The sequence below is a fragment of the Erythrolamprus reginae genome, chromosome 3 (genome assembly GCF_031021105.1).
Source record: "Erythrolamprus reginae isolate rEryReg1 chromosome 3, rEryReg1.hap1, whole genome shotgun sequence".
Lineage (NCBI taxonomy): Eukaryota > Metazoa > Chordata > Lepidosauria > Squamata > Dipsadidae > Erythrolamprus > Erythrolamprus reginae.
In genome coordinates, this window is record NC_091952.1 from 92,909,673 (window position 1) to 92,981,761 (window position 72,089).

The window sequence follows — 72,089 nt, forward strand, 5'->3', positions numbered from 1 at the left end:
AAACTATTTGCATTTGAGATCAAGACAAATCCGAAAGTGCTAGGGAATTCCTGGAAACTTGACATTCAGCCATCAGTAAACAAAAATAAACCACATTTATTTATTTATTTGTTTGTTTGTTTGTTTGTTTGTTTGTTTGTTTGTTTGTCTGTCTGTCTGTTTGTTTATTTATTTATTTAATTGTTTATTTATTATTTCTATTTGTCAAGTACGTATTTGCAATATACATAGATATAACATATAACGGGTCACTTTATTGTTTAATATATTAAAATAACTGATTATTAACTCATAATCAGGACCTGCAGAGGCCAATCATAAAACGGGGTGGAAATTCCTGATGTTAACCTTCCTGGGCAACTATGGGCGTAGCTCCTTGCTGAACAAGGTGAGGGGCAAATCCATCACCATGTTCTAGGCCCGTTTTTGTGCTGCTGGGATTCCCCTGAAGCTCCCCTCCATGGGAAACACCACCTCCAGACTTCCGTGTTTTTGCGATGCTGCAGGGGAATCCCAGCAGCTTAAAAACGGGCGCTTCACTGGCAACGGAAGTCCAGAGGTGGTGTTTCCCAGCGAGGGGAGCCTCAGTGAAATCGCAGCATCACAAAAACACAGATGTATGGAGGTGGTGTTTCCCATGGGGGAGAGCCTCAGGGGAATCCCAGCAGCACAAAAATGGGCGCTTCGGCTGGCAAAAGGGGTGAGTTTTGGGCTTTCACGCATTAATCTCTTTTCCATTGATTCCTATGGGAAACATTTTTTTGTCTTATAAACTTTTCACCTTACAAACCTTGTCCCGGAACCAATTAAGTTCATAAGATGAGTTATCACTGTATTTATTCATGGAAGGTGCCCAGGCAGGCTCCTTCTCCACCACTTCCGCCGTATAAGTGAGGCAAGCATATAGCCAAGAGCTGAAGGTCCTCTCGACCTTCACCTTCTTGGCCCTCTCTGCTTTAGCCACGTCTTCTTTTTCTTTTTGGGGGATCTCCCTATTCAACAATGTGAAGAAATCCACGTATTCATCCTGCCAAATCTTGTCTTTAACTGACGGGTGAAAGTGAAACCCCAAAGGGGTGGTAGAGAGACTCCAAGGTATAGCCCCAGGAAGAATGGCAGCCAGGGGGTCAACCATTCCAGTGCCCCCCATGGTGCCCAACCAATAAGTGGGGGACTCGAGAAGCCAATCCTGGCGGGATGGTTGCCATGGGACCACTGGAAACTGGGTCAGTAACCAGAAGACCTGAGGGATAATCAGGGACTGGTGAAGGGGCAACATGGCTCCCAATGCTTGCTCCCGGCATGGACAACCCAGATGAAACACTGGACGCCCAGACCTGGGAGCACACTGATGTGGTGGTAGCCCCTCCCAAGTAGGGAACCTGGGAACCCAGAGCCCCTATGGATGGCAGCCCAGGGATCAGACCTGAGACTTGTTCCCCAGTGAGTGAAATGAGTACCTCACCTGCAGGATGCTGCACTGCACCACCATTGCCGAAAGAGGCTGCTAGGACCGGCAAAGAAGAGACCATAACAATGACCCTGCTAGGCCATGGCCGAGAGCCAGGCTTGTCCAAAGGCCCCAAAGGCCTGGCAAAACCCTCAGCAGTTGGAATTCCCGGCAGGTGCATGCTCCATCTGGCATCCATCTCATCCAGATGGCCTAAAATCATAGAAACCGTAGCATTATTTAACATGGTACCATGCCCACCAGCCTGCGTAGTCCTGCACTCCCCCGGGCACTCTCCGTGGGGTCCTCTCCATGGGATAACCACCCTCCCTGAGCGAGTGACAAAGTTAGGCGGGTGAAGGCTGCCTCTTCTTTGGAGCCATGGCCCTGCCCCAGTAAGACAATTGCACTTAGGTATTCAGGCTCCTCTGATGCCAATTAGAGAAAGAAGAACCTGACAGGCCACCCAGGGGTGTATTCTATTAGTCCCCCTTTTTAAATTATTATTATTATTTTATTTTATTATTTTTTATAAACCCCTAAAAATGATATATCCTATTGATTAAGGTATGTATTTATGTATGGATAGATTCTAAAATTTGCCAAAACCCTTAAGGAATACATTTATTGTACACCTTTGACAATTGGGCTTGGCAGGAGTAATGTAGAATAAAGCAAGCCTCCACAAAATGGCCACCCGTCAAGATAAACAAAATGGCGGCCAGGCCCCACAAGGTAGTAAATGGGGCATACCTCACCAAACTGCCACTTCTCTTCAGTTTTTTCAAAAGACACCTTACAATATAATACCGTGGATGCATATAGCATTGCTTCCAGCTCTAGGGATTCAGCTCCAGTGATCTTAGAGGTCGATTTCTTAGAAGAACTTGAACGATTAAAGATAAATAAAGCAATGGGTACAGATGGCATCCACCCCAGAGTTCCTAAAGAACTCAGATCTGTCATTTCTACCCCCCTGACTGATTTGTTTAACCAAACCCTTTTAACAGGAGATGTTCCTGATGATTGGAAAATGGCCAGTGTTGTGCCTATCCATAAGAAGGGCAGTAGAGAAGAAGCTGCTAACTACAGGCCAGTTAGCCTGACATCAGTTATAGTTAAAATGATGATGACTCTACTCAAAAAGAGGATAAATCAGCACCTAAAAGCCAATAACTTATTGGACCCAAACCAGCATGGCTTTACTGAAGGCAAATCATGTCAGACTAATCTCATTGATTTCTTTGACTATGTTACAAAGGTGTTGGATGAAGGTTGTGCCATGGATATTGTCTATCTGGACTTCAGCAAAGCCTTTAATACATTTCCACATAAAGAGCTGATAGATAGGTTAGTGAAAATTGGACTTAATACCTGGATAGTTCAGTGGATTTGCAGCTGGCTGAAGCATAGACATCAGAGGGTTGTTGTTAATGACGAGTATTCTGAGCAGAGGCTGATTACAAGTGATGTGCCACAAGGGTCTGTTCTGGGTCCTATACTTTTTAATATATTTGTGAGTGACATAGGGAAAGGTTTGGTAGGGAAGGTTTGCCTATTTGCTGATGACTCTAAAGTGTGCAATAGGGTTGATATTCCTGGAGGTGTCTGTAATATGGCAAACAATTTAGCTTTATTAGATAAATGGTCAAAGCAATGGAAACTGCAGTTTAATATTTCCAAATCTAAAATAATGCATTTGGGGAAAAGGAATCCTCAATCTGAATATTATATTGATAGTTCTGATAGCAAAAACTTCAGAAGAGAAGGATTTAGGGGTAGTGATTTCTGGCAGTCTCAAAATGGGTGAACAGTACGGTCAGGGAGTAGGGAAAGCAAGTAGAATGCTTGGCTGCATAGCTAGAGGTATAACAAGCAGGAAGAGGGAGATTGTGATCCTGCTGTATAGAGTGCTGGTGAGACCACATTTGGAATACTGTGTTCAGTTCTGGAGACTTCACCTACAAAAAGATATTGACAAAATTGAACGGGTCCAAAGACAGGGTATAAAATGGTGGAAAGTCTTAAGCATAAAACTTATCAGGAAAGACTTAATAAACTCAATCTGTATAGTCTGGAAGATAGAAGGGAAAGGGGGGGGGGCATGATCAAAACAGTTAAATATGTTAAAGGGTTCAATAAGGTTCAGGAGAGAAGTGTTTTTAATAGGAAAGTGAACACAAGAACAAGGGGACACAATCTTAGGTTAGTTGGGGGAAATATCAAAAGCAACATGAGAAAAATTTATTTAACTGAAAGAGTAGTAGATGCTTGGAACAAACTTCCAGCAGATGTAGTTGATAAATCCACAGTAACTGAATTTAAACATGCCTGGGATAAACATATATCCATCCTAAGATAAAATAGAGAAAATAGTATAAGGGCAGACTAGATGGACCATGAGATCTTTTTTTTGCTGTCAATCTTCTATGTTTCTATGTTTCACTGTCCATTATTCATTCATTTAGTCCATTAGCACATTTAAAATACATTAAGTTTGATTATCAATTGTTATTAATCAGCTACCAAAAGAAGATATGTCATATGCAGCCTACGTAATATAACAGTACAAAATTTTAAATTATATTTGTGTTATATCATGTGGGTTGCATGATGTTCCCATGCATGTGAACCTTGTGAACAATTGGAAGGGCTGCTGAAAACTGCATAATTAACATTTAAGACTGTTAATTGTTTCTGTTACAAATTATTATATTGCTTCCTTGTTGTCAGTGATTTATTCCCAGTCAAGTTCTGTGCCACCCTGTGTGCTTAGGGACTGTCTGTTTCACAAATAATTTCTGCAGCAACCATCAACAAGGTTAAGAACTAATTATAATGTATTACATTGACATACAACAGATGAAGAAGCTTCGATAGCTTTATTACTTGGCCGGAATTTGTAACAACATTGAGCAGTGCACCTGGTTCCGCAGTAAAATAAGGAAGAAATCCTTCATCCTCATCTCAGGTTTATTATCTTCTCTGAAGAGGAAAGAGCTGTTCTAAAGGACAAGCTTAGAATACTAAAGTTTCAATTGCTGGAATTTCTAGATAAAACTAGAATCTAGTGTATAATAATAGAGATTTACTATCAATCTGTGTTGGCAATGGTGGTCTGATGGATTAATGAGTTCACTTAGTTATAGATTGCACTAGTAGTAAAACCTACTTACCTTCCTTACCAGTTCGGAAGCTCACTTTTTATTATTTTATTTTATTTTATTTTATTTTATTTTATTTTATTTTATTTTATTTTATTTATTTTATTTTATTTTATTTTATTTTATTTTATTTTATTTTATTTTATTTTATTTTATTTTATTTTATTTTATTTTATTTTATTTTATTTTATTTTATTTTATTTTATTTTATTTTATTTTATTTTATTTTATTTTATTTTATTTTATTTTATTTTATTTTATTTTATTTTATTTTATTTTATTTTATTTTATTTTATTTTATTTTATTTTATTTTATTTTATTTTATTTTATTTTATTTTATTTTATTTTATTTTATTTTATTTTATTTTATTTTATTTTATTTTATTTTATTTTATTTTATTTTATTTTATTTTATTTTATTTTATTTTATTTTATTTTATTTTATTTTATTTTATTTTATTTTATTTTATTTTATTTTATTTTATTTTATTTTATTTTATTTTATTTTATTTTATTTTATTATTTTATTTTATTTTATTTTATTTTATTTTATTTTATTTTATTTTATTTTATTTTATTTTATTTTATTTTATTTTATTTTATTTTATTTTATTTTATTTTATTTTATTTTATTTTATTTTATTTTATTTTATTTTATTTTATTTTTATTTTTATTTTTATTTTTATTTTATTTTATTTTATTTTACTTTACTTTACTTTTTTATTTTATTTTATTTTATTTATTTTATTTATTTTATTTATTTTATTTATTTTATTTATTTTATTTATTTTATTTATTTTATTTATTTTATTTATTTTATTTATTTTATTTATTTTATTTATTTTATTTATTTTATTTATTTTATTTATTTTATTTATTTTATTTATTTTATTTTATTTTTTAGGCCACCCTTTTCCTTGTGGACTCAGGGCGGCTCACAATGGTAAATATAGACGCAGTAGATATTAAATACCATCAAAACATTAGAAAATACATAGAACCAACTATTAAAACAATTAATCATAGTTCTTTCATAGAAATGGCTGGAGCGAAGCTCACGGTCCCCAAGCCTGCCAACACAAATGTGTTTTTAAAGCCTTTTGAAAAGCAAGGAGAACGGGGGTGTTGTGGATCTCTGGGGGGAGTTTGCTCTAGATAGCCTTTTGTATGCTTATGATAGTATCAAAACAAATATTATACAGAGTAATTATCATAAAACTACCATCAGATTTACCAGGTGGACCAGAATGGAAACACAGCTAAATCTATGATAAGATTATATTAACAGAATCTTGAAAATCTGAAAGTACATTTCTCCCCTTGTCTCATTCATTCATTCATTCATTCATTCATTCATTCATTCATTCATACATTGCATTTATATGCTGCTCACTCCAAATGAACTCTGAGTGGCTAACAACAGGTATAAATACAATATAAGTAAAAAACCAATAAAAACATCACTAAAATCACATGTATTATAAAACTATACTTGCAACAATCAGTCTTAATTCCAGGCCTGCCGGAAAAGCCAGGTTTTACACCATGAAGAATTAGGGAGGGTCTTTTCTGAGCTTCAAATCAGTATTCAGCTGCAGACCACACTCACTGTTATCTAACTGTTCCCTAGGTAGCATCTCCAGTCTGGGTCTCCCAAAGTCATTCCCACATATCGTTACATGTACTCTTTATCAGTGAATGCCAGTTATTTTGGATATGCTTTGGGGGTTTCTTGTTCCTACAATCGCTGTCAGGTTCAGAAGAGATGGATATTTAATTGAAATAAGCAGGAAAAGTTTTTCTTTTCCATTTCTAAAAAATGAACATCTCAACTATTGTTCAAGAGATAATGCTTTCTCTTAAAAGGCAGACAACATTGGACAAAATTGAAAGGAAAAAGAATATGCTTTCGTCTTGATGTATTTGTTGTAGTCTCTTTGTTTATGAAATTGAAATATAACCTTTCAAAATGTGTTTTCCAAGAAAAGCATCCTGCCAAATATCATGGGGGGCTGAGTGCCTGAATCAAGAACAGCATGTGTAGTGGTGGGATTCAATTATTTTTATTACTGGTTCTGTGGAGGTGGCTTAGTGGGCCACTTGATTACCATCTCTTGGCTGTAGCCAGGGGGGACCTTTACCCAGGTTCATCTGGTATGCCAGTTACGGCCCTATTTGGACCAGGAGGCTTTGCACACAGTCACTCAGGCCCTCATCACCTCCCTTCTTGATTATTACAATGCGCTTTACCTTGGTATACCCATATAACACCAATGCTCCACATGCTGCACTGGCTACCAATTAGTCTCCGGTCACAATTCAAGGTGTTGGTTATTACCTATAAAGCCCTACATGGCTTAGGACCAGACTATTTACAGGACCGTCTCCTGCTGCATGCCTCCCAAAAACCAATAAGGCCATACAGGGTTGGCCTTCTCCTGGTCCCATTGACTGAGCAATGCAGGTTGGTGGGACTGTGGGAGAGGGCTTCTCTGTGGCTGCCCCAGCTTTATGGAACCAACTCACCCCCAAGGTCCATACTGCTCCACACCCTACTGGCCTTCTGAAAACCTGTGAAGACCTGGCTTTTCCAACAGGCCTGGGGGTCGTGAATACTTACATCTGTTTAGGGGTGGGCTACTGCCTGGATGGGGGGGGAACGCAGTGGGAGAGCAAAAATGGAGCTCCACCCCAAAGTACCCAATTTGCATTGAAAGATGTTGAAAGAAAATGCAGGACGTCCTGCATAAGCCACTCCCGCAGGGTGGTAGCAAAAATTTTGATAGCCCTTCACTACATCTGTCATGGCTGAATTGTGTTTGATTGGCATGTATATTTGTTTTGATTGGACTGCTTGTGGGTTTTATAATGGGGTTTTTATTGTTTAGTATTTAATATTTGACTTCTTTTTTATTTTTGTATTGTATTTTTATCTTGTTGTGAGCCGCTTTGAGTTCAATGCGATTAGGCGGCATAGAAGTCTAAACAAACAAACAAACAAACAAATAAACAAACAAACACGAATCCCAGCGACCAGTTAGGTCCCACAGAGTGGGCCTTTTCCAAGTCCCGTCAACTAAACAATGCCGTTTGGCAGGACCAAGGGGAAGAGCCTTCTCTGTGGTGGCCCCGGCCCTCTGGAAACCAACTCCCCCCAGAGATTAGAATAGCCCCCAGCCTCCTTGCCTTTCGTAAGCTCCTTAAAACCCACCTCTGCCGTCAGGCATGGGGGAATTGAGATACTCTTTCCCCCTAGGCCCTTACAATTTATGCATGGTATGTTTGCATGTATGTTTGGTTTTATAATAAGGGTTTTTTAGTTGTTTTAGTATTGGATTATTACATGCTGTTTTTATCACTGTTGTTAGCCACCATAAATAGATAGATAGATAGATAGATAGATAGATAGATAGATAGATAGATAGATAGATAGATAGATAGATAGATAAACAGATAAACAGATAAATAGATAAATATGTTACACGTATGTATGTATGTATGTATGTATGTATGTATGTATATATAACATATTTTTGCTATTAATGATGAAACACATACACACACGGAATTAGATCTACAAATCCTGCATTTTTTTTAATACAACATTTTTCAGTACATTTTATTGTATTGCAAAGGGCACATAGTATTTCTGTACAAGGAGAGTGAGTCTGCATATCTTCCAGTAGCTCTCTGACCTTGCAGCTTCATTACCTATTTTCAACACAGCTGTGGAAAAAGACAAAAAGATGATCTAGGAATAAAAGAAATAAAAGGAACACATAATCTAACCTGGGACATCTACTGCAGAATTTGAGAACATTTAGAAATGATACGATTGGCCTACAATTATGAGTGCATACTGTACTTTAAAGAAGTATTTTATTTTATGAATGTATACATTTGGTACAATCCTTTCACTATTATTTACCAGAAATTATAACACAATCTACATGGATAGCATTACAATTGGAATGGTCTACTTTCCGGCAAATAATTCCCCCAAAATTAAAATAATATCAAAATCTGATGAATTAAATTAGCAAATAAATAGTAATCTAATATCATACTTCATTCATTAATACAGCTTGTCAGTAATGATTATCCAGAGATTTTAATATACTGTACCTAATTATATGAATAAGCAAAATTCAATAGATAAACAGAATACTGTGTAGTGTGCACATGTTTTAATTCAGCAAATATTAGTCTAATAAATATTTGCTATTCTCTCTATCTTTTTTACACTGAACCCATAATACAGTGATGGCGAACCTATGACACGCGTGTCAGCACTGACACGTAGCCATTTTTGGTGACACGCGGCTGCTCCCGAATCTCCCCTCTACTCTGCTGCTGAGAGTCTGGCGGTGGCAAGGAAGAAAGCCAGGGGGCGGGGAGGAAAGCACCCTATGGCAGAGCAGCAGCAGTTCCTCTCCCTGAAGGCAAGAAAGAAATTGGCCAATTGCAGGCCCGCTTTCCTCCCCGCCCCCTGGCTTTCCTCCTCCTCCGCCTCCAGACGCTAAGCTGCAGACCGTATTGGTCCCTTCAGTGCTGCTTTTTTGCTTCTTCGCCGCCCCGCGAGAAGCCTGGAAACCCTGCATGAGCGGCTGGAGGGGACCGTAAGCAAGCCATCAGGACCCCCGCACACTAACTTGCTGACGGCCATGCTGTCCCGGATCGTGGGGAGGGGAGCTCTTCTCCCGCCAAGTGACGGCGAGGCCCTCCCAATGCTTGCCCGCCCAGGCCCCGCACTTGGAGCCGGGGCGACGGGCCTAGCCTCAGCTTACTTGGCCCCAGCACGGCCGAAGCGTGGGGCGGAGTAGGCGGCTGCTGCTTCAGGCCCGCCCCCGAGCTGAGCTTCCTTTGGCTTCCTTCGAGGCAAAACTGCAAAGCTCACCTGCTGCCTCGAAGGAAGCCAAAGGAAACTCAGCTCAATGAGGATCGGCTGTTGGTCTCTTCAAGCTGCTGCCGCCCACTGCGGAGATCCCTTCGCCCGAACAGAGGCGGCGGGTTCAAGGGACCAACAGCCGGTCCTTTTCGAGGCTGCGTTGTTGCAGCGTCTGAGGCCGCCACCTCCGCCTCCAGGCGAAGGGATCTCCGCAGTGGGCGACAGCGGCAGGTTTAAGGGACCAACAGCCGGTCCTTTTCGGGGCTGCGTTATTGCAGCCTCCGAGGCCACCCACCAAGGAGATCCCTTCGCCTGGAGGCGGAGGCAGCGGCGGCCTCAGACGCTGCAACAACACAGCCTCGAAAAGGACCGGCTGTTGGTCCCTTGAACCCCCCGCCACCGCCTCTGTTTAGCCCCCCCCCCCCCCCGCCCAGGAAAGAGTTGCAGCAGGAAAGCAGCACATTTGAAAAGCGCGCTGCTTTCCCGTAAAGCCGGCTTTCCTGGCTGGCACAGGGCTTTCCCGGGCAGCTGGCTTGAACCTTGTGCCGGTTAGCAAAGCCGTCTGCCCGCCGGAGACGTGGAGAGAAAGAAGGGAAAAAGAGGGAGGGAAAGAGGAGAGGAAAGAAGGAGGGAAGAGAGAGAAAAGTGAACGAGAAGGAGAGAGAAAGGGAGGAATAGGGGAAGGAAGGAAGAGATAAAGGAGAAGAGGAAGAGGAAAAATGAGAGGAGGAGGAGGAAGAGGAGGAAAAGGAGAGGAAGAGGAGGAGGAAAAGGAGAGGAGGAGAAAGCGGAAGAGGAGAAGGCAAAGGAAGAGCAGGAGAAGGAGAACCAGAAGGAAATGGAGGAGATGAAGAGGAGGAGAAAAAGGAGAGGAGGAGGAAGAGGAGGAAAAGGAGAGGAAGAGGAGGAGAAAAAGGAGAGGAGGAAGAGGGGGGAAAGGAGATGAAGAGGAGGAGAAAAAGGAGAGGAGGAGGAGGAAGAGGAGGAGGAGGAGGAGAAAGAAAAGCAGGAGAGGAAGAGTAGGAGAAAAAGGAGAGGAGGAGGAAAAGGAGAGGAAGAGGAGGAGCAAAAGGAGAGGAGGAGGAAGAGAAGGAGGAGGAGAAAGAAAAGGAGAAGAGGAAGAGGAAAAATGAGAGGAGGAGGAAGAGGGGGAAAAGGAGAGAAGGAGGAGGAGAAAGAAAAGCAGGAGAGGAAGAAGAGGAGAAAAAGGAGAGGAGGAGGAAGAGGAGGAGAAAAAGGAGAGGAGGAGGAAGAGGAGGGGAAAAAGGAGAGGAAGAAGAGAAGGAGGAGGAGAAAGAAAAGGAGAAGAGGAAGAGGAAAAATGAGAGGAGGAAGAGGAGGAAAAGGAGAGGAAGAGGAGGAGGAAAAGGAGAGGCGGAGGAAGAGAAGGAGGAGGAGAAAGAAAAGCAGGAGAGGAAGAGGAGGAGAAAAAGGAGAGGAGGAGGAAGAGGAGAGGAAGAGGAGTGGAGGAGGAGAAAGAAAAGCAGGAGAGGAAGAGTAGGAGAAGAGTAGGAGAGAGGGAGAGGGAGGGGAAGAGGGGAAGGAAGGAAAAGAGAGAAAGAGAAAAAAGTGGAAGGAAGAGAGAAGGAAATAAAGGAACAGAGAGAGGGGGAGAGAGAGAGCAAGAAAGAAAGAGTGAGTGATGAGAGAGGAAGGAAGAGAGTGAGAGAGAGTGAGAGTGGTTTTTTTCTCAAGGTGACACACCACCTGAGTTATGCTCGGGTTTTTGGCAAATTTTGACACACCAAGCTCAAAAGGTTGCCCATCACTGCCATAATATAAGTCTCTTTCTTCCAATTCTTTGCCTACAAATGCCTACAAGCAGTGTCTCAACTAACAGCTAGCTCAGCAATAGCTTATTGTGGATTTCTTCCAAAAGCTTTGAGTCATGCCTATGTGCATACATATATCCAACAATTATATATATTGCCTTACTAAATGTTGTAAATCTTTTTTTAAGACTAAACATATCTGCAATAGAAAAAAACAACAAGGCCATTGGAAAAAAATAAAATAAAGGTTGTTATCCCTTTTATTCATTAAACATGAAACTCAGTCAACTGAACATTTTAAAAATTGTCACAAATACCACTGACTGGTGCTAAGGGTTGATATGGGTTGCTGCCAGTGTCTTAGGTGTCAACCAAATATCTTCTTAAAATATATGATGTAACTTTCAGTAACTTTTTCCACTTTGTGCTCCCATGACTTTTCAGATACAGGTATGTCATATTTTTTACATAATGACGAGTGGACTAATTTAGCAACTTGATCATGTTTAGTTTTGTAATTAGTTTGCGCGATTTTGCTGCATTCATATATTGAGTGTGAAACAATTTCAACTTTGTCAATGCAAAGTCAGCAGTTTGGATTGTCAGTAGATTTTTATATAAATGTGTGTGTGTGTGTGTGTGTGTGTGTATGTATTTTTTGCATAAAAACATATAAATATATGCCATGAAAGCGAATAGATAGATAGATAGATAGATAGATAGATAGATAGATAGATAGATAGATACATACATACATAGATAGATAGATACATAGATAGATAGATAGATAGATAGATAGATAGATAGATAGATAGATAGATACATAGATAGATACATAGATAGATACATAGAGATATAGATATATTTTTTTTCATGGCATTAGTTTGTAGTGCTTGTTCTTTAATTTTTGTGATTTTTTTTCTAGTTCTTTTTCTTTGACTCCGGCATCTCCTGGTACAGCAATATCAATAAATTATGGTTATGGTTATGGTTGTGGTTGTGGTCAGGGCCGCTGATAGACCGGTACTACTGGGAGTGGTGTAACGGGCCTGGGGAAATTGAACAATTAGGGGGGCCCACAGTCGCATGACCTCCCCCTCGTCTCAGTGGGAAGGGGCTGGCTGGGTGGAAAAGCAGTGAGCCATTCCCTCCCGACATTCCCTTCCCTCACTCACTCGCCTTTATTTTGCCGACTTCTACTATTCCCACGACCAACTCCGCGGGCGCCCGCCCCCTTCGCCCACACTTCCCTCCCGGTGCCTCTTGGGAGTTGTAGTCTTTTTGAGGAGGCGGGCTCAGCCGCTCTGCCTAGTAAAAATCACAATTTCTTTCGTTGCTTTTTCTTTCTTTCTCTATTTCTCTCTTGCTCTTTCATTCTTTTTTCTTTATCTTTCTTTCTTTCTCTTGCTTTCTCTCCTTCCTTCCCTCTTTCCATTTCTTTCATTCCCCCTCTCTTTTTATTTCTCTTTCATTCTCTTTCTTTCCTCTTTCTTTCTTTCGTTTCTTTTTCTTTCTCTCTCTCTTTCTCTCTTGCTCTTTCATTCTTTTTTCTTTCTCTTGCTTTCTTTCTTCCTCTTTCTTTCTCTCCTTCCTTCACTCCTTCCATTTCTTTCATCCCCCCCTCTCTCTTTTTATTTCTCTTTCATTCTCTTTTTTCTTTCTTTCTTTCTTTCTTTCTTTCTTGCTCTTTTTCTTTCTCTCTTTTACCTTCCCTTCCTCTATTTCTTCTTTTCTTTCTCCTTCCTACCTTCTTCTCCCTCCCTTCCTTCAGTCCTTCCTCTCTTACTCTCCCCTTTCATAAGTTTCCTTCCTTCCTCTGTTCCTGTCCCTTCCCCCTTTCTTTCTTTCTTTCTTTCTTTCCTTCCCTCTCTCCATTTCTTGCTTTCCTTCTCCTTCCTCCCTTCTTTCCTCCCTCACTCCCTTCTTTCACTCCTTCCTCTCTTCCTCTCCCCTTTCACACCTTTCCTTGCTTGCTTTGCACCCTTCCTCTGTTCCTGTCCCTTCCCTCTTTCCTTCCTTCCTTCCCACCCTCCGTCCATTCATTCACCCATTCCTCTCTTGATCTCCCCTTTTACCATTCCTTCCTTCCTTCCTTCCTTCCTTCCACCCTCCCTCCTTCCTTCATAGCTCGCCCTCGCCTTTCTTCCCTTCCTTCCAGATGGGAGTGTCCCCTCAAGACACCCGCCCGACTGCTGGTACCCTGCTTTTTCTCTCCCCTCATCCTTTCCAGCTCCTCGCCGGTGGCTGCCGGGTGTGGGATCCCCCTTCCCCCTCCCTTCGCTAGAAAGCACATGGTTTTGTCAACAAGAAGGGAGAAGTGCCAAGGAGCCGTAAATAAGCCTCGCTCTGCCTGACCGATGCCAGGAGGATCTTTCTTTCCCTTGTCACTCCCACTTCTTTCTTTCTCCTGGACGAGTCCACACAATCGGCTTAACCCAGTTCCTGAAATAGCCTATGGCAGTGCTTCCCAACCTTGACAACTTGAAGATATCTGGACTTCAACTCCCAGAATTCCCCAGCCGGCGAATGCTGGCTGGGGAATTCTGGGAGTTGAAGTCCAGATATCTTCAAGTTGCCAAGGTTGGGAAACACTGGCCTATGGGACCGCCTCACTTGGCGTGAAGTGGGAAATGATCCCCAGGGGATGGAGTGGCTTGGCGACTTAAAATAGTTTTAAAATGGCGGAGGGGGGGCAGACACTTAGGCTGTATGGGGCCCCAAAATTCCTGATGGTGGCCCTGGTTGTGGTTGTGGTTGTGTTTGTGGCTGTTATTGTTTCTAGGTACCTTATTTCATTTATGCCTAAAGAGGATTCTGCATAAAGATTGATACAAATGAAATACATGTTGTACAGTGTCAATAGTAAACTGGTTATGTTATAACTACCTGTTACATTGATACAGTAGATAACAAAATAAGACAATCTGAGATGCTCCAGATACTGTTTGCTTCAAAATTTGCTTCAGCGGTTATGTCCCATGGCAGGAATGTGATCTGGAAATCACAGGCCCTTAAATAAAGATAAAGACTCTGTTAAGTGCAGCTCCTGACATTAAATGGACATATCCATTAAATTTTCTTGGAAACTACATAAAATTTGTTTGCAACTGTCATTTTTCCAACTTCCCATTCTGTTCTTTAGACTTGGGATTTCTAAACAGAGTTTTCTTTTCCAGCCAATTTAGCATTGAGATCAACATAGAGGCTGCCATAAAGCACCAAAAATGGTTTACAGCTGCACGGATAACTTTTTGCATGGCATTTTTTCATGTTTGCTATATCCAAATGGTTTCAGGAGTAGTAAAATAAATATTTTGTTATATGCCAGGATATGACCTTTAAAGCCCTTCATGGCATCGGACCAGAATATCTCCGAGACCGCCTTCTGCCGCACGAATCCCAGCGACCGATTAGGTCCCACAGAGTGGGCCTTCTCCGGGTCCCGTCAACTAAACAATGTCGGTTGGTGGGCCCCAGGGGAAGAGCCTTCTCTGTGGCGGCCCCGGCCCTCTGGAACCAACTCCCCCCGGAGATTAGAACTGCCCCTACTCTCCCTGCCTTCCGTAAAGCTCTCAAAACCCACCTTTGTCGTCAGGCATGGGGGAACTGAAACACCTCCCCCGGCCACGTACAATTTATGTATGGTATGTTTGTGTGTGTGCTTGTTAATATAGTGGGGTTCTTTTTAAAACTATTTTAAATACTTAAATTTATTGAATTTATTTGGATTTGTACGATTGTTTATATTTTTTGTTGTGAGCCGCCCCGCGTTCGCGGAGAGGGGCGGCATACAAATCTAAAGAATAAATAAATAAATAAATAAATAAATAAATAAATAATCAGTTAGGATCAAAACAAGAAAATACAAAAAAAATGTTCTGGACCCTTGCAGAACCAAGAATCATGAGAATGATTATTGTTTGGTGACAATCTGCTTAGATATGTTAGATTTTTATAGATCTTTAAAGTGGATGCTCGGCTGAGGAAAGCGGCAAACATGTGTCTGTCACCCCAGAATTTTTCAGGCAGAGCCACAAAGCAATTCCTCCTTGATAGTGGCTGTGGGGTAGGAGCTGCTGGCTGCACCTGTGGAATGACAGGCTGCTGAGATAATATATCCACCTGATTCTGTAACTGCAGCACTCTCTGCGTTAACGCTTGGATTTCCATCCTCAAAGCATTGAAGACTGCTTGGATTTCTGCCATACCAGCAGCCATGATCAGATAAATGCCAGAAAAAAGAGAAGAAAACAATCCAAAACACTTCACTCTGGAACTGTGTGTGTCTGGGGTGTGTGTGGAAGTTTATTATGTTCTGCCGGTGTGTCCCAACCGCCCATAATTACAGGGTAATTAGTCCAGAAAGACACACACCACACGAAAAAAGAAAACCAAAAGTCTTTATCAACAGAAAAGCAGAAAAAACTCCCTTTTTAAATGTCAAAGGGATTTTCTGGTACACACAAGGCACAGGTTAAATGCAATCCAATTTCTCACCCAAGAACTGGGAAATTGGTAGGTAGAATACCCTCCTATTGTCCTCTCCAAAACTAAGGTGGGTCTTGTAGTCTGGTGCTTCTTATACTCCAAAAAGTACAGTATTTAAGGGACCACTTTACTGCCATAGTGTCTGAAGATCTGACCAAGTCAGTATATCTTGGATGACATCTATCAAACAATGCCATTTCATGGGACCAGGATATTGTATTATTTGTGGTTTGGAAGAGAACCACTCACCAGAGATCCAAGCAACCACAATTTTAATTTACCTTAAATACCTTGCCCTTCTTCCAAATGTTTGGCTTAGAAATATTGTGGAGTCATGGTTTGCTTATTATAATGTTTATAGCCTTTCATTTTTTTTAGTTTTGATTTTTGTTTAATTCTTTATGTTTTTAATCTGTACACTGCAGGGGTGGGCTCCACTTACCTTTGCCACCAGTTTGCATCATGACATTTTGTGTGAATGTGTACACTCCATTCGCTCCATGCAATTTTACTTCTGTGCATGTTCAGTAGCTGGAATTGGCCCACAACACAGCTGAAGAGCTGATCAGCTGTGCTTCAGGAGAGGGAATAAAGGTCAATTTAAACCCAGGGGCAGGTGGGAAGGCCCTTTTTTAAAAAAGCAAACAATGTCCAAATGCTTTAAAAAAATGTCATTTTTTTTAAAAAAAATGGCAGCACCCATGGACCACCACCAACTGATCTGGATCTGTGACACCATCCTGAGGTCAACCAGCAGGTTGCTAGCTATTCAGGTGATCTGGTCCGAACTGGGAGGAATCTACCCCTGGTATACTGATAGAAGAGAATATATGTAGCTCGGGGCTGAACCGGGTGGGTTTGGTGCTCTTTGAACTTTATGGGAGGTTTTTTGCAGATTTTCATTACCATGCTAGGTAACATCATCAGTGCTAGCATATCTGCAAGAAAACTAGTAAACTCAAAGGCTGGTATATCAAATCATTTGATAAACAATAAAGGATCAAACTAAGACAAAGCAATATATCGTTCTAAAGAGGTTAGCATGGCAATATGAACAATTTGGTCATTACACATAAAAAATAAAATAATAGGCTATGTTTTCTAGTTGAAGTCTCTTAGGTTCCAAGTTCTGCAAACTACTTTATTATTTGAAAAGATGTGTTGTTAATAACCTGATAATATAAAAGTACCCTGTATAATCTAATAGTGCCATCTATTAGTGCCGAGATATTGAAAGGTGTGCATGGCAGAATATTATAAGCAATGCTTCCAAGGAGATTAATTTTGCTCCTATCCCAATTGCATTAAAATATTCTATTATAATATGCATTGTGTGAATAATGATGAGCCAATTTCAATTTCATCTTCTCTTTAGAAGACATTTTTAACTCGACACATTATGACTTTATCTCCTTAAAAAGTATATTGAGGTCTTTCTCAAAAGCAGCTGAAAGAAACATAGTGTTCTCTGTCTGATATTCCTTACAAGACTGCCCACGCCAGGTGTGTGCATTTTAAAGACAATTACAAGGGGTGTGATCCTGAAAGGATCACAACACATAGTTTATTGGGAAATTCACATTTTTATTTTCAAGCTATCTGGAAACAAATCACATTAGGTTTTTTTTTTCCATTTTTTATTTGTAATTACTCATGAATAATTTTCCTTCTTAGTCATTTTTTGGTCTTACATTATTTATGAGAAAATTACGTATTGTGAATAAATGTGTCTTAAGATTAGCATTTTATAAGTGAACTTCTAGATAATTTGAACACCAAAGTAACTCCCTCATTTTACACTGACCAAGCTTTGTGTAAGACTTCTAAAATGAAGGTACCCAAAAGTGAGAATACAGTGATGATGATAATGACTACCTGTATCATGCTCTGTATTGTCAACTTACTTGCTTGTAAAATGAGGTTCAAATCTCACCACAGGCTCAAGGTTGTTTCAGCCTTCATCCTTACAAGGTGGATAAAATGAGGACAGATTGTTGGAGGCAATATGCTGATTCTGTAAACTACTTAGAGAGGACTGTAAAAGCACTATGAAGTGGAATATAGGAAGGGGGATAAAACCTTCTTCAGATATATTAGTGATAGGAAGAAAAAACCCTGCAGCATCACAAAGCTTAGTACTGGGGACAATACATACATTGATGAGAGGTCGCTGACCTTTTCAATAGCTACTTCTGTTCAGTTTTCTCAAAAGACACCTTACAATATAATACTATGGATAGATATAGTATTGCTTCCAGCTGTAGGGATTCAGTTCCAGTGATCTCAGAGGACGATGACTTAGAAGAACTTGAACTATTAAAGATAAATAAGGCAATGGGTCCAGATGGCATCCACCCCAGAGTTCTTAAAGAACTCAGACCTGTGATTGCAACCCCCCTGACTAATTTGTTTAAGCAATCCCTTTTAACAGGAGATGTTCCTGATGATTGGAGAATGGCCAGTGTTTTGCCTATCCAAAAGAAGGGCAGTAGAGAAGAAGCTGCTAACTACAGAACTCAATCTGTATAGTCTGGAGGACAGAAGAGAAAGGGGCGACATGATCGAAACATTTAAATATGTCAAAGGGTTAAATAAGGTTCAGGAGGGAAGTGTTTTAATAGGAAAGTGAACACAAGAACAAGGGGGCACAATCTGAGGTTAGTTGGGGGAAAGATCAGAAGCAATGTGAGAAAATATTATTTTACTGAAGGAATAGTAGATGCCTGAAACAAACTTCCAGCAGACATGGTTGGTAAATCTACAGTAACCGAATTTAAGATAAAATACAGGAAATAGTATAAGGACAGACTAGATGGACCATGAGGTCTTTTTCTGCCACCAATATTCTATGTTTCTATATATAAGTCTAAATGCTATTGCTATTGTTATAGACAGCCAAGACTTTTATTCTCCCTTTTCTGGTTACAGATATGTTACGATGAGGGTAATTAATGTCCGTTTGAACACTAATTCATCGCGGAGGTGATGGACTGAGAGCGCAGTCATTTGTTTTCAAAGCAAGATTTCTTTTTTATTATAAAAGTACAAAAGTAAATATGTCACGAGGGACAAAGGAAAAATACATCTTCACATTATGGAGGCTAAGACAGGAATGGCGAATATAGGACAATAGGGCATAAAGACGGATATGAGGTATAATGATGTGGCAGGATATTACATCATAATAGGTGGATCTAATGAAACACACACAGTTAACTATTTAATTACTGAATTTATTTATTATTTATTTTATTACTTAGATTTGTATGCCGCCCCTCTCCGAAGACTGAATGTCTCTGAATGTCTCTGGGGCTGTCAATATTCAGCGTGACAAGGTAGTCCTCGGGTTACAATCATAATGGAGCCTGCCTATTATGATCATAAGTCATAATGGTTGTAAAATGGATCCATCATGATTTTATGACTTTTTTCCGGTGGTCATTAAATGAACACCATGGTCATTAAATATCCCCATTGTTCACTAATGGTGTGATTTTGTTGAAAATGAAAAGTGACGGCTTTTTGACCAAACTGTAGTGGAACATTGCAAATGTGGTTATTTTGCTGAATACTTGAAATGTAGTGACACAACTCTGTGTGGTGTGGGGGTGGGGAATAACCATTGGAACTTGAGATCCACATTGTAAAACCTCTTTTTCAGGTATATAGTTACTTCTAATGATTGCTAAGTGAATGGACATAAGTTGAGGACTACCTGTACAACCAAAGCAAATCATTTTGTCTCCTATGGGGCAAAGAGTCATAGCTGTAGATACAAATGCTTCCCGACTCCCCCAAAGCAAGGTCTATATGAGATTAGTTTTCCTAAGACACTTAAGAAAAATATGAAGGTTGATTCTTGATCATGTTGCACACTGTATACGCTTTTAAGTACAGATTGCCTATTTAGAGTTGTTTGACATAATTAAATCTTGGCTGCACAGTGCTAATGAACTGATGAAGCGTTTCTTTTCACACTAACCATATATGGGACTGTAGTACCTGCAGAACTGAATGTATAACTTGATATGCTACGCTCTCACTTTTTACCCCATTTCCCTATTTGGACTTGTTATCCAAATCTCAGTAAGATCTAGGCATACATCATCACGGGATATGTCACAGTTAGACTGCCACAACTTTTAAAAAATTATCAATTTACTCTAGGTCACCCATGAGTTTCTAACTTTACAACATCCACCTTGGAAAGTTTATTAGGAGGGAAGAATAGGTACATATTCACAGCTAGATCACTTGAAAATGCATTCCTGCTGGCTTACTAGTGAAATATTGGTGATCAAACGTTTGTGTAGCTGATTTGTGGCATAAAATCTATGGAATTCAGAACCAACATTACCAATTATGAGAAAAATAGGGCAGTAAAGAAATGACATTGTGACACTTTCTAGAGAAAATGTTGCCATGCAGTGTTGTTGTTGTGCTCTGTCTCATTGAAACTCCGAAGGCTGAATTTCATTCTTTTAAAACTATCTTTTGAATAGATTCTTGTTTTCAACTCAAAGGTATCAGGTGGCCTGAATTTGCATGGAATAATTTTAAGATGATGAGTGCATTTCTGATTAAATAGGCTTATCTGCATAATCATGTGATCTTTCTTTCAGAGGAAAACAAAGACATATTTCAGTAATGGAAAAAGAACAGCAGGAGTGCCATGCCAAGAACCACAATATCGTCAACTGTTTAGATGGAATAAATCAACAAAGCTTGTAATCAGTGATGGAGAGGCTTGAGAGAATTATTTTACATCGTGCTAAATGCAATTCTAAAAATTCTTCGCTCGCCTAATATATTTAAATTCATTACTTTCCCTTTAATGGAAGCCTGTGGTTCCCGGGAAAACATCCCAAAGGGCAGATATTGTTTTGTTCTGTTTTTCCCTCTCTGAGAAGGGAAACAGAAATTCAGCAACAGAAAAGAAAATCTAGATTTATTTACCAATCTCCATGACCAGAGTTTTCTGATTTGGAGGAAATTCAATCTAGAAATATTAAGGCATAATTAAGGAAAACAGTTTCTCCCAAGAAAAAAAAGAAAGCATTAGTCAGGCTTTTAGACAATTTGATTAGTTCTGTATTATTATTATTATTATTATTATTATTATTATTATTATTATTATTATTATTATTTTTAAAATGTAGTTGGTGGTGCAATTGTCAGCATTGTTACCCCCGAAGAGCCATTTGAGATGAGCCAGTAAAAACACTACAGTGCAGGGATGGGTTCTAACTTACCTCACTGTCGGTTCATTTTCTCCCTTGCCACTTGGCCATGTGTGCATAGTACTAAAAAATTCCATTTTTAAAAAAGTATAAGCTGGAAACAAGATGATGACACATCCACAGAGCTAGAAACTCAGCTTGTGCAGAAGAAAAATAACCCAGGTTTTTAATTTTTAAAAAAATTAAAATTAAAAAATAGATGGTGGCATTCATGGATCAGCATCGACAGAACCAGTTCTGTGACATCATCATGATGTCACTAGCAGCTTGCTATGAGTTTGAGCAAACCGGTCCAAACTGGGAGGAACCCGCCTCTGCTCCATGTCATTCCCATTAGGTATATCAGATCAGAATCTCAATTCCACAGGAAGGCTTTTGCTTGGGTAGTGTGTGGGTGGGAATGATGCTACAATAGAAAAGGCTTGTTTCCTAAGCCCATCAGATGGAACCCGTTAGCAGATGGGACCTGTGATATATCTCTCCTGCTAAATCTAGTGAGATGGGTAGACAGAGGGACTGGCCATAGGGAGTTAGATGGCATAGAAAATAGATAGATGGATAGATGGAGATAGATAGATAGATAGATAGATAGATAGATAGATAGATAGATAGATAGATAGATAGATAGATAGAAAGGTAGGTAGGTAGGTAGGTAGGTAGGTAGATGATAGATAGATAGATAGATAGATAGATAGATAGATAGATAGATAGATAGATAGATAATGGATGGATCAATGGATGGATATATAGGTAGATGATAGATAGATAGATAGATAGATAGATAGATAGATAGATAGATAGGTAGGTAGGTAGGTAGATGATATATAGATAGATAGATAGATAGATAGATAGATAGATAGATAGATAGATAATGGATGGATCAATGGATGGATATATAGGTAGATGATAGATAGATAGATAGATAGATAGATAGATAGATAGATAGATAGATAGATGATGGATGGATCGATGGATGGATATATAGGTAGATGATAGATAGATAGATAGATAGATAGATAGATAGATAGATAGATAGATAGATAGATAAAGAGAGAGAGAGAGAGAGAGAGAGAGAGAGAGAGAGAGAGAGAGAGAGAGAGAGAGAACTCTCATACTATGCCATTTCTGTCCAGATTCTCAGCTGGGCAAATTTCTGAAAGGAGACCTAACCAGGTCTCAGTAATGCATGCCCAGTCAGCCATCTCATCTGTGATTGAATCACACATTAAAAAAGCCTTATTACAGGCTGACCTGACATTTAGAAAAAGCAGCAGAAAGCCAGAGTCTCTGAACTCCAGAGCATGGAACCCGTTCAAGACACTGGGCTATTGTTTTCAGAGGGCAATCTGTCGCTGGTTTCCTGCCATGTTAACTGAATTTTCTTTTTTTTAAATATTAATTATATTTAAAATTACAAAAATTACGACCTGTGCAGACTAAACGAATTTTTTTTAAAAAAAGGTGCAGATTTTTTTTAAAAAAAAAGAAATTGTAAAATATTTGAAACTAGTTCTTATTTAAGAACAGTACATATTTTATATTTTGGAGAGACAGAGGGAGGGAGAGAAATGTGCATGGACAAAAAAGAGATATTTTTTACTAAATAAAACAAAGGTGTCCATTATAATATGAAAATATCAAATGATAAATAATTGATAGCGCTTCCTGCATGTTTTATTATAATTTCTTCTCATGTAGTAAATCTCTTTGAAATTCTATTCTCCTTTGACTGAAGTATCTCTCTTATTAAAAAAATTGTAAGGTATGTACTGTACAACAAAACAGCAACACTTACCGTATTTTTCGGTGTATAGGTGCGTCTTATACGCACCCAGTGTATAAGACGCAACTAGATTTTAGACGAGGAAAACAAGGAAAACAATTTTCTGAACCAAATGGTGTAGTATTATATTATTTAATAAAATACCAGTGTAGCAGAATACTTTTTACAACAGAGGGGGGCGGCATACAAATCTAAATAATAAATAAATAAATAAAATAAACCATGTATACTTTTTAAAACCATGTATACTTTTTTAAAGCATGTACACTTTTTACAAACTTCAAACTTGACAGCTTCAAGACTTGTGGGCTGTAATTCCCAGAATTCCTCCACCAGTCATGCTAGCTCAGAAATGGGAGTTGAAGTCCACAAGCCTTAAACTTGCCAGGTTTGAAGATCCTTGCACTCCCAACCTCTAACTCAGGTGTCTTCAAACTTGACAGCCTTAAGACTTGTGGACTTCAACTCCCAGAATTCCTCCACCAGTCATGCTAGCTCAGAAATGGTAGTTGAAGTCCACAAGCCTTAAACTTGCCAGGTTTGGAGACCCTTGCACTCCTGACCTCTAATGTAGGGGGTCTTCAAACTTGACAACTTTAAGACATGTGGACTTCAACTCCCAGAATTCCTCCACCAGTCATGCCAGACTTGGCTCTCCTCCTGGTTCTCCCCCCCCACACCCACCCATCCCATAGTTCAGATTCACACCCCTTTCTTCTCTAGCTGAACTTAGAGCTGGCATCACTCTGCAACTGCATGACAGCTCCAGGCTCTGAGGACATGGCAGCCACAAGTGAGAAGCCAAGACCATCTGAGGAAAATCTGAGGACGATTACGCACCTGGGATTGGCTGGAGTGTGAGTTTGGCTGGGGGCGGCTGGTTTCCACTAAGTTCTTTTCTTTTAAAGAGATAGAGAAAGAGAGAGAGAAAAGGGGGTGGGTGAATAACCAGCTTCTCTAGAGAAAGAAATGTGTATCTCCCATCAATTGCAGTGTAATTCTATCTTTCTTTCTGTCTTTCTGTCTTTACACTGCACTTGATGGGAGATACACATTTCTTTCTCTAGAGAAGCTGGTTATTCACCCACCCCCTTTTCTCTCTCTCTCTTTAAAAGAAAAGAACCTGGTGGAAAGCTAGCCGCCTCCATCCGAACTCACATCCCAGCTGATCCTCAGATCTTCCTTACATTGCAGGTAGAGCAATGGGAAAAAACCCTGCAAAGACTTAGGGCTTGGAAAACATTCTTCTTTGCAGAGAGTAACAATGAAGGAGCCTGCAAGGCAATAGCTGGGAAGATAGTTAGCAGCTAGTTAGGGCTGGAAAAAAAGTTACAGAGTATAAGATGCACCCTAATTATCAGCCTATTTTAGGGAGGAAAAAGGTGTGTCTTATACACCGAAAAATACGGTAATGTGGTTTCTTTCAAAATACACTGTAAGTTTAATTGTAATTACTGTATGTCAAATATATTGATTTAAACTAATCAAATAATGTGGGTAACAATCCATATGCTTGATAATATATGCACAAAAACAATTTCAGTAATGGTTTAAAATTTGATGATATTATCTAGATTAGATTGAACTTTGTGTACATTAAGAAAATTCAGTAATTCATTAAAAAGAAATAAAACCCAGCATGGTATCAGTTTTGCACTTGCTTTTACTTTATCTATCAGAATAATCATGGAAGCAACATTTTGAAAATACTTTTAAATAATAATATATAATTAAGATATTATGTAATATATCTTATATAATAAGTGATCAAGATATATATAATAATAATATATAATAAGATATATATAATAATAATATATAATAATATATAATAATATATGTTTTATATATGAATTTGGAATTTTGAAATTTGGAAACCAGCCTTAAACAAAAAACACTTCATAAAAATCACCATGTCAATCCTTCTAATAATTATGATTACACCAACCAATCAGATCACTGAAACATAATCACCCAATCTATTTGCTACATTCAAACCAAATCTCCACCCCCACACTATATACATCCCGACTTACGAGACTAATTGGTGCCGGAAGGAGGCTCGTAAGTCAGAACGCTCGTATGACGAAACATTGTTTCCCATAGGAAACAATGTAAAGTCAATTAATCCGTGCAACAACAAAAAAAAACCGCTGCCGCCGAACGCGGAAGTTAGCGTTCAGAGACAGCTGCGAAGCGGCGCGCGTGTTTTAAAACGTGGCAGCCGGCCTGGGGGGCTCGGGGGCTTCCCCCCGAGCCCCCCAGGCCGGCTGTGACATTTTAAAACACGTGCGCCGCTTTGCAGCTGTCTTCTGAAGCTGGAACGCTAACTTCCGCGTTTGGCTTCAGAAGACAGCTGCAAAGCGGTGCGCGTGTTTTAAAACGTGGCAGCCGGCCTGGGGGGCTCGGGGGCTTCCCCCTGAGCCCCCCAGGCCGGCTGTGACATTTTAAAACACGCGCTCCGCTTTGCAGCTGTCTTCTGAAGCCGGAACGCTAACTTCCGCGTTCGGCTTCAGAAGACAGCTGCAAAGCGGTGCGCGTGTTTTAAAATGTGGCAGCCGGCCTGGGGGGCTCGGGGTCTTCCCCCCGAGCCCCCCAGGCCGGCTGCCACATTTTAAAACACGCGCGCCGCTTTGCAGCTGTCTCCTGAAGCCGAACGCGGAAGTTAGCGTTCTGGCTTCAGGAGACAGCGGCGAAGCGGCGCGCATGTTTTAAAAGGTTGCAGCCAGCCTGGGGGGCTTGCCAGCACCCCCCCCCGAGCCCCCCAGGCCGGCTGCAACCTTTTAAAACACGCGGGATACGAGCGCCAAGGAGCTGTCTCCTGAAGCCGAACGCGGAAGTTAGCTTTCGGCTTCAGGAGACAGCTCCTTGGCGCTCGTATCCCGAATGTGAGCTCGGGAGGCGAACAAAAATGTCGCTCCCCTCCCAGCTCTTATCTCGAGTAGCTCGTAAGTAGAGCTGCTCGTATGTCGAGGTTCCACTGTATATATATATAATATATGTGTAATGCAGCTGTCATATATTTTCTATTTACACACACGCAATCACACTTTTCTGTGAATAAAATGAATTTTTTAAAAATAATTTTTATTTACAAATATACATTAAAACGATGACAACTGACAATACATTTACATCTAAACAATGTACAGAACACACACGAAACTTATAATTTATTCTATCTATCTTTCTATCTATCTATCTATCTATCTATCTATCTATCTATCTATCTATCTATCTATCTATTGGAATTTACTAAAGTCAAAGCAGTCAATTTAACCTTATGGTTGCTTTACAGACTTGCTTAGTATCCATTGTATCTTTTATATCTGAACTTCCACTTTGTCCAAGAATCCATCATGACAGAAACAAAAACTGCACTTTTGTTAGAAGCAGCATTTTGTAAATTTGCAGACATTCTTTTTCTTTAATGACTTATGATAATTTCAGTGATTTACTATTATCCTATCTAGCCTATTACCAGGTAGTATGAGTACTATCGATCATGAATCATCCTCTTATACATTAACTAATAAGCTAAGCTCATTGATTTAATAAATATGTTTTGGTTAAAATTGAAAAAAGGGCAACAATATTTGGATATTAAGAGAGTAATCAAAATAGGAAATTTTAAAGGAATCTAAAAGTATGAGTGTAACCTTTTGCCCCCAAAGAATGGCATTGTTTAACTAAGTAATGCAACTGTGACTCATAAATTAAAATCAATTATGCACAGTTTAGCAGTGTAATACAGCATATCTGTTCAATTACAAATGAAAGCATGCTTTATTTCTTTCATTTAAGACTTACTTCTAACAGAAGGTTAGTGCCTAGAACCTTTCATGGTGATTCATGAGTGCCCATTATGGGTTATTTTCAAATCAGAAGCTCAAACCCTTCATGGAAGAATGATTATAGCTAATTTCACATTTAAATGGATAGATTCAATTAAATCCTCTGGACATCCTTAGTTATGAATGTATCAACAATGGAGACAACTGACAAATTCCAGAAGCCACCTCTTGATGATACTCCCTAAGTCTGTGTCATAATTATTTCCTTTTTTCATTTTCTAAATAGACAAAGAATAATGGGAAAACTGCAAAAATCAAATTCAATTTGGTTAAAAGACTATTAGGGCAACATATTAATTTCTAAGAGATATTTCTGTTTCATAGCTATATCAAATGGCAAGGGAGCACATTTCTGATTATGCAATATAACTTGCATTGCTGTCCTATTACATATTTGTCCATGAATCAGTTCTGGTTCTTTGAATCAGATTTTGAGAATATATAATATAGAAATTATGAATCAACATTTATCAATTGATCCAAGTCAAAATAGAACTTATTCTATTTTATTTTGCCCTTCCTCCCTGAAGCTGATTCTTGAAAAGAAAGAAATTCTAGGCTGATACTACCAACTGTGAGATGTGCGTGTGTGTGTGTGTGTTGGCATATTCGGATCTTTTCCCGTGTAAGTTGATAGACTCCTGGTGACATTTCGATGAGGTCCCACTCGTCAACTTCAGGCTGTTTTCTTCAGCTTTGTGCTCGAGCCAAGCTTTGTTTGCCTGAGCACAAAGCCAAAGACAACAGCCTGAAGATGACTAGTCGAAACGTCGCCCAAGACCTACATACCTATACCCATGAAAAAAAATCTATGAAATCTATGAAAAAACACACCCACATGTGTGTGTGTGTGTGTGTGTGTGTGTGTGTGTGTGTGTGTGTAACATATTTTGCTGATAATGAAGAGGAATATATACTCGTCATCTTCAGGCTGGTGCTTCTGTCCTTGTTCTAGGGCGAACACAGCGAGACCTGAGCTGCCTTCCCTCTATAAATACTGGTTGGTGGGTGGGTGTGGTTTGACAACAATATATTTAATTTGTAAAAACATAATTTACAAAATGTATTATATTTACTAGATAGTCCTTATTTTTTAACACATAATGTGGTTGACCTGACTGATTTATTTCTATGTGAAAATGTGCTTTTGATTAGATGTCCATTCTCTTTCTACTTATTAGATGAGCAAAATTGTAAAATATGAAGAAGTTGGGCAATATTTTGCTCTATAGCAGGAGTGTCAAATTCACAACCTGTGGGTTAGATGCATCATATGCTGGCCATACCTACCCCGAAAGGCAAAAAAAATCACTATCCACCATATGGCGATGACATAAAGATGTGAGTTTGACATCCCCATTCTAGAGGATTTGGGTGACAACTACCCTGGTTGCTTCCCATTTCCATGTTGATGGAGATAGTTGTTCCAAGATATTTAGAAAGAACTCTTTCTACTGAACAATGATGATTTCTGGTATTGTAAACAATGCTCAAAACACAGGGGAATAAAATAATTCTGTAAAGAATTCAATAACCCTCCACATCATGATTTCCCTCACTTGTTATACAAATCTTTAAAGGAATACTACAAGTGGGTGACGGCACTCCCTCGGCTAGCACAGTTGAAAAAGGAACTTCTCGGAAGTAATGTTTGGAATAGATCAGCCATTTCCATTTAACCAAATATGAGTGATGCCACCAAAAGTCCCTATGTACCACATGCTTTTCTTTGGTGTTATCTTCATTTTAAACAAGAAGATTTTTAAGTAGCTTTTAAAATATTTCCAGGATGAAAAAAATGATAATGAAATGTTCTTTTTTTTTAAAAATAAATCACTAGGGCATTTTATAAAATCTGATGTAATCTTTGCCTCTCAGAAACATTTTAAACACATTGTATAGTCATTTCTATTTAGTCGTGGATAATCCTAACAAGTGCTTTGAAATTCACCATTTTGTAATTTTTACAGAAAACATTAATTCCACCAGCAGATGTACCCAGAAGCAGAATATTACTGATTGAGATCCATTGATATCCATTTTAAAAAGAAAGAAAGTAAGTAAAACATTTTTTTAAAAAATAACTTATATTTATTTACAGGAACAAAAAGAACATTTAAATGTAAATTGCAATGATAAATATTGATCTACCTTTAAAAAAGTGAATAGCATTTTGTTATGACTTATGGAACTGAAGAAACTAAAGAAAAATTTTCTATAGCTAATCCTCAACAGGAAAAAAAAATCCATTAGAAGTAAAATTACTGCTTTTAATGCTCTTCCCAAAGTTTCCTGAATAAAATTAAATATCAGCTTTTACATTGAAATTTCCTGTAATCTAGCTGTTCATAGTGGAGTTGTACGTCTTAATTGCCATTCAAACAAAATGTTTCACATGCCTTATCTTCAAGTTCTTGCTGATCACTTAGTTTCATGAGCCCCTTTTCTATAAGTTAAAATAGAAACTGTGAATGCTATCCTTTCATTTCTGATTTTTTTTCTTTGATTTCTTTAGTACACAGCTTTTATTGCTCACTCAATAGAAATAATGTGCTGGTTTGCACATTTTTATATGCCTAAAGCATTTGATGATCCTTGACAATTATTTTTTTCCTGAAATATAGAAACATCATACTTCTGGGAGCTTTTATTCCCCGCTGATGAGCCTTACTTTAATATCTGTATTGGTGAGAATAACCCTTCCCAACTCTTGGGATTGTCATGTAATTTATTTGAGTGTTGTGAGCCATCCAGAGTCAATGAATGTCAGACAATATACAAGTTTCATAAAATTATTATGGTTGGCCATACAGTCAGCCAGATGTTTAGAATGGGCTTGGCATTTTTGTCCGCCTATTCCAGAGATAATAATAATAATAATTTATTAGATTTGTATGCTGCCCCTCTCCGAAGACTCAGGGCGGCTCACAACAGTAATAAAAACAGTATAGCAATGGAACAAATCTAATAATAAATATATATATAAAAAACCCCAACAATTAAAAACCATACAGCACATACATACCAAACATAAAATATAAAAAAAAATATAAAAGATCTTGGATAGACAGCTATTGTTTGATGTTGTTAAAGGTATCAGTCATAGGATGTAAGCTGTTCCAAGTAAAACTATATTTTGCAATTGACTGATGGTGATTTTTGCCAATGCTAATAGTGTTCAGGTGATGCTCCAGATATTTGGGGATTCCACGCAAAGCACCTATCACTACAGGTACTATTTTTGTTTCCTTTTGCCTCAGTCAATCAGAAAGTGCAAAGACCTGCAAATAAAAGTAGAACTCTACTTTGCATTTCTCCTCTTGTCTTCTCTTCTAATGTCTTCAAATTCTGCCATGGACAGACATTTTTGTCTTTCTTTTCAACCGTTGTTAAGTTTGGGGTGTTGTGTGGTAGGTGCTTGTCTGTTTGAATTGACTCAAAACACTTTAGCTTCATTATTTTGTCTTACTAATATTTTGTTTTTCCACCAGTTCTTCCATGCAGGTAAATGGTATGGCTTCTACATATGGTATTCCAATTTACTATTGTTACTACATGTCATTGTTTGCGGTCAATCTATGTCATCTTCTTGCAGCAGTTAACTACTTGGTGATCTACTGTATTTTCAGTTTCTTTATGAGGGTGGCATTTGCTGTCTTTTCAAATCTGGCTTTGTATGCATTTGTTCTTAAGGTTACACTTCACCAAAGTTTTATGTGAGAGACTGCAGACTTCCTGAGAAAACTACAAGTTATTAATAGTCTCATCAGCATACAACACCCTGAACATCATGGATGTTGAAATTGCCCAGGAAGCCGAGTAACGATGCTGAGACAGTAGCTGGATTTAATAATGGGTCACTTTATTAATTAGCATAAATTTAAATAACGCCAATTTGAATAACGTCAATTTAAATAACATAATTCGAACGTTATAACAGTGTAAACAAAGGACCTGCAGAGGCCAAAACTAATGGGGCAGAAATTACCTGTCAAAAACATTCATGGCATCTTTGGGCGAACCTCCTTGCTGATCCAGGTGAAGGTAGCCACCTTCACCTGTATCTGAGCCATGCCCCTAAGCGTGTGGGAGGAGCTTACCGTCCAAACCCCGAGGGAAATTGGATAAGGTGAGTCCCATGGGCATCCCCTCTCCAATCCCCGAAGTTGTGCAAACCTCTAGTTCATGGGGAGAGGCGGCTCATCATCTTGAAAAGATGCTCGAAAGGAGAACGCACAGTTGTTCCTACTGCCCATTTCCGCCCCTAACCTGCCAAACCCCAGTGACCAGAGGGAAGCCAAATTAATCTAATGTATCTCTACATTGCGCCGCACCCCCTAACCAGTCCATCCTTAATGACAGTGTGGAATAGGCAAAAAAATGGCTGCACCAAAGAGAGACCGCCAAAAATTCCTATTCGGCCCCTAGGCGACCCCATCCAGGCACACTGTATGATAGAGGAGGGCGGGCGGGTGTTCGCTTTTCAGGATAGCCGAGGGCAAGAGGAGGAGGTCCAAGGGCAAGAGGAGGAGGCTTAGGACCTCCTCCCAGGCCCAGAACACAGCGCGCCGACCTCCGGTCTTTACCCGGAAGTCGGAACGGCACCGGCAGCGTCTCCCTGGCTCCAGGGGCAATTTCAGCCGGTGCTTGAAGGCGCCGGCCATGCATTTGTGTAGACCAGTGTCCCATACAATCAGCGGTGGGCTACAAGTTGGAATGCTAAATTGCGCTCACTGCCACGGCTTGTAGGTTCTTGCGGGACCAGCACGATTTTGCTGCTGCATCTGTGGAGATAGCAAAATTGTGCCCATGTTTCAGCGATGTTTTACCTGCGGCTCCGTGTGTGATTTTTCTACCTCCACAAGTGCAGCAGCAAACTTGCGCTAGTCACGCAATAACGTTTTGGCTCGTAGCCCACCGCTGCATACAATGAAGTATTATAAATGATCAGCAATACTATTTCTGATGATGTTACAGCACAGAAAATTGCCAACTTCTGTACTGAATCTATGTCATGACCAGGATCCTGTCATTCTTCTTCTTCATTTTAGAAGGCAAAACAACTGAAGAGGATTTCAGAATTATTGAAAATCAGCATAGTCAACAATTCTGTGTCTCCTTCAAATGCGTATTCAAATCCCCAGTTAAATAGTTTACTCATAAGGAACTCTGCCATTGATGGCTAGAAGCTCAAAGGCTGAATGGACTGTAGGCCCACAAGGCTAAGGAGAGGTGAAGGGCTCCATTTACTTTTTCCTACCGGTATGGAATCCTGAGGCTGGCATGGGTGTGTGCGAACCCAACACATGTATGCCCACCCCCATGTGACATTTTGCTTCTGAACATGTGCCTGAAGTGATATCTCCTGTGAGGACGCTTGCAAATGAGTGAGATTTGGGCAATTTTTGCCCTATTTTTTGCTTTTGTGCAGAAGCAAAAAGAGGGCAAAAATTGTTGAAATTTCACCCGTGTAAGTGTTCTTACGTGAGATTTTGTTTTGGGCACATGAGCAGAAGCAAAATCTCTTGCAGATGGTTGCACACACATGTTGGGAGCCCATGTGCCCGCACCAGCCTCCAGAACCCATCAAAAAACCCATTAATGGATTACCAATCTCATCCGTATCAGGTGGGGCCCATCACTGCTAAGGAGCAAGTGCTAGATGGAAAGAGTAAAAAAAGTAAAAAGAAGAGCTAGGGGGGACATGATATCTGTATACAGGTACTTAAGGGGTTGCCATGAAGAGGAGGGGGCACACTATTTTCCAGGGCACCAGAGGGTCAGACGAGAAACAACAGTTGGAAGCTGACCAAGGAAAGATTCAACCTGGAGATAAGGAAGAATTTCCTGATGGTGAGAGTGATCAACCAGTGGAACGCCCTACCAGCGGAGGTTGTGAACTCCCCAACTTTGGACATTTTCAAGAGGAGATTGGACTGCCATTTGGCTGGAGTGCTGTGGGATTTCCTGCTCAAGCAGGGGGTTGAACATGATGACCTGTAAGGTCCCTTTCAACTGTAATAATAAATAAATAAAAAGGAAGGGTCAACTATTGGTGGCTAAACAAGGTAGCAAGAGAAGCCAGGGCATTTGGTAGAGGCAGTTTTTCTTTCAATTCCTTCTGTTGTCTCTACTGAACCTTGTTAGATTGTTCTGTTTTTGTCGGCCCCATTTCTAATTCTATTCTGCTCTTATGGATCTCAGAACTATATTTTATGGACCTAACTATACTTTAATATTATACATACAATAGCTGTCTGTGTATTCTGTTGCTGTAGGACATAAGAGCTCAACTTATTTTCATTTTGGGGGGAAAAGGTGTCTCCAGATCAGTGAAATACAAACAGTGATTCAGTTCTGCCATCACAAACCACTTCTCTACCTTTGATTTATTGATGTTACCTTTATAATCTGGATCCTGAGACAAGAAGCTTTTACAAGTTCCATCAGTATCTCAATTAAGGTTCACATCGACCCAAAGCTATTTCAATCTATGTAACAAGTTAATTCTCTGCACACTACTGTGAAGTTAACAAATGGGTATCTCATCATTGTATTTTACAGGAAAATAAGTGACCATGATACATAGATACGTGCTGCAAACTTCCATCCAGAACATACTGTAAAATCTATTGTGTATTGGTAGGTGCCACAATACATCCACACTTCTGAATATTTGCCTGCTAAACAAATACAATAATTGGGATTTAAATTAGGCATTTGTGTAATTACAGTACTAATAAAAAAAACCCCAATGAACAGAGCCACACCAATACACAGGAATAAACTAGAAGATGGATGCAGAAATAAAGTCAATAGGTGGCAATTCATTTAACATCCTAATTATACCTGGAAAGTGACACTTCCCTTTCACAAATATAGTGGATGTTTTTCATTTGTTTACATAAGATGCCAAGCCCCGCAAATCAAGGAAAACACATTGTGATTCTTCCCGGTAGATTTTGTTATTGTTCCTCAACTATCCTGCCAAACTAAAGCATATAAACCATTGTATGAATCATGTACCCTGGTAGCTATTGGGAAGGAACTGCCTTCATCCTTTTTCTTCTTCTGAGTTGTCTCTTGCTCTCCTGTAATCCACCCCCCTCCTGGGAATCCAAACCATATTTCATCACAAATAGCCATGTTATTTGAAATGGCTACTAATCAGAGATAACGCCCTATGACACAATGATGCATGCAGAACAATTATAAACAGATTGCCAACTTTGTCCTCATATCTGCTATGTTGCATCACCACAATAAAGTGAGAAACATATATTATTTATTTATTTATTTATTTATTATTTGGATTTGTATGCCGCCCCTCTCCGAAGACTCGGGGCGGCTCACAACAAGTGAAAAACAATCCAATACAATCCAATTAATTAAAATATTATGAGTTTAAGAAAATCCCCTATACTAACATACACACATACAGGCATACCATATATAACTTCAACGTGCCCAGGGGAGATGTTTAGTTTCCCCATGCCTGACGGCAAAGGTGGGTTTTGAGGAGTTTACGGAAGGCAGGAAGAGTAGGGGCAGTTCTGATCTCCGGGGGGAGTTGGTTCCAGAGGGCCGGTGCCGCCACAGAGAAGGCTCTCCCCCTGGGGCCCGCCAACCGGCATTGTTTAGTTGACGGGACCCGGAGGAGGCCCACTCTGTGGGACCGAATCGGTCGCTGGGATTCGTGCGGCAGAAGGCGGTCTCGGAGATATTCTGGTCCAGTGCCATGAAGGGCTTTAAAGGTCATAACCAACACTTTGAATTGTGACCGGAAACTGATCGGCAGCCAATGCAGACTGCGGAGTGATGGAGAAACATGGGCATACCTGGGTAAGCCCATGACTGCTCTCGCAGCTGCATTCTGCACGATCTGAAGTTTCCGAACACTTTTCAAAGGTAGCCCCATGTAGAGAGCATTACAGTAGTCGAACCTCGAGGTGATGAGGGCATGAGTGACTGTGAGTAATGAGTCCCGGTCCAGATAGGGCCGCAACTGGTGCACCAGGCGAACCTGGGCAAACGCCCCCCTCGCCACAGCTGAAAGGTGGTTCTCTAATGTGAGCTGTGGATCGAGGAGGACGCCCAAGTTGCGGACCCTCTCTGAGGGGGTCAATGATTCCCCCCCCAGGGTAATGGACGGACAGATGGGATTGTCTTTGGGAGGCAAAACCCACAGCCACTCCGTCTTATCCGGGTTGAGCTTGAGTCTGTTGACACCCATCCAGGCCCCAACAGCCTCCAGGCACCGGCACATCACTTCCACCGCTTCGTTGACTGGGCATGGGGTGGAGATGTAAAGCTGGGTATCATCGGCATATTGATGATACCTCACCCCATGTCCTTGGATGATCTCACCCAGCGGTTTCATGTAGATGTTAAATAGCAAGGGGGAGAGGACCGACCCCTGAGGCACCCCACAAGGGAGAGACCTCGGAGTCGACCTCTGACCCCCCACTAACACCGACTGCGACCGGCCAGAGAGGTAGGAGGAGAACCACTGAAGCACAGTGCCTCCCACCCCCAACCCCTCCAACCGGTGCAGAAGGATACCATGGTCGATGGTATCGAAAGCCGCTGAGAGATCGAGGAGCACCAGGACAGAGGATAAACCCCTGTCCCGGGCCCGCCAGAGATCATCCATCAACGCGACCAAAGCGGTTTCTGTGCTGTAACCGGGCCTGAAGCCCGACTGCTGGGGACCTAGATAATCGGCTTCTTCCAAGGACCGCTGGAGCTGGAGTGCCACCACCTTCTCGACAACCTTCCCCATGAAGGGAAGGTTGGAGACTGGACGATAGTTGTTGAGTACTGCTGGGTCCAGGGAAGGCTTCTTGAGGAGGGGGCGCACAAGCGCTTCTTTATAGAGTGATGGAAAAACTCCCCTCCCCAAGGAAGCGTTGGTAATCTCCTGGGCCCAGCTCCGTGTCACCTCCCTGCTGGCCGAGACCAACCAGGAGGGACACGGATCCAGTAAACAGGTGGCGGAACTCACAGCTCCAATGGCCTTGTCCACTTCATCAGGTGTCACCAGATCAAACTCTTCCCAGACAGGTGGACAAGTACGTGCCCCAGTCACCTCGACTGACTCGTTGTCAGTCGACTCTGTTTTACAATTGGAGTCGAGGTCGGCCCGGATCTGAGCGACTTTATCAGCGAAAAACGTGTTAAACTCCTCGGCACTACTCTGCAAGGGCTCCCCAACTCCCCCCTGGTTAAGAAGGGAGCGGGTCACCCTAAACAGAGCGGCCGGGCGGGATTCCGCTGATGCAATCAAGGCGGCATGGTACGCGCATCTTGCCGCCTTGAGCGCCACTTTGTAAGTCTTAATAAAAGCTCTTACAAGTGTTCGATCAGATTCAGACCTACTCTTCCTCCATCGCTTCTCTAGACGTCTCTTTTGGCGTTTCAACTCCCGGAGCTCCTCGTTGAACCATGGGGCTCTACGGGGTCTAGCGCCACGGAGAGGTCGCAAAGGCGCAATCCGGTCGAGAGCCTCCGCAGCAGCCGTATTCCAGGCCTCCGCAAGAGACTCCACCGAACTGTGGATGAGTGCCTCTGGAATAACCCCAAGCGCCGTCTGGAAGCCCTCTGGATCCATTAGGCGTCTGGGGCGGAACATCTTCATTGGTTCCGCCTCCCTGCGGGGAAGGATTGGAGCCAGGAAGTCAAGCCTTAGTAGAAAATGGTCTGACCATGACAAAGGCACTGCTTCTAAGCCCCTTAGTCTCAGACCATTGCTCAATTGCTCGGAAAGGAATACCATGTCAGGTGCGTGCCCCCCCTCATGAGTCGGACCCCGTACTACTTGAGTCAGGTCCATGGCTGTCATGGTGGCCATGAACTCCTGTGCCAACCCCAAGGTTTTGCCGAGTGACGGCAGGTTGAAGTCCCCCAAGACAATAAGTCTGGGGAACTCCACCGCCAATAATTTCTCTATATATTTTTATTTATCAAATCTATATGGCTGGCCATCTCAGAAGAAGTCACTCTGAGTGGCATACAACAGTCAAATAAAACTGTATGTATGTATGTATGTATGTATGTATGTATGTATGTATGGATGGATGGATGGATGGATGGATGGATGTGTATAGGGGTAGGCCTATGAAGCATTACTTTGGAGGTGCTTATCAATACTTTCTCCCCTTTGTTGTAATTCCTCCTTTCCTTATTCCTTCCTTCCCTACTCTACCCTCTGGGGAGAGAAAGAGGCAATACACAAAAGGGGAAGAAGCAACATCAATTCCACCTGTTAGCATGACTAAGCTGCAAACAACAAAGCTAATTGCAGGAGGGAAGGAATGATGTGGGCCTATGATCAGGGCAATGAGCATATTGAGCAGGATTATATAAGATCAACTATGTCTTCAATGGGGATTTTAATACTCTGACAAAGTTAGCAGAGGACTATCGAAAGCTAAGTAATTTTAGTAGTTTTTAATAAATTTTAAACGTTTCAGAGATCGCAATGACTGTTGTGTCATCATTTATAAATATACCTGGAATTTGAATTTTATTAAATTAAAATATTAGCTTTACAAATTAACATATACAAATCAAAGGAGGCATGGGAGAGTGAATGTATCAACCACAATAGTGAAACCATATTTGAATGTTATTGGTCTGCTGGGATCTTCAGGCTCAATAACATATTCAGGTCTCAATAAACTTTGAAAACAAGAACAGGCATGGAACTAACCTAATTTAAGGGATAGGGAGATATTCCAAAATAAGTGATGGGGAAGGCACATCTTTAGTGACCCACCAAATGTAAGTCCCTAACAGATGGGAGCCACAACACAACAGGCTCAAACTCAATCCGGACAAGACAAAGTGGCGGTGGGTTTTGCCTCCCAAGGACAAATCCATCTGTCCATCCATTACCCTGGGAGGGGAGTTATTGACCCCCTTGGAAGGGGTCTGCAACTTGGGTGTCCTCCTCAATCCACAGCTATCATTAGAACACCATCTTTCAGCTGTGGCAAGGAGGGCGTTTGCCCAGGTTCACCTGGTGCACCAGTTGCGGCCCTATTTGGACAGGGAGTTACTGCTCACAGTCACTCACACCCTCATCACTTCAAGGTTCGACTACTGCAATGCTCTGTACATGGGGCTGCCTTTGAAAAGTGTTTGGAAACTTCAGATTCTGCAGAATGCATCCGCGAGAGCTATTATTTGCCCATGTTTCTTCAACACTCCGTGGCCTGCATTGGTTGCTGATTAGTTTCCGGTCACATGCCCTTCATGGCATTGGACCAGAATACTTTCGGAACTGCCTTCTGCCACCCGAATCCCAGTGACTGATTATGTCCCACAGAGTTGGCCTTCTCCGGGTCCCGTCGACAAAACAATGCCATCTGGTGGGCCCCAGGGGAAGAGCTTTCTCTGTGGTGGTCCCGGCCCTCTGGAACCAACTCCCCCCAGAGATTAGAACTGCCCCCACTCTCCTTGCATTTCGTAAGCTATTAAAGACCCATCTAAGTCATCAGGCATGGGGAAGATGATCCCCTGGGTTATATTATTTTTGTATTGTATGAGTGTGTTGTATGGTTTTTAAATAATGGGTTTTAGATTTCTTTTAATATATTATATTAGATATATTAGGAGAGGGGTGGGATACAAATCTAATAAATTATTATTATTATTATTATTATTATTATTATTATTAAATTATTATTATCTGCCAGATCTAATGGGGTTATAGATATAATTGGGAAGTGTTAATCTCTCAGATAACCCAATCAAATGCAATGAAGGGCTTTAAAGATTAAAATCCATCCTGAAATTGATCCAGAAACTACAACAATAACCCCTCCCGCCATCAATTCTTTCTAAAATCCTTCTGGCTCCATCAGTCATTGGAAGAAAAACAATGTAATTATTTCAACATCCCTGCACTAGCTATTGACACTAGGGAATCCACTAGGGAATTCCATTGAAACCAGGATGTGACTGTGACAAAGTCAGATCCCATCCTAAGAACTCCCCCAGTTTCAGATTTCATATCCGCTGCTCTGATAGGAACACCAGTTCTAGTGTATGACCATCATACTATCAAACTCTGGATGATATGAGATAGGCCAATGGTCATCATAGTGGCCCTGATCTCTTGGGCCATCTCAGACCCCATTCCTAGAGAAGATAAGTTAAAATCCTCCTTAAATCTGGAGGACACCATTGTCAACCTAAAAATGAAGTCAAGGAGCTCAGGCATTAAGGTTGTTCTATAGCAGGAAGACTGTTTCAACAGCAACAATTTCAGTTAATTCCTAGAGCCAAATTTAATGAACCTGTGGTGCAGTGTGCTGGAAAATTGTAAGAGATTCCCAGATAACAATTGCCACACATAATTTTTTTCCATATGATCCATGCTATTGACCTATCAGCCATGCTTTACATTGAAGAAATGTACATTGACCAAGCTTTATTAAAAGTTTAACAAGCACAAATCAGAAATGGTTAACTTCTGAAACCTTTCAATTGTTCATGAAAATAAAACAAAAAACCATAAAAGCTACTATAGGAAATGGCAAAACAATAATTAAAAAAAGATTAAATTTCACTTTTCATAGTTTGAGCAAGGTTCAAGGCTTCCGGGCACATTACAGTTGGCAATTATATAAATAAAATACCAACTTACCTTATTAAATGTAATGAAGTTATAGTGGGTCAGAACAAAACAAACTCATTTTTTATCTTCTTCTTCTCCTTCTTCTTCCGGTTGTTTCTGTCTCTAAACTACAGCCATGACGTAAATATAAAACTGCTCAGGACAATAAATCTCATGAGATAAGGAAGTTGTGAGGCCTGTGATAGATCACAAAGTTCTTTGTTGATTTTGCTGCATGAGACTGACAAGGACAAATATCACTGCTTTATTTGCAACCATTAATCTAAGCTACTTTGTGTGTCATCTGAGCCTCTCTACAAGCAGTTCTGCTTCCTTTCAAAATCCCTTTCTTTACCTCCAACAACTGTATGTACTTATAAAATTTGTCTCTCAGAGAAAAAGGGCACAGATGCTGCCCTTTCCAATGCATCCTTAAAAAGATGGTGCTTCTTTTCTTAGTATAACCTGGTAGCTGTATGATTTCAGGAAAACTCATGTTCACAACTGTTCTGTCTGGGTCACTCCGGAAGCTATGACCAACCCAAAAAGATAAGCCAGACACACCGGTTGAATCCAAACACAGTTTTATAATGGTAAAGAGAAAAGAAGCCAACAGAAAATGTCCTTACAGATCAGGAAAACACTGGAACTCCAAATAGATACACAAAGGCAATTGTTCATACAGAAACACAGGATCCTTAATGCCAGACGAGGCTGTTGAGCCAACAGACACACACCTCCCATCAATCTTCAAGGCTGCTGGGCCACGAGCCAGGAACAAAAACACTGAGAGAAAATGCAGATAACACCAACTCCCCTTTGATAACACTCCACGCTGCCGGAATGGTTCTCATGCCTTATAAACCCTTCCCTGCTAATGAGGACCACACCCAACCCCCTGGTGTTCCTCATTCAATGCTGATAATATCTACGCAGTTGATTTCTCCTTTGAGCTATGCGTCTCTGCTGCATACTAATGATAGCTTGTGCATCATCATCCAGGGACTCCAGGGAATCACAGCTACTTGCTTGAGATAGCCCTTCCCCAGGGCTCCCAGTCCTTGCATCACCTTCACTTTCGTCTGCACTGTCTGACTGCACTGTCTGCACTGTCTGACTGCAAAGAACTCTCCTCTCCGCTCTCAGCCTCCCCCGGGCATGGCGCCAGCAGAGACGCAGCTGGTCTTTGATCTGGCTCAGGCTGAACCACAACAACAACTAAGGAGGTGCAGACAGAGTTTAAGATGGTTATTATAGAATGAGTGTGGACTCACTGTTGGTGCCTTCTTAACTTAAATAGCTCAGAAGAAGATTGGGAAAGATATTTTAAGGAGCTCCTTAAAACACAGGTGCAGTGTCAATGCTTATGATGGCTCAGAAGCACCAGTTTTCTTTTGGATCTGAAGTGTAATATATTCCTATAAGAAAGCAACTGTCAACATCAAGCTACATCAGATTTACTGTTGCCCTGAAAGGGAACACATGAGAGATGCTTTCACTTCCTTCATCAGTTGAAATTTAAGATTTTCCAATGAGCCTGTGATGTGAAAGCAGGAACAATCCGAAAGCAAAATTTCTGGCAATTTTTATAGGTTTTTCAGCAACTAGCTTAATATTAACTGCTTTCAACAAGCAAGACTGCAAAAGAAGCTTTTTTCCATTGAGCAATTCAGAAGATTCTGATGCTGTGGGCAATGCTTTAATGAGAGGGTTCAATCAAATCCATTTTCATGTGTTCAAATTTTGAAGTTTATTATGATTTTTTTTTTGGCCTGGAACCTTTTTGCTTGTCTTTCCTAATGTTACTTGAGGCATTACTAAGAAACCAATGAGACCCACTGGTAAGGGTCAATCTTATTACTATTAATTTCTGCCATAAATAGTGAAGTCTTCACTGTACTACATCTTCTTAATAGCAATAGCATTTTGGCTTATATACCACCCTGCAGCACTCTCTAAATGATTTACAATGTTAAAGCATTCTTTGCATATTGCCCCAAACAATTTGGGTCCTCATTTTACTGACCTTGGAAAAATAGAAGAGTGAGTCAACCTTGAATTCCATCAGAATCAAACTCTTCCTTGGAGTTTGGAGCTTTTTTCATGCAGTTACGGAGTTAGCATGCTTTCCATAACATATCTATCTTGGTAATACTTGCAGTAAATGCATTGTATTAAATGTAAAGCATATATCACTTTGTCAGATCTATAAACTATATTGGCATCAGAAGCTTCCAAGCTGCCACACTCTTATGTTTGGGAAATTAAAAGGGGGAGATTTAGTAGAGGGAATATAGTTAGACATAATAGCATTCTTCTTTTCTTTTTTCCCCCCCAATATATATTTATTAAATTTCATTTTTTTTTAAAAAAAAGTACATAATCATATTTACAGATGAATCTACATCATATATACATTCCTATCGACATTGTCTTCTAATTACTTTTAGATTTCTTGATATTTTATTTCGATGTTTCTTTTGAGTTTCTTTTTTTTTGTCCATTGGTACCATTTTGTCCAGGTTTCATAATAGTCCGATTCTTTTCGATTATTAAGTTCCATTGTCAATCTGTCGATCTCTGCACAGTCGTATATTTTCTTGATGATCTCATTGTCTTCAGGTATTTGCGGATTTTTCCAGTTCTGTGCAAATACAATCCTTGCAGCTGTTGTAATATGCAAGCTTAGATATTTTACATTTTTAGAGTAGGTACCTCTCATAATACCCAGTAGAAAAAACTCTGGCATATATTCTATTTTTGTATTTGTTATTTGACACAACCAATTATTTATTTTTTTCCAATATTTTCTTGTCTCTGGACATAACCACCATAGATGAAAGAAGGTGCCTTGAGTGTTTTTACATTTCCAACACATTGGACTATAATTTTTGTGCATTTTAGCTAGTCTTTTGGGTGGAAGATGCCAACGGTATAGCATTTTATATTGGTTTCCTTTGTATATTGTGGATTTTGTTAATTTGATATTTCTCTTCCAAATCTGGAGGAAGAGTGGTTGAAGGTAGGGATGGGTTCCTCCCACTTCACACTGATTTGGGTGAACTGGTAGCAATCTGCTAGTGGTTTGGTTGGTGCTAGTCCATGGGCACCACAATATTTTTAAATTTCTTCCGAGCATCCATAGAAGCTGAGTTTCTGGCACTGTGCATGCAGTCGCCATATTGTTTTTGTCTTTATTTTATTTTATTTTTTATTATATTTTGGATTTTTCCCCCTACTGCACAAGAAGCATATGCGCACCCATGAGCATACCCAGGCGGCATGGAAGGAAGCAAACTGGTAGCAAGATAAGTTGAAACCCACCCCTGGTTGAAGGGATGAGTTCAGTTGGACTCATAGATGCAGGGGTTGGATTTGTGGTGTTGATTTACTGAGAGAAAACCCACAACTCTCAGATTCAGATTTTCCCAGATATACCAGTATACCTACTCAAATAAATGGGAACTTTGAGGAAATGTCTGTCTTGGAGTTTTTAATTAGAGCTGGGTTCTTCTGGAATGCTGATCCACTAAGCCCTTGTATGTCTGGGTTGCATTTTGTAAACACCATCAAATTCAGATTCATAGACTGCATTTGCATCTTCCTCTATTGCACAGGTATGTAGGAAAAGAGTTGGAGCAGGTTTTCAAACTGACATGAGCCTAGTTCAATTTGGTGTAAGGCAGTGTTGGCTTACGGGATAAATTCAAGAGAGTGGAAAAGGGTAACTAATCTTGCCTCTTTTACACAGTAGCCTGAGATTAAAAAGTTAAATGCCTCTGAAACTTACACGAAGAGCATAACAATGCCAAGTAAGTTTTAACTCTGAACTCTAAGCCTTTGTATATTAGGCAAGCATGAAACCAGGACTACTCAACACACTGCAGTGCTGCAAAAATTCCCTAGAGATACAGAGTTACAGGATTACTTGATGAAAGACTCAAGATCTGCCACAGGAACTGCTAAAGCTGAGAAATCCCTTAGAGTTTCATCACATGCTGGGAGCCGCTTCATGAAGTTACGCTTGTAAGAAACAGTTCAACCTCTTGTCAGTTAAACATTTCAGCATGAGAAAGTTGTCTCCATAAGCCTGTAAAAGCAGAACCGTAAAGCAAAATCTGAAAGAACATATGACTTGGTTTCTTGGAGTATTCAGGAATCCGCATGGAGTTCTGTAAAAAAGAAGAAAGTATACTTTTTCTTTTTTTTAAAGGAAAATAAAAAACTAATGCAAACTAATGGGAAAAAAGAAGAAAAAAATATTTTTTAAAAAAAATAAAAGTTCAAGACAGAGAGGGAAAAGACTAAAAGAAAAATATAAAAGAAAGAAAATTGTTTCCAATCTTCCTTCATGCAAAATCAGTATAATTATAATTTTACTCCTTATTCTATGGTTGCAGCACAGGTCTCTTCTTTTTATATGATTACACTTTTCTGGTGTAATAAAAATCATACTGTAAATCCTAAATCCTTATTTTTTGTTTCGCACAAAATATTTATAAGAGGCTTTCAGTCAGCAAAAATGTGGATGCCTTTTCTCTGATGAAAGAAATAAACTTAGTTATTTCAACCAGTTGCATCATCTTACCAACCATTCTTCCAGGGGTGGGTTCTACTTACTTTCCCCACCTGTTTGCATCACAACAGAAGTGCATGTTTTGGGTCCTTTCCCAGAAAATAATTGAGAAATTGCTTCTGTGCAGGTGCAGAAATACAAATTAGCTTCTGCACATGCACAGAAGCAAAATCAAAGATGGTGATGCCCACGGACTGGCACCAATTGAACCGGCTCTGTGACAACACCACAGGTTTATTAATGGTTCAAAAGAACTGGTTAGATCCAGTAGAAACCCACCTCTGCATTCTTCCATTATGTTCTGTCTGGGTTCCCCCAGACCTCAACACCAACTGGAAAAAACAGCCAGACACGCTGGTAAAAGCAAAAGTACTTTATAGCTTGAAAAATAAACACAGAGAAAAACCTGTTCTTCCCAACAGACAGGCTATAAAACTTCACAGCAGAGTTCTGATGTCCAAACAATACAGCAGCCTTCTTGCTGGCACACCCACCACTGTAGAGAATAAGACCCCCACCTTTTTCTCCCAAGGTTTCAGTATTCAAAGTCACAAACCAGAATTCCAAGACGCCAAAGATCACAGCCAGGTCCCAGGACTCCTAAAGATAATACTCCACAAGCCAGGAAGGGTGGGTCTGCCTTTTAGCCTTTCCAGAGAGCACCACACCCAAATCCAGCTGTTGCCTCTTTAGTGTTGAAAGTACCTAGCTAATTGGTCCCTTCGCTGGGTTGCTCTTCTCTGTCGCAGATCGATTATTGCTTGGGAATTTTCCTCTAAGGAATCCAGGCTGCTTGCTGGGGAGAGCTCCCTCTGGGGGGACTCTGGCTGTCCCCCCTCTTCTTCAGCCTGAGATTCCTCCTCCTCGTCTGCCTGCACCTCCTGTTCCTCATCCTCCCCCTCTGAGCCGGAAACCGACAGAAGATCAGCCGTTCCCTGAGAGGCCTCAGACGGAACCACAACACATTATAGGTAATGTCAAATCTTTCCATGTTTCTGCGTACAATAATCTTGCTTCAACTATCATACAAAAAACAAATGATGAAGATTCATGGCGAACTAGATGTCTCTGTAGGAATGGGGGAGTTGGAAGATTTTCTCAGAAAAAAAAGAGTAAATGAGATTACCCAATTGAGCTCCAGACAGAACAAGTGAAAGAATGTATGATAAAAAGACCAAACGTTTTTATTATAATATACATACATCAAAGTTTCCAAAGATGGCCTTGAGCATAAGAATAATGATGGCTCAATGACCCCCTAATTCTGCAGAGTGGTTTGTAAAAACAAGTTCAGCAAATGGAAATGTATCTATATTATAAACTCCATTGTCAGAAACAATAACAATCATAGCAAACTTAAATCTAGACTGGACCTATCTCTATTACAATGCATTTGCTCCCATGAACTCCATGCAGAACCCAAAAGTCAACTAGATCTAGATGAAACATAGATTACGTGTTGACGGCATCAAAAACAAGACTCGCAATCTACCCCACAACATCCAACCCACCATCCCTCAACAACAAAAGGACATCCACACACCAAGACTAGGTAAGTGCGCCATTTATTTCCTCAATCCAATCCAATACTAATCTCAAATGCAAACTAATCAATATAAGAAGTATAGTTAACAAAATGCCCAAATTCTTCCTCCTCCTAAACACTGACACCTTCAACATCAATTTTGTCTGGGAAACATGGCTAAATGCATCCTTCCCTGACTCCATCATCACAACAAGAAAGGATCTTGTCTTCCGGTCTGACCGTGAAACCTGCAGAGGAGTAGTAGTAGTAGCCATATTCTACAAAAAGACACAAAGCCTAAAAAATATCCAAGTTACACATCATATCACCCTTCCTGAAACCATTGTCTGCGATATGTCCTTAAATACCACAATTTTCTTCCTACTTTGTTACAGAGCCCCGGACTACAACATCACATATGTGAACAAATTAACCTTACTGTTAATGTGGGCAGCCTCCTGCCCATACCCCCTTATCTTTCTTTGAGAACTCAATCTACTTCTCACTAACTGGTCCCTAAATGAATGCATGATTGAACCCACCCATACAACCCTATACAATGCTGTTACCAATCAGGGACTCAACCAATTAATAATGAACTAAACTCAACAACTGCCTTGACCACATATTCTGCAACAGCAAAAGCATAATTTATGGACTACAAATAAATGAACCATTTTCCAATAGCAACCACAGCATGATAGACTTATAATCCCATTCCAGTTAACAGCAGTGTATCCCATGGCAGAATACTAGGACCAACACTCTTTATACTCTATATAAATGAACTTTGCGATCACATTACAAGTGAGTGCATTCTCTTCTCTCATGATGTAAAATTCTTCAACATCACCAACAACACTGCTATTCTTCAAAAACATCTTGACTTTGTGTCAGAATGATCAAACATCCAATTACATAAGTGCCAAAGCCCACTGCAACAACATTGCCAAAAAGGCTTCAAGAGTTGTAAACCTAATCTTACGTAGTTTATTCTCTGGTAATATCACACTACTAATCAGAGCATACAAAACATTCACCAACATTCCTTGAATACAGCTCATCTGTCTGGAACCCACACTGCATATTGGACATAAAAACATTAGAAAGTGTCCAGAGATACTTTACTAGAAGAGCCCTCCACTCATCTACTCGCAACAGAATACCTTATGCAACCACACTTGAAATTCTGTGCTTAGAAAGCTTTGAACTATGTTGTCTTCAGCATGACCGAAGCATAGCTCAAAAAATTATCTGCTACAACACCCTACCTGTCAACAACTACTTCAGTTTCAACCACAACAATACATGAAAACACAACAGATACAAACTCAAAGTGAACCGCCCCAAACTTGACTGTAGAAAATATGACTTTAGGTTAGGTTAATGCCTGGAACTCACTACCTGACTCTGTGGTTTCATCACCAAACTCCCAAAACTTTACCCTTAGACTGTCCACTGTTGATTTCACCCAATTCCTAAGAGGTCAATAAGGGGCATGCATAAGCACACCAGTCTGCCTACTGTCCCTGTCCAATTGTTCCCTCTTATTAGTACCCATCTTATGTATATAAACAATATTATATCTAGATATACATTACAAATATGTACTTGACAAAAAGAAATCAATAAATAAGAATAATGAACAAATGTGTGGCTGAGAGATTTGGTATTTACATCATATTATTAAAGACAATTTTTATTAAATGATGTGCCATTTGTGTTAAAAATTGTCTAGAATGTATAAAATTTATGCAGGAAATATGAACAAAAAGAAAGAGCATTTATCATGTTTGGTAGACATGTAGATTCTAGATTGAAAACATAAACTGAATCAGAGGATTTTAAAAATTAATATACAAATGAGACCAGAAACTTTTCTTCTGTAACTGATGAACAAAACAATTGGAACTAAAACGTTTCTCAAAACGTCAGTCAATTGTCATTGGAGTTGCAACTGTTTTCATTTGGGAATTTTAAATAATTTCTTTTAGCATATCTTTAAGATACTGGGAACAAGCATTGGGCTTCCAAATGTCTGAAAACATGGCCCCAGTTGAGATCTGAACATGATGATATTTAAGTAAATAAAATAATAAACCAGGTAGGGCAGTAATCAAATTGTTTAATCATCAAGTTTCATATGAAAAATCAGAGGCAGAAGGAAAGAGAGACAGAAGGAAAGTGTTTATATGTTATCAAAGGCTAGCTTTGAAAAAACTTTTCCAGTCTAAATTCAATTCATCTTGCTTAAATAATGTTCACTGAATGAGAATGAATAGATGCTGCATAAGGCTAGAGCAGGGGTTGTCAGCCTTAAACACTCAGAGAGCCATTTGGACCCATTTTCTACAGAAAAGATAACACTGGGAGCCACAAAATTCTTTTCATGCCTGACTATTTCCTGACCAGCCACAAAATTAGCATACAACGGTACCTCTACTTATGAACTTAATTCGTTCTGTGACTAGGGTCTTAAGTAGAAAAGTTTGTAAGAAGAAGCAATTTTTCCCATAGGTATCAATGTAAAAGCAAATAATGTGTATGATTGGGGGAAACCACAGAGAGGATGGAGACCAGTGATGGGCTACCAAAATTTTTACTACCACACTGTGGATGTGGCTTATGCATTTTGTTTCAACATCTTTCAGTGCAAATTGAGTGCTCTGGGATGGAGCTCCATTTTTGATAACCCACTGCGCCCCACCCCTGCGTCCGGGTAATAGCTAATCCCTGATTACCTACTATATAAAGTGTATGTACACATATGCACACACAGCTCTTCTAAAATTATACACATTCAACCTCATTTACTGTAATAGGAAAAATATACCCAGAGCCCAGATGGGAAAAAAAGGAAAAAAATCAAAAATTTGCTACTGGTACTGTGTACCTGACTAAAATTTTGCTACCGGTACTGCGTACCTGACTATACCCATAGGAGCCCATCACTGGTGTTGGCCCTGTTTCCTTCCACATGATTCCTAGAGAGGTCCCATGGAGGCTTCTCCCCAACTTTTTCCTCCCAGGAGATTCCTAGAGAGGCCCCACGGAGGCTTTTCCTTGCCTTTTCCAGCCCTGTTTCCTCCCAGGAGATTCCTACAGAGGTTCCACAGAGGTTTCTCCTTGCCTTTTCTACCCCTATTTCCTCCCAGGAGATTCCATCATTAGCATCGGGCCACTTATTTGAGCAGGAGTTGGATTAAAAAACTTCTGAGGTCCCTTTCAACTCTGTTATTCTATGGTCTAAATATAACTTAGGTAGATGATACAAAAATATGGTAAAAGTACTGCTATTTAAAAAAAATACATTTCATACCTTTTCCATCTCTCTCTCTCTCTCTCTGTCTACCTGCCTATCTGTCTGCCTGCCTGCCTGCCTGCCTGCCTGCCTGCCTGCCTACCTACCTACCTACCTACCTATCTATCTATCTGAATATCATATGTGCTAATAAATCTAACCCTTAAGTGCAATCTTTTTAGTACATAGGATAAGTATTAAGCTTACAAGTGTTCAACAACAAGCCATTGGAAACAAAACTGCAAGTATTTTCAATTGCTCTAATTCAATTGCTTTTGAATTCATGTGCCAAATTTCAGCTGGAACATTCATTTCAGGCAGGTCAAGTTGCGCATGTTGTTGGCACTAGAAAAATATTTATTATAGATGATAAGACTGTGTGCCTTTTGAAAGCAATTTGGAAGATCTTCTTCAGACTTTACAAAATTGTGAGCAATTTACCTCTCTGTTACTAATTAAAGTGTGAAGCATGAATCTGCAGATACTGTAAGTCATCAATTCCTTTAAAAAGCTCTTAAATAGGCAGCATTTTTCCACATTTGCACTGAAACTATGATTGCTTTAATAAAGTGATTGTGTGTTGGCTGGAACATTTTTATGAATCATTTTTGAAAAGTACAAAGCTGCTGTATGTATTTAGTGGAAAAGATACTTTACTTTTGTGAAAGTCTTTTATCTGGAAATAAAACATCTTTTATATTGTTGGTTGGGCTAGAAGAATAAAAGAATCAAAGGAGAAAATAGACTGAATATTATTTTATTTTACTAAGAAATGTTCATTGCATAAACTAGCAACAAGTCTCTCCCACAGTCTTCTCACTTTATTCTCTTGTGAAGGTTTGAATAACAAAAGAAAGATGTCATTCTTTTTCTAAGGATAAAATTCACCAAACATGTACAGTACCTTATAATGTTAAGTTGCATTTGTCATAATATTCTGGAAGAAGTATATTTATCATCTGTCAAGTACAATGCTTGGTAAACAAGTAGGATTCATCTTAGGTTTAGTATCTATTAGTACCTCGGATGAAGCAGTCTGCAGTAAATACTATTAGGAAAAAATAAGAATATGTTTTTTTAAGGGCCATAGAGATTCTCAGGCCTCATTTGCTAAATTCAGTGAATATATTTTTAACATTATTGTCAAATAATGTGAGATACATTATAAACTCTATGATTGATGCTCTGTACAATTTTAGAAATAGTCAGAATCTGTATAAACACTCAGGTTAAGCTGATATATCTTGGAATGAAATATATGACGCTGACTGAGATTAATAGATTGTCAGAAATGGAGGCTATTATTGACCTGAATCTGCTACCCCTAATCCTTAGCCACACAGCTTTGTTTGCATGTATTTTATATAATAGTGTAAGAACTGATGGGCATATGTATTCTATCAGTCAACTAATTCAATATCAGGGTTGCAGAATGTATATGTACACAGTATAGCTGTATTCCAGATAGAGATATAGCCCGAATACAGTGAAGGGCTACCTAAATTTTTACTACCACGTTGTGGGCGTGGCTTATGCATTTTCTTTCAACATCTTTCAGTGCAAATTGGGTGCGGTGGGGTGAATTTTTGCTAGCCCACTCCATCCCCCTTCCCCTGGTCCGGGCAGTATCCCACCCCTGCCGGAATCCTAAAATAGATTGGGAATAAGTCATAATACATTGTCATTTATCAAAATGAAGGAATGGATTGAACTCATCTTTTTCTGAATGAACCTTTCTTGTTACAGTAGTCTAAAAAATGGTGGCAATAAGGCAATTGTGCCAAAACCATCATAAGGGGAAAAAGTTCTTTATTGAAAATTCCATAGGAGGAGAGGATTAGATTAAGCGATTGACTTAATCTGTCCTCATATTAGAGTGATATCTACAATCAAACTACCATTTGACCACAATGGACCAGGTAGAAATATTGAAGAGGGACAAGAAATGGTCAGGTCTCAGTTAAATTGCAAATGCAAAGTTTTTGTTAGGAGTTTAGACAATGTTCTCGCAGTAGTCTGTGTTGAACTGTTGCCAAAAATCTGAGGATGAAAACAAACAAAACAAGCAAAACATTTTCAAAATGAATTATGTAAGGTTCTGGTCCAGTAGGAAGACACTGGCATACAAACTGTCAGAAAAAATATCAGAAGAGTCAAAATGATGTCCGACCCCTATCTCTCCACAAACGACCAACATATTTCTACTTTTTAGACAATTGGGCTGACAGCAATTTCACAGTTGCTATTAATTATTGTGGCTATCCCTCTATATTAATTATTTTGGACAAAGTATATGGAGTTGGTTTCTTGGGAGAAAATATTAAATCCTGTGACAATTGCAGTGAAAAGGATTGTAATGGATTGAGCTTGATTATTTTTGCAATTAAATAAATATATCCCAAGAAGCAATGTAATGTTGAAACAATGCAGAGAGAATCATTTTTTTAAAAAAACAAAACAAAATTATAGTTCTATTTTTTAAAAAAAAAAATTGCATTCTAGATTTTTGAAATAAATTGGAGGAAACAACTTCTAATGCACCTTCAAACCAAAATGGATTATTCCTGCAACACTAGATCTAGTCCTTTAGCAGATCAGGCGATCTCTGCACATTTCTAATATATAGTATCTATATTGCAAAAGTACTTATATACAAAGGGAACGTGGATTTCTATGTAATTGACTTATCCTCATAATAATCATATAGAGCTATTCTCTGGAAAATATGTTGATATTAACAAATGAGAACAATTCAGAAAATAATTTGCATGTAAAGTGCATGGGTTGTTCAGATATCTATATAACTCCAAGTCTAAGGAAGAGCTACCCAATTATTTCCTGACAAATAATGTAAAGATTAACTTCTAAGTTGCATAAGTAAATTTATGTTGGGAACCTATGTTCTCTATGTCAGGGATCTCCAACCTCCAAGCTTTGCTGGCTGATTCTCGGAGTTGAACTCCACAAGTCTTAAAGTTGCCAAGATAAGCGCCCCCTGCTCTATGTTATAGCTAGTTTTTAAATGGTAAAAACAAATGCAGTAATAAAAGCATCTAAAGTGGTATATCTATGAGACAAATTATGAAGCTTTACTAGAGAGACATTTGAATAGGATTTGAACAAATAATGTCTAAATGCCTAGGACGCTATCTAAATATTTCTATGCTTTGTGGAAGTACCATTTGGTTTCAGTTTCACTCTTCATGAGTAATGCCTGATGAATTTCTATTGTAAATTATTGGAGCATTATATTTAATTTAAAATAAGAAGGTAATGTTAGTCAGATAATTGGATTTTTAATTATGGTAAGTGTCTCTGATATAATTTTTGTTGGCCTTTTTATTATTCCCATGAAACAACTGGAAAAATTCTGGAGAAAAATGTCACTGAGGCATGCTACATAATTTAGCATTTTGGGCAAAGTTAGAATGTATAAGAGACCCACTTTCAAAATGAGCAAGTATCTAGGTAATATTTTCATAACAATAACAATAAATTTCACAATACAGTGATCCCTCGATTTTCGCGATCTCTTTCTTCGCGAAACGCTATATCGCGATATTTCCCACCCGATGACGTCACTCTCTTCCTTCCTTTCTCATCTTTCTTTCTCTCTCTCTTTCTCTATCTTGCTTCTTCCTCTCTCACACTCTCTTCCTCCCTCTCTCATCTCTTTCTTTCCTTCTCTCTCTTTCTCTATCTCTCCCCCTCTTGCTGGCGGGCGGTGGGCGGCGGGCGGGCCGGCGGGCGAGCGGGGGCATCAGCGAGGAAGACCCAGGGAAGGTTCCTTTGGCCGCCCAGCAGCTGATCTGTTCGGTAGCGCAGCAGCAGCGAGGAGCCGAATCGGGGTTTCCCCTTTGCGTGGGCGGTGGGGAAACCCCGATCTTCGTCTGCTCGCTGCTGCTGCGCTACCGAGCAGATCAGCTGCTGGGCGGCCGCAGCAGCAGCGAGCAGATGAAGATCGGGGTTTCCCCGCCGCCCACGCAAAGGGGAAACCCCGATCTTTGTCTGCTCGCTGCTGCTGCGCTACCGAGCAGATCAGCTGCTGGGCGGCCGAAGGAACCTTCCCTGGGTCTTCCCCACCGCCCACGCAAACTCCACCATCTGTGCATGCGCGGCCATGAAAAAAAAATGGCACGCATGCGCAGATGGTGTTTTTACTTCCGCAACCCTACATCGCGAAAAATCGATTATCGCGAGGGGTCTTGGAACGGAACCCTCGCGATAATCGAGGGATCACTGTAACCTAAGATAACCAGATTTTAACATTGCTAAAGAGGGGCACCATTGATGTGTGTGTGTGTGTCTTGATTAAAAATTTGGTATATATGGAGCAAAAAAAAATATCTCTCTTTCTCTCTCTCCCTCCCTCTTTGTCCTTGGAGAGGGAAGGCATACAAACCTAATAAATTATTATTATTATTATTTATTTTTTCCTCTTCCTTCCTTCCTCTTTTCTCTCTCTCTCTCTTCCTCCCCCCTTTCTCTTTCTTTCTCTTTCCTTCCCTCCATCCCCCTCTCGCTCTCTTTCTCTCTCTTTCTCCCTCCCTTTCTCTTTCTCTTTCTCTCCCTCCCTCACTCTTTCTTTCTCTCTCTTCCTTCATTTCTAGCTTTTCTCTATCTCTTTCTCTCTCTCTTCCTTCATCCCACTTTCTTCCTCTCCCTTCTTTCTCTCTTTTTCTCTCTTTCTCTCTCTTTTTCTCTCTCCCTCTCTGTTTCCCTTTCTCTCTCTCTCCCTCCTTCCCTCCGTCTCATTCTCTTTCTATCTCTTCCTCCCTCCCTTTCTCTCTCTCTCATTCTCTCTCTCTCTTTCACAACGCTTTGACCTGGTAGGCGCACTCCTCCATGCAGCCGCTGGACGGGAATGTCAACAGACCACCCGGCATGCCACTGATGAACCCGAGCAGTAGGAGCACCTAATGAAGAAGAAGGCCAGGATGGCAAATCTGCTGCTTTGGCTTCAATGGGAAGCCAACTGGGACTCTCCAGCCACCCCACCTATCCTGTCTCTTTCTCTCCCTGCCATTGGCTGCTCAGGCAGGCTGAGGAGCAGTGTTGCTGCCAGGGCCTCTGTGACGTCCCTTGCGCCCATCCCAGCCCCACAGGGTGGAAGCTGAGCTGCTTGCCAGCAAGCAGCTCCAACGCAATCGCCAGCTGGCATTCAAGCCGCCAGCTGATATGTGAAAAAATTGGGACTTTTTAAAAACCCCGTGGGATGTGGGACAAAATGGCAAAAAGCGGGACTGTCCTGCAGAAAATGAGATGTCTGGTCACCTTACAATAACCACAATTTTTAGAAAAGCTGTGAAACTGTGGCACATTTTAGGAATTTGAAACTAGTGGATCCTGTTTATTCAAAAGCTAATCAGCAACTTCAGTTTGAAGGTCAATTAAACAAAAGCCAATTTATTTAATTCCATCAGGAGTCCAGCTCAGAGTATTTATTTTTATTCTAATTAATGGATTTATAGCATTACTCATTTCAATAAATGTGACTAATGTAAACCAACCCAGTCCCCTCAAAAAGCACCATGATCATAAAACAATCCTATCCAATATGTGTGTGTGCGTAATGATAAGCAAACATTGTACTTAAATAACCAAATAATCAAATAAATAACCAAAGGTGGATTTCAGTCAACAAGACCAAATGTCTTAATTATTTGTTTAAAGGCAAGCTGAACGAGGCTTTGCTGAGTGAAGGAGCCAGGACAAAACTGATTCTTTTCACTCCCATGGCTGAAGATAGATTTGAATCTGTCAGCCTCTGATCCTAATCACACTATTGACTTGGTTCAATTTAAGTTTGCTTCTACTTCTATTTCCTTCCCTCACAATGATATATATCAGGGTTTTAAAAGATGAAATTTGACTTTGCTCATTCTCCTTTTTTTCAACAGCAATTTCCACAGCAACATATGACTTTAAAAAAATCCACATGGATCTCCATGCGATTTTTAATATGCATTTTTCCAAAAGTACAAATCTTCATATGCATGTTTTCAAGTATATGCCTTTTTTTAGAAAAATAATTGGGAAAAAATTGGTTCTACTGCACTGAATAAATTCCCAAAGATTCTAATGAAATTAATAAATGTGGTGCAAAACAATTCAGAGTCAAGAAACCATACATGCAAAAAAGAGAAGGTTGTCTCAGAATGTGTTTCATTTTTACCTTGGAGACAGAACTTACAAGTATCTGAAAAGGCAGCTCAGAAATCTATATATTTCAACCCAAACAGTGAGATTATGGCTCCAGCTTTCTTTCAACAGGGTATGCCGAGATGGTGAATAGGAACATAATTAGCAGGATGCATTAATTGGTTGCTTTTTTAAAAAAATTAGATATCAATATCTTATATACATCAGTGTAAGTGTAGATTGGTTGTTACCTGAACTGTGGTCACTGGTATATATTAGAATCTGTGTCAACATCCTTTCCCACCTAATGAGAATTTCATAGCTATCTGAACCATAAATCAGATAAAGGGTAAAAGATCTAATTACAGTTTCTAAGAAAAGAATGTGAGCTCCTAGACATCTATTATAAAGTAAGTCAGAATGCAGTGCCTTTGGCTGTATGTTTCCTGTTATTAAATGTACCCTCTCAGTTTCTTTTTTTCGCTCAGAGTTTCCCTACTAAATATCATGGAATGTAAATAAAAGTACACACAGGTTTCTGCTAAGCAGGAAGGCTGAAATAGAAAAAAGTTGAAAATAAAAGCATTAGGGTTGTATATTATGATTTTTTCCAAATTCTTCAGCATTTGCTGGGAAACTGAAAGGGCCTTCATTTTATTATCTAACATGATAAGGACATATGTATTTAGGATCTGATGAAGATTTATAAAAAGCAAAACCTCTTCATCAATCTCTGAAGTCAGTTCCAATCGACTGTCTCTTTAGAAGAAGTCTGATGTGATTTGCATAGGACTTCCACTGATCATTTTATATTGTCTAATTATGTAGTTTTCTTTACCACGTATTAAAAGAAAAAGTATAAAAAAGTTAAAAAGAAAAAGTGATTTATCATTGCCTTTTTATATACAGTATGAAATGATACTGTTGTTAAAGTGATCATCGGCCTCCAGTATCCTTCTGTATCAGTGCTGTCTAATTTAGGTTCCAACTTGCTTTAGATGGGCAGCTGGGATGGCCTTCATGAATTGAGTGATCCTGCTGAGATGATATTTTCTAGGCATATGTTGTCCGAGTTCTTTACTCATTCATCAAACACACCATTGCCTCACAATAAGGCAACACAGCAGGACAGCAAAAGCATGGTTGAGGTGACTGTTGAATAGGGCACAGCTACTCATGTGCCATTCTCAAGACAAGCTACAGAGAACAGAGAAGAAAGACAATCAGTTTCCATCATATAATCTGAAATACATGCTCACATTTTCAAGAAGAACACCAGGAATTGCTTTGAAATTCTGAACCTCTTGGGTAAGTTCAGAGAGGCCGTGAAATGAAATCAGAGACATTTTTAAGGTTGAATGAGAAAAGAATCTTCCATAGACCAGTCCCCCTCCTCCAAATTGGATATTTGAATAAATAGTGGAAATTTACAAAAAGATCCAAATTCAAGAAAAACAAAGATATCAGAAAGAAACTTTACAAATAATTTCATAGCTTCAGATTCAATGGACAGATGCTAATTTATTCAAAGAAGATAAAATTATAGGAGTGTATTGAAATTTTGTTTAGTGGAGATGTCAAGATCCAAGATATCTTAGTAGGTATTCCCTAGTTACAAGAACTTCCAGTACTAGAAGGTGAAATTAAATGAGCACTTCAGTCATTACCATAAAAGAAAGCTACAGGATGTAAAGGAACATCTACAAAAATATGGAAGGGAAAAAAAGGAGAATCAATAAAGATTTTTAACTAAACTAAACCAATAAATAGTGAATGGATTGAAACAGAGTAATCTTATCTGAGAAAGGAGACTTAATAGGGTATTGAAAATGTCATAGAATAACCTTGATTTTACATGCCAGAAAAATTATTCTTAAACTTCTCCAATGGAAATTAAAGGTCTTTTGGGAAAAGGAAACACTACAAGTTCAAGCTAATTTTAGAAAAGCCCAAGGAACATGAAAGACTATTGCTGGTGCATGCTGGATAATCAAGAAAGATGAAAATGATACTAAAAAGAAATCAATCTGTGCCCCATTGAAAAGCTTTTTATTGTAATGACCTTGTCAACCTGTGGAATCTGCTTAGGAAATGATAGAAACATCTTACTGTTCTCAATAAGACCTACAGCCTGGTAAAGAAGCCATAGTCTAGATTAGAGGTGGACAATTAATTTTCCCAGTTTGTTTCACATGAAAAACTGAGAGGGTGGTGGATGGTCAAATCAATAGGATCAATAGGATAGGTACATCCACACACAGATACATTAAAAAAAAACCAACAACCCAGTAGCGGCCTTCAGAATAAAAGCAATGCAGTTGTATTCTGTGCATGACATACATTTATTTACATTTTATTTCTAATTTTTTATTATCTCACCTGGGATGTACAGGGACAGCCAAAGGGCCAAATGTGGGCATAAATGCCCAGATCTGATCTAGATGGAACATGGTGAAACAGACTGGTCCTCGTTGCCAGAGGAATGAGAGAAGACTGCCTATTGTCCCCATGATTCCTCCAATTTTAAAGCCATAATTCTCTGTATATCAAAGCTACGCTGGAAGACAACAATTGTTGTCTCAAAATCTGTGCTATCCTGGAAAGGATATTCATAAGTCACAATGTATTTATACTGAGAAAAGTTACAATCATATGGACAATGATTTTCCCTGTAATATTCTATGGAAGAAAATTTTGGACTTTGAAGAAGCTTTGTAGGAAGGGTATTGGTGCTTTGAAGCCTGGGCTTGAACTCAGCAATACACTCCTTGTCACTTTTCCAACAGAGAAAAGCTGTTGAGAAAATCTGGATAATCAAGAAAATATACAACTGGATCATAGAACAAATAAACGTTAAAAGGACAAGAAGAATCAGAATATAATACAATCTGGAATAAATTTTATGAATGGTTAAATAAAAGAACAGTTATGCAACATTGCATGCTCATAATAGACGGTATAAAAATATGCAAAACCTGTAAATAAGTGCTTAGAATATTACATAAATGATACTTGTTTCTTTATTTACCTTTTCCTCATTGTTCTGTCTGGGTCCCTCCAGAAGCAAACACCAACCCAAAAAGAGAAGCCAGACACACTGGTAAAAAGCAAAGGCAGTTTATAGAATTCAAAGCAAACACAGGTAACAGAAAATGTCCTTACAAACAGGAACACGCTGGAACTTCAAAGATGTTTCATGAAGGCCATGAAGTAAAACAGGATTCTTGCTGTCAAAAACAACGCTGGAGATAACAAACATACGCCTCCCCCAAGTCTTCCAGACTTCTAGGCCACAAGCCAAGATCAGAGACGCCGAGAAGCAAAGCAGGGTCACAGAACTTCCAGTTGATAACGCTCCACATGGCTTCAAGGGCTGACCTGCCTTTTAAACCCTGCTGAGGAGAACCACACCCAAACCCAGCTGTTGCCAATTCAGTGGTGCCAATACCTTTCTAATTGGTCCCGTCTCTGAGCTCCACGTCGCTGTCTCATGTCAATTATAGCCTGTGCTTCCTCATCCAATGAGTCCAGGCTACTGGCTGGGGAGAGCCCTCCCCCGGGGCACTCAGGCTGCTCTCCCTCGTCCTCTTTCTGACTTTCCTCTCCCCCATCTGCCTGTTCCTCCCCCTCCTGTTCACTGTCCTCCTCCTCCGGGCATGGATCCAACAAAGACGCAGCTGGTCCCTGAGGAGCCTCAGGCTGAATCACAACACTCGTTAAATATGATGTATAAGAACTCAAGTGACTTTTGAAAAAAATGGAGCGGTTTTGGCTCCTTTTTTAATGTTACATGTTTTTGTCTGTGTTTTTTCTTTTCTATTTTGTTTTAAAACCAAAAATCAATATATTTTTTTTAAAAAAGAACAAATAAACGTCAATCTTTTACCTCTGACACAAATAACCACAGTCAAATGATCATATTTTAGACACATGGGAAGACTGGAAAATTTTCTAAGAGAGGGAAAAGTTGAAGAAGAAAAAAAGAAAAAGAAAGGGACAATGGTTGACAGCAAGTTGGGTGCTACTGCAATGGAATATTTGAAAGAGCGCATTGGAGGTACTGTAGATCATGCTGGAGAAAATGAATCTATATGGTTGTTAAGAGTCAACCCTAACTTGGTGGCATATGATCAATCTTAATCCACTGAGCTGAAATATAATTACGGTATGTTTAGAATCCTGACACCCTAGTTTCATTGTTAGTGGGTAATAATAAAGGGTGGGGTGTATGTTTTTTAAATATTCCTGGCTCACTCTTTCTAAGAAGTTTCCTTTTTTCTCAAGGCCCTCCTGCTCATTGCTAAATAGAATGAATGGAGTGTCAAAGCAATCCTTACAAGAAGTTCTTAGTTTTTATAAGGGAACAAAGAAACAAAGAGAAAAAGAGAAGTTTTCTAAGTTGTCATGCTTATTTTAATAACAATTCCCAGGATCTTGTTTGTGTGGTTTTTTTTCTCCTGACATGTGTGCTTTTTTTTTATTGCTGAGTTCTAAACAACCTCAAGGAGGAGGTTATATGGTAAAAAAATGCTGACAGTGCCTTAACCACTTTCTAGAGTTGCAAATAGCAAAGCCATAATGAGTCTGGCTCATGGGGGCTTCCCAGGGATGCTTTCCTTGTTAGACATACCAGATTGCTGATAGCCTATATTTGCACTGCACATCATAGACCTCAATGGCAATTATTATCACTATGATTATTTTTATTATTATTTGAAAAGAATGGAAAGGAAGATTAGTTGCAGTTTAATTCATTCTCTTTCTTGCCCACAGGCATTAGGAACTTAATTATGTGTAAACTTATTGTTACAATTAGATACAAAAGTGAAAAGAAACGCAAATCAGCATCTGCTGTGTCTTTCTTTATCAAGGTGATGTGACTCATTCTGGTTTTATTTATTGATTCCTAATGAGTTGTTTCAAAGATCTGATGCTTTTCTGTTTATGGAGGTCATCTTGTAATCTGAATTATTCATTTATCCAAAGTGTGGCATATGTTGATTCAGTTTTAAAGAGACATAAAACCTTAAACCTAATCTCTATCTTCTCTGTCAAAGTCATAATTTAGATAATATGTGAATTGTCTACAGTAGCATCATCCCCCCTACCCCTGCCAGCCATTTCTTCACATGTGCTGCTAAATCCAACTCCAAATGAGCTACATTACAATATGCATTTTTTGTATCAGTCGATTCTCAAGCTGGAATACTGTATAGAAATGCTAAATTGTTAAATATCTCCGGGACCGCCTTCTGCCGCACAAATCCCAGATCCCACAGAGTTGGCCTTTTCCGGGTCCCGTCAACGAAAAAATGTCATCTGGTGGGCCCCAGGGGAAGAGCCTTCTCTGTGGCAGCCCCGACCCTCTGGAATCAACTCCCCCCCCTGGAGATCAGGACTTCCCCCACCCTCCTCACCTTTTGCAAACTCCTTAAAACCCACCTCTGCAATCAGGCATGGGGAAATTGATTCCTCCGGGCCTTTCCATTTTATGTATGGTTTATTGTGATGTATGATTATTTTTATATTAATGGGTTTAAAACTGTTTTTAGTCATTAGATTTGTACTGTATTTTGTTGTTGTGAGCCGCTCCGAGTCTCCGGTGAGGGGCAGCATACAAATCTAATAAATAATAATAATAAATTGTCTTTGCCCCTCAATTCAAACTATAAGTCTTGTCCAATATTTATTTTTTACTTAATTATTATACTTGGACAATGGACATGCATTTTTGGTATTTTATTAGATATTTTTATCTACACTTTACTATAGATTTGTTCAACAGAAGCGACATAAAGGAGTTATAATAAATAAATAAGTAGAGGGCTTCTTGCTGAAACTGGTATATCATTTATTTTTAATATTAGTTCTCAACTCATATTTGAACCACCCATCTCTCTCAGTGAGGTACCCTTTGTAGCGTAGATGAAATTCTGCACAATCAAAAATGATTTTACTATGAAATACAAAGCTATGAAATCAATGATGCATAATGTCATGGGAAGCCAGATGGTGTGATTTGCTGAGTAGCACCATGATGTGTTCAGTAAATCAGAGTGGCTGGTTGATCTCAGAGTCATCAAACACAGTTTATGAATCACAAAGGATGAGTTCACAAAATAGTCTAAGCCAAAAGCAAACGAATCACTTCAGTGTAATAATAGAATCCTTGTTCTGTTTTCTGGTCATATCATCAAACTGTTCTGGAGGTTGGGTACTACTAGAATGCCATTTTAGAGACAGATGATTTACAAAACGAGCATTCCTCTTCATCCTGATTTCAGCTTTTCTTTCTTTGATTTCCCAGAGATCAATAGCACACTCATTCTCTTTTATCTTTTGGAAATGATCCTTTTACCTCATGAGATTGTTCATGAGAATTGGCCTTCTCCCTCAAATGTTTGCACATGCTCAGGATAGTGACACAAGGGATATGGGGCCTTCACAAAATGTCCAAATGCTTTGTGCAGAGGGCAGAGCTATAAGAGGTTGCTGACCTTTTCCTTATTAGTTTCATTATATTACAGAGATATGGTTTGTTATTCAACTCAGTGAAAATTGTGGTTTTCTATTTTACCATATGCTACATTTAAATTGGAAGAAAATAGAATGCTGGGCAGTAGGGTGGCTAGTATCTAAGTGTTTTGGTGTTCTTCTAATTATCCAGTAAGCATTCTTTCAATCTATTTGTAGTTTGATGAATGGGAGAATTGTTGCAAAGCCCCCAGTGTTCCGTTTACCCCCCCACAAAAAAAATTATGGATTAATTTAACATTAATATCTTAACATTTTATTCTGTACAAAGATATGTTATCACTAAATATTATTATTGCTGTGATATTATCCCAAATATTTCTATATCAATTCCTTGGGTGCTTTTTCTACTAATTTGCTAATTGTAATGCAATGCAGTGGCAATGACTAAGGTAGTGAAATGGTTTCTTTTTGTTATGTTTCAGACATGTAGAAATAGGCAATAGAAGCTATTGATTTTCATGTTTCTTTTAATAATGAATGGAACAAGGTGAACTTTTCTATAATCTCCACATCCTTTTTTCTTAACCAGGAAAAATAATCTTTATTTCAATTTAGCAATAAAGAGTTTTGCAGATGTAAAGTCGAATTAGTTGGGTTTTTAATTTTAAATGAAAAGATCCCAATGGTTCAGCAAGGAGAAAAAGTAAGAAATTGAAATCCGAAGAAGTTATGGAATTGTGTGTGTGCGATGTGTGCAAAGGCATGTTTTTATGGATAAAAATTCAGACTAGGATTAAAAGAGAAAATCCTCCCAAATACATTTATCAGTGAATGACCCTGATCAGCTTTTATCCATCACACTAAAATTGTTACTAAGAAAGTCAGTTTATTGCAGTAAATAAGTTGACATGGTTTAAAGATTACTGACACTTAAATTTGATTTACAGATGAGGATAAGAATAAAATATAACACCAAAAGTTGAAATTTTCTAAAACTTTATATATTATGTTTGAAAACCCATGAGTTGTTCTAATAAATGTAACCTGTTCCAAGAAGTGTTATCTGTACAGCCCAGACTAATAATATAATTCATGAGTAAATTCTACTAAATTTATATGCATAGGATTCTGGCTATAGACTTCATGACGTTGAATCCATTTTAATCAGACATTTATCTATATGAACATATCAGAGTGCATCGTATTAAAATGTACAGAATAAAATCAATTGGTTTGGATTTAGAAGTAACGTTACCTTTTGTAAATTAGTATCAGGAAGATTGCTTGAACAACCTATCTCTTTCTCAGCAGCTTTTCTCCATGGCATATCACTGGCCAAACAAATACGAGGTTCAAATTAAAGAATGTCTCATCCTGACCTGAATAAGTTAATCATTATGCTATTATGCATCTTGGGATGGTATTTTTCCTGTCGACTAGTTTGGTATCCTTTTCTTCTTTTTCTAAGTTTGTAAACAGACACAGTAATCCTTTCCTAGATTTTTTTCTCAAGCCAGACCAAACATCCCATCAGTTGGGAGAGTACAAAAGGGAATATCAGCTCCATTTTGTCAGAGCAAGCCCCTTTTGTGTCATAATGTCCAAGCTTGGCAACTGTAAGACTTGTGGACTTCAACTTCCAATAATAATAATAATAATAATAATAATAATAATAATAATAATAATAATAATAATAATAATAATAATTATTATTATTATTATTATTATTATTATTATTATTATTATTATTATTATTATTATTTATTAGATTTGTATGCCGCCCCTCTCCGAGGACTCGGGGTAGCTCACAACAACATAAACATTGTACAAATACAATTTTAAAATGCAATTTAAAACCCTTATAATAAAATAAAATAATCACACAACCAATCAAACCATAAGCCACCCTTGACAATTGGTGTGTGCCTGGCAATAAAGATGAGTTTTTAATAACTTACAAAAGGCGAGGAGGGTGGGGGCAGTCCTAATCTCTGGGGAGAGTTGGTTCCAGAGGGACGGGGCCACCACAGAGAAGGTTCTCCCCCTGGGTCCCGCCAGATGACATTGTTTAGTTGACAGGACCCAGAGAAGGCCAACTCTGTGGAACCTAATTCCCCAGCCAGCATGGGGAATACTATTGCGGCGCAGGCGGAGTAACAGTCAGACAGAAAGGTATGGGTATAATGGGGTCACTTTTATTAAACCAAACTCAAATTAACTATTTAACCAATTAAAACCACGTGACCTGCAGGGGTGCATAAATCAAATGGGGGCGGAGTTAACTTTCAAACAACCTCAACTGAGCAACTCTCGGGCGAAAGCTCCTTGCCTGGGTGCAGGGTCATGGTAAAATTACACCTGCCCCCTGCCCCATTACCACACCCCCATGGCGTGTGGGATGGCTCGCTACTGGTCTCTGGTAAGCCCCAGCCAGCGAGCCTCAGGAGCAACCCCCTCCCCGAACCCAAGCAGGTCGAGCCCTGTAATCCGAGAAGGAGATCGCCCCTCACCTCACTAGAGGTGCCCCTAAAGGAGATCACACAGTTGCTGCTTACGCCCATTTCCGCCCCCTATTGGCCTTCCCCCCCCAGTGACCTTGAGGGGGGGCACTATTTGGTGAGTCCACCCCCTAACCACACTCCCACGCACAGAGTGGAGTAGGTGAAAAAACAACCACAGCTCGGCCAATTTACTGTGACTGCAAAAAATTCCTACTCGGCCCCCTAAGGGCGACCCATCATATGCACCCTGTAACAGAGGAAGGGTGGGCGGGTGTCCCACGACGATCGGGCAAGAGGAACTGTGCCACGAGGCAGCCCCTTTTATAGGGCTGCCTCCCTCTTGCCCTGGCCAATCGGTGCCCAGCGCACCCAAACGTCGTCACTGCGGCCCCGTTGATGACATGGGGGCCGCAGGCTCCGCCCACAATGGTGGCCTCCTTCCCTGGCCACGCCGCAATGACCGCCGGCTGGTGAGTTGGCAGCGGGCAATCTAGTGGTTAAAACACCATAGCAGAAACCAGGAGAGTGTGAGTTCTATTCCCACCTTTGCCATGGAAGCCAGTTGGGTGCCTCTGGGCTAGTTACTTTTTCCAGCCTTGCAGGGTTGCAGTGGATAATAAGAAGAGCAGGATGTGTTGGATATGTTCTCTGTTGTATATGTTCATTACTCTGAGTTATTTGTAAACACAATGAAGGCAGGAAATAATAATAAACGAATAAACCTATGGAACTCTGTCCTGACTAATTCTAGGTAGAGAAGGGGAGATGCAGGAGATTTAAGAAGAGGGAGTAATTTAATAAATATTTCTTATGATATTGATGTCTTGGCATATTCTTTAAAATTATTTGTTTGGTTACGTATTTGGTTGCAAACTTTGAATTAGGCATTACTGCACAATTTAGAGATCATCTGCTCACATGATATTAGCCGCCTTCGAAGTGGCAGTAAATTGCATATTTTCTTAGACTGCATTGAAGCATTTAAAATCCATACTACTCCAATTCATTGGAAGAGGTTCCAGGTGTGAGCACACTAGCCTGTATTTTATGTCATTGTTAGACCATCTATTTTTCAAGAATCTAAATCGCCGAAGATTCTCTTTAGATGTAGAGAGTTCCTTACTGCAGAAGGCATCTTATTCACATAGAATAATGAGGAAGCTAGGAACAGAACTAGTCTCCTCTTAAAAATATAGATTGCAATCACCGCCCACAGCCCTATAGAAGACTTTGGCTAAATAAGATCAAGGAAAAAAAAAACACAGAGATCTATAAATTTTGCTGTTTATAATTTGAAATCTTTTTGGCATGTCCCACCAGTTTCTTTAATTAATGGACAGGGATTCCTGCTTTCAGTAAGACGCCAAGAATCTACATGTTCTTCTCATTTCTATAAGAGCTTCAGACAAGTCTAGTGCTTTATCAGCATAAATTAGGAGAGAAATGTGTCTGGCAGCTAATTTGAGAGAATGAAATTCCACTCTAACAAGGCAATCTACCAATGAATGTAAAGGTTCAGTAATGATGGAGTAAATATGCATCCCTGCTGAACTCTTTTAGTAGGCTGTATTATATCAGTATGCAGTCCCCAAGGATTGTATAAGACCCTGAGATTTTGCTCTAAAACTGGCAGATGAGCAGAAGTAATCGTAAGTTGAGAGAGATGATCTCACATTCATCCAGATGTTGTCCCTAGAGATAGACTAACATAAAATTGAAAAAAAACTGTTTTAAAATCTATAATAATTCATAAATGAAAAGTATGTATATTTTTTCTGACAAAAACACTGCTGTGTAGTTTCTCTCTCTCTCTCTCTCTTTAAAATAGTAATAATCATTACTATGGTAAACTAACTGTTCTGATTCCAGCTTGTTTTTCCCTCAGTTCTTTGATGGTGTCTAATCATTCTGGGTGGGGAATCATTTTAAAACAATTAAACATTTAAATGTTTTAACCAGTTTAAAAATACCTGATTTACAGCAAATAAATGATTTTGCCACTTAAAATACTTATAATGTATAAGCACAGGAAAAATAATTAAATCAGACTATACATACATACATACATACATACATACATACATACATACATACATAATTTCTTTCCCCATTAAATGTTACTTTCAGTTCAGTCCACTTTAATCATAAATTTAGATTTTTATCATCACACCTCCACATAATACATTCCAATAGCACATCTTTGTACTTGAGTAAGGTGACCAGACATCCCGCTTTCCACGAGACAGTCACGCTTTTTAACAATTTGTCCTGAGTCCCAGGGCGTTTTTAAAAAGTCACAATTTTTTTAAATAAGCCACCGGTTGGAAATTGCTGGACCTGCACATTGGGCGGCATGGCCAAAGCATTGGACTCGTACAACCCATTCTGTCCCTAGATTGGCTCCACTCACCAGCAAGCCCCACCCCGTCATCTGTGGCCACCTTCACCCGGCCTCGCAACTTTTTGCTCTTCGCTCACTCAGCCTCCTGCAGCCGTCGCCCCTTCCCGCCTTTCTCCCCTCTTTTATTTTTCTTTCTTTGTGTTTTTTTTGGCTCGCTTCTACTTTTCTTTTTCTTCCACTTTTGCTTGCTCCACGCACCCGGCTCGACACCTTCCTGGGGCCCCAGCCTTTGGCCGAATTCCTCAGTGTGGCTGAGCCGCCCAGGCAGGAGGGCTTGCTAGCAGTGACAGCAAAGGGGAGTAAAAGGAAAGGGAAGCACAGCCAAGGTGTTCGCCCCCCTCGTCCTGTCCTTGCGGGCGGGTGGATGGACAGAGCAGTGTTTACGCTGGACAGGAAAACCTGTCTGCTCTTTTCAAGCACCAGTTCGCCTGGTGAATAAAGGTGGGTCCGTCTCGGCCCGGCATTTTTCCTTTCCGACAGCGTGACGACTGAAGAGACTGAGCGTGCTCTGTCATTGATGGGAGAGAGAGAGATAGAGAGACAGAGAGAGAGAAATGTTAAAAGAAAAAAATGAATAATGCAGTGGGTTATTGCACAATAGCCAACACGAGGAAATACATTATAACAGCGATGAGTTATGAAATATCACCATTAGGTTATGTGTCCATAGTAATGTCTGAAAAAATCGATATATGTACACAACTGTTGTAAATTGCAATGTATGTAACAATTGCAGATCACAATGTATGCAAAGGCACAGATATGGCATCCAAAGAAGTGGTAGATTTTTGAATTCAGTCTTTAAAATTAGGAGGCAGGAGAAAGGAAGATGAGGCAAACATAAGTGACATCCAAGTAGTCCTCAACCATTCGCTTAGTGAATATTTGGAATTATAATAGTACTGAAAAAAGTAACTTACAACTGGTCCTCACTCTTAGTATCCATACAGTCACATGATCAAAATTCAGATATTCGGCAAGCAGTATGTATTTACAACACTTGCAGCATCCCAGGGTCATCCAAGGACATGGGGTGAGGTATCATCAATACGCCGATGATACCCAGTTATACATCTCCACCCCATGTCCAGTCAACGAAGCAGTGGAAGTGATGTGCCGGTGCCTGGAGGCTGTTGGGGCCTGGATGGGTGTCAACAAACTCAATCCAGACAAGATGGAGTGGCTGTGGGTCTTGCCTCCCAAGGACAATTCCATCTGTCCATCCATTATCCTGGGGGGGATTATTGACCCCCTCAGAGAGGGCCCACAACTTGGGTGTCCTCCTTGACTCACAGCTCACATTAGAGAAACATCTTTCAGCTATGGCGAGGGGGGCGTTTGCCCAGGTTCGCCTGGTGCGCCAGTTGTGGCCCTATTTGGACCGGGAGTCATTGCTCACAGTCACTCATGCCCTCATCACCTCGAAGCTCGACTACTGTAACGCTCTCTACATGGGGCTACCTTTGAAAAGTGTTCGGAAACTTCAGATCGTGAAGAATGCAGCTGCGAGAGCAATTATGGGCTTCTCTAAGTATGCCCATATCACTCCAACACTCCACAGTCTGCATTGGTTGCCGATCAGTTTCCGCTCACAATTCAAAGTGTTGGTTATGACCTATAAAGCCCTTCATGGCACCGGACCAGAATATCTCTGGGACCGCCTTCTGCCGCACGAATCCCAGCGACCGGTTCGGTCCCACAGAGTTGGCCTTCTCCGGGTCCCGTCGACTAAACGATGCCGTCTGGTGGGACCCAGGGGAAGAGCCTTCTCTGTGGTGGCTCTGACCCTCTGGAACCAGCTCCCCCCTGAGATTAGGATTGCCCCCACCCTCCTTGCCTTTCGCAAACTCCTTAAAACCCACCTCTGCCATCAGGCATGGGGGAACTGAAACATCTCCCCCTTGCCCATGTTGTTTTGGTGTTAGATTGATTGTGTGCCTGTTTTTTAATATTCTGGGGTTGTTTTTTATGAATTTTTTAGCTTAAATTGGATTGGTGGGTATTGGATTTGTTGTTATGTATTGTTTTTACCTTGTTGTGAGCCGCCCCAAGTTTGTGGAGAGGGGCGGCATATAAATCCAATCAATCAATCAATCAATCAATCAATCAATCAATAAATAAATAAATAAATAAATCAGTCATGTGATGTTCATTCACAACCATCAGAGTTTGTTGCAGAAAAATCAATTTCCAAAAGCACACATGGATGATTGATTCAGCTGGATTCTTTATAAACATAATAATATAATATATATATTTACATTACCATCAGCAGAGTTCTTCTTCAATGTAGCAACAATTAAAAGTAAAACACAAGCAGCTTCTAGTTCAGAGAGAGTACAGAGTGGGCTGAGCCACATCCAGACTTCTATTTTAAGTTTTCAGTTTCAATTCTCTGCACAGACTCAGACGTTAACTCCCATTGGCTGACTTAGTTGCTATGCCTATTTATTGGCTGACCTTGTTAACATGGCTCTCCCATGAATATCTTAACAACAACCTTCCCTGCCAGTTTCTGAGAGGTCAATTGGGGGAAGCTGCATTTGCTTACCAACAATATGATTCACTTAACAACTGCAATGATTTGCTTAAAAACCATGTCAAAAAAAAGATTGTATAATCAGACATGACTTACTCAACCATCAACTTCCTCAGCAAGAGAAGTTATGGTCTTAGAAATGACTTTAAGTCAAGGACTATCTGTGGTATTAGCAATTAGCTTTTAGTTGCTATTATTTTTTAGGCCTATACAGTGATACCTTGTCTTACAAACGCCTCATCATACAAACTTTTCGAGATACAAACCTGGGGTTTAAGATATTTTTGCCTCTTCTTACAAACTATTTTCACCTTACAAACCCACCGCTGCTGCTGGGATGCCCCATCTCCGGACTTCCATTGCCAGCTAAGCACCTGTTTTTGCACTGCTGGGTTTCCCCTGAGGATCCCCTCCATGGGAAACCCCACCTTCGGACTTCTGTACTTTTGCGATACTTCAGGGGAATCCCAGCATCGCAAAAACAGGCGCTTCTCTGGCAACGGAAGTCCGGAGGTGGGGTTTCCCAGCAAGGGGAGCCTCAGTGAAATTGCAGCATCACAGAAACACAGAGGTCCAGAGGTGGGGTTTTGAGGACTTCCATGTTTTTGCGATGCTGCAATTTCGCTGAGGCTCCCCTTGATGGGAAAACCCCACCTCCGGACTTACGTTCCCAGTGAAGCGCTCATTTTTGCGATGCTGGGATTTCCCTGTAGTATCGCAAAAACACAGAAGTCCGGAGGTGGGTTTTCCTATGGAGGGGAACCTCAGGAGAATCCCAGCGGAGCAAAAACGGGTGCTTCGGCTGGCAAAAGGGGTGAATTTTGGGCTTGCACACATTAATCGCTTTTCCATTGATTCCTATGGGAAACATTGTTTTGTCTTACAAACTTTTCACCTTAAGAACCTCATCCTGGAACCAATTAAGTTTGTAAGACAAGGTATGGATCCACATGGATCCGCAAGCTATTAAAATGGAGATAGTTGCTATGATTGCACCAAAACAGGTACAGTGTTTCAAAAGGCTGAAAAATCATGTGAAATCCTCAAAGAGTATATATTTGAAATCTATATTTTGCCCCTCTAAGAATTTTTTTAAAATAGAAAGAAAGCATTCAATGAAGAGAAAAAATGTGTTTGGAGAAGGATAATTTCTATTTCTTAGTATATGCTAAGAAGTCCAAGAAGTATGATTACTTCACTCTGTTGACTTCATGTTAATTAAAGTCTAAATGATTCGTTTCTCATAAAACATCTGATTAATGAGTGCGTTCATTGTTGCAGCCAAAGGCCAGCCGCTAAAAAACAGCCTACAAACAAGAAAATGTACAGACTATAAAACAATACAACATATGGTCATGTAAAAATAATGGAAGATCATATGCCGCAATTGCTGAGAAAAACAGAATAACAATTTTGCTGGTGATCTGTTATCACACTCTATATGCAGTTACACAAAACGTTATTACTCTGTAGGCTGCCTTTTCCCAAATAAAGAGATGAAAACGAATTGATTTGGGTGACCTCAAAATTTTGCTAGCAATGCATGACTCTTAATATAAGTCATGTCCAACCTATGACCCGTGGAATTCATGAGGTCTTAGACAAGATAGTCACTTGTTAACATTATTGTGTGATTTATATACTTTAAGTATTTATATCAGTTATATGAAGTCCAAGACTATTCCTCTTCATTCAGTGGAGCCCAGGCAAGTGAAAATTAGACAGCCATCTCTGTATAATATAGACTTAGATTCATAATGTATGGTCAATGTTATTTTGTAGAGTAGGATCAGGTTTACAGGTATTTGGAGCATTTGCTCACAAACATGGCCATATGGAATTGCAGAGCAAATTTATGACTTTATATTTTGTCTTATTTGTAATGTGAAATTCATTACCTAAAAGGTTAAATTCAAAAAAATGTACAGTGTTCCCTCAATTTTTGCGGGGGATGCGTTCCGAGACCGCCCGCGAAAGTCGAATTTCCGTGAAGTAGAGATGCGGAAGTAAATACACCATTTTTGGCTATGGACAGTATCGCAAGCCATCCCTTAACACTTTAAACCCCTAAATTACCATTTCCCATTCCCTTAACAACCACTTACTCCCCATTATTACTGGCATTCACCATTGAATAAGACACTTAGTGATCCTGATATTTATAAACATAATTATTTATTAACAATAATTATTTTTTTGTTATTTATTTGCAAAATTTATTAGTTTGGTGATGACGTATGATGTCATCGGGTGGGAAAAACCGTGGTATAGGGAAAAAACCGCGAAGTATTTTTTAATTAATATTTTTTGAAAACCGTGGTATAGGCTATTCGCGAAGTTCGAACTCGTGAAAATCAAGGGAACACTGTAGTGCAATTATCAATGCATCTGCTGTCAGATGTGTGTTTGAAAAAGGAACATTGTACATTTTCAAATAATCATCCTTCCTATTTTCTCAGACATTCTGAATGCCGTTTAAAATGCTGGACTATCTGGACCATGGACACGTTTATATGTTACCAGACTTGTAAAATCAAAAGAGACCTATCAGCCAGCCTGGCTATGCCCTTTCTAGTCACCAGCCGAACACAGAAATAGTCACTGCTCATTTGCTGACCAGGGACTGCATTCCTCAACTTGTCCCAACAGTGTTGTGGTTAGCTCTCGCCCAGCTCCTGCCCCAAGGACCGTGGATGTGGGGGAGACATCCACATGCTGCAGGCCTGTTTTGCCCTCGGTGGAATCTGCTGATGAAGGCTCCTCTGACCAAGAAGACATGAGTGACAGGGAGGAGGAGAGTGTGGCAGACAGCTCAGAAGGAGATCAATTATCTAGCTCCTCCTTGGATTCAGAACAAGAGTTAATGAGACAGCCACGCATGCAGAGAGCGATGCATAGGCAACAACAACTGAGAGATTATTATCAAAGAAAATGAGGCCACCTGTGGTTGGGTGGGGCTGTGGTAATTAGTAAGGCTGCTATAAATAGCAGCCTGTGGGTTTGGCCATTGAGGAGGATTATCTGATCGTGGTGTTTCGTGACTGCTTTCCTGACTTGGACCTTTTGTGTGCTGATTTTTCCCTGCTTTGAAACTAAACCAGAGCAAAGGTTGTTTCACTTTGTGAAAGAGGAAGAACTGTGAATTGCCTCACAGATGCAAGCTAAGTATCACAGAACTTGTACAAATTACCAGTTTGTTTGGAGAGGAGTGCTGTTTGCTATACCAAAAGAGGGCTTAGTTTAAGTGAATTTTCATTATAAAGAACGTTGTTTTGAATTTTCAAATGTATGTGTGTCTGAAATTTGTACCTGTGAATTTGTGAGAGGAGTCTACCAGAGAGCCCGACAGAACAAACAGATCTGTA